The sequence below is a fragment of the Odontesthes bonariensis genome, chromosome 14, assembly GCF_027942865.1.
Source record: "Odontesthes bonariensis isolate fOdoBon6 chromosome 14, fOdoBon6.hap1, whole genome shotgun sequence".
Classification (NCBI taxonomy): domain Eukaryota; kingdom Metazoa; phylum Chordata; class Actinopteri; order Atheriniformes; family Atherinopsidae; genus Odontesthes; species Odontesthes bonariensis.
Window position 1 is genome coordinate 23,152,388 of NC_134519.1, and position 70,024 is coordinate 23,222,411.

The 70,024-nt window shown below is 42.9% G+C and overlaps 3 protein-coding genes across 4 annotated transcripts; 2 read left to right on the top strand and 1 right to left on the bottom strand.

Annotated features, from left to right (window-relative positions):
• Positions 1-247: 247 nt before the first annotated feature.
• Positions 248-13,578, top strand: LOC142399158 (phosphatidylinositol 4-phosphate 5-kinase type-1 gamma-like). Of its 2 annotated transcripts, none has more exons than XM_075483649.1 (17): positions 248-632; positions 3,014-3,042; positions 3,221-3,310; positions 3,429-3,559; positions 3,640-3,757; positions 5,073-5,225; positions 5,711-6,010; positions 6,240-6,445; positions 6,523-6,606; positions 8,127-8,175; positions 8,360-8,444; positions 8,523-8,696; positions 9,489-9,645; positions 9,762-9,830; positions 9,922-10,474; positions 10,666-10,700; positions 11,775-11,858. In XM_075483649.1, the coding sequence occupies exons 1-16, from the start codon at positions 539-541 to the stop codon at positions 10,696-10,698; spliced, it is 2,325 nt and encodes a 774-aa protein (XP_075339764.1). In that variant the 5' UTR covers positions 248-538; the 3' UTR covers positions 10,699-10,700; positions 11,775-11,858. The 2 variants fall into 2 exon arrangements, with proteins under 2 accessions (XP_075339764.1, XP_075339763.1); XM_075483648.1 differs by lacking the exon at positions 10,666-10,700 and adding an exon at positions 11,984-13,578 and having other exon boundaries at positions 251-632.
• A 7,609-nt stretch (positions 13,579-21,187) lies between these two features.
• LOC142399159 (ephrin type-A receptor 4-A-like) lies at positions 21,188-45,604 on the bottom strand. Its single transcript, XM_075483650.1, has 19 exons — positions 45,206-45,604; positions 44,565-44,632; positions 41,917-42,114; positions 41,527-41,637; positions 40,748-41,102; positions 31,038-31,193; positions 29,860-30,375; positions 28,314-28,438; positions 28,015-28,174; positions 27,798-27,909; positions 26,959-27,017; positions 26,655-26,768; positions 26,380-26,565; positions 26,236-26,297; positions 25,862-26,071; positions 25,297-25,473; positions 23,257-23,444; positions 22,921-23,106; positions 21,188-22,239 (listed from the first exon to the last, which is right to left on the bottom strand). Exons 1-19 carry the CDS (start codon positions 45,360-45,362, stop codon positions 22,122-22,124), a joined length of 3,258 nt encoding a protein of 1,085 aa, XP_075339765.1. The 5' UTR covers positions 45,363-45,604; the 3' UTR covers positions 21,188-22,121.
• Positions 45,605-52,609: 7,005 nt separating this feature from the next.
• Positions 52,610-54,316, top strand: LOC142398356 (C-C motif chemokine 19-like). Its single transcript, XM_075482322.1, has 4 exons — positions 52,610-52,700; positions 52,794-52,911; positions 53,571-53,648; positions 53,779-54,316. Exons 1-4 carry the CDS (start codon positions 52,622-52,624, stop codon positions 53,924-53,926), a joined length of 423 nt encoding a protein of 140 aa, XP_075338437.1. The 5' UTR covers positions 52,610-52,621; the 3' UTR covers positions 53,927-54,316.
• The last annotated feature ends 15,708 nt before the right edge of the window (positions 54,317-70,024 follow it).

Below are 70,024 nucleotides of genomic sequence, written 5' to 3' on the forward strand. Positions count from 1 at the left end.
TATCTTGCTTGTGGGTGGTAGCCTACAGAGATATCGCTACTTTATCAGGAACATTCCAAAACACCAGCACTCCCTTGAATTCCTTTCTGTATGAAACCACCTCATTTTCAGGAGTTGATATTTCCCCCAAAAAACTGCGAGATCTGCCCATTATCTCGAGAAAGGAACATTTTTGCAAAACCTTTAAGTCTTTTACACCAATATCACCATGGTGATAAGCCCCCCCGAGTCATTTAAGACTGTTACTTATGCGAGTCCAAATATGACGAAGCTGTAACGGCACGCGCACTAGCTGTTGCGTGAGGATGATGACGCACAGCGGCGGCGAAGATGATCAGCACCGCTGGCTCTGAGCGTGACAACCTCGTTTAAAAAATACAGCGACAAATATACATCAATGGAGTAACGTGGTCTGCAGCTGCGGCGGTAAATGCCGAATAAAGTCAAATGCCAGGACTTATTTGAGACGTATACCGCAGCGTCTGGTTCCCACTGAGGTACACGGGGCTGCGTGTCGTCGTCAGGAGCCGTCCGGGAGATGGACTGGGGGACTGCGGAAACCGGGAATGACGGAAGCACCAGCGAGACGGCGTCCGTTGGTCCCTCCCTACAACTTGACCTCGAAGACACCGGTTAGTATGTTTCCAATCTAAAAAAATGTCGAAATGCCCTACTCCAGTCTGTTTTTTTCTTATCTATTTGGATATTCAAACCCACCTATGGCAGCAGGTGTAGTACTGGGGGTACAGGACATATGTGGGCAGAATTCATATCAGCAAATACACCATATGAGAATGTCATCTGAGCAGATTCCAGAAAAGATGTTTTCCACCCAGACAGTTCAAGAAAATTGTGGGGTGTCTCCATTAAGCTGTGCAAATGAATAATAAATTGCTTGGTTAGATAACAGTGCCAAGATTAAAGTCAGTGCTGCTCTTTTAAATGTCAGTGGCTCACTTCAGGCTGGCACAAACACGAGCGCTTTTGGGATGTGTACACACAGTCTCAAAAGACCTTTTAGGATGAGCTGTGTGACTGTGAGTTGGCTGTTTATTTGTACGATATAAGCGCAGGAGCCAATGGAGTGTACGTGACCAGCAGCTGTTACACCTTTGTTTTGACACCAGCACATGATGGGCATTTGAACACCCACTAGTAAACATACTGTGCTCTCAGCTCCTCAGTCTGTCACCATAATTCTTACCATCTCTCTCATCCCCTTCCCATGTGAATCCGAAGAGTGCCTTATATAATGAATCCCACACTAATCTCTTGTGGGTATGAAATGCATGTGGAAATGTTTTAGAAAGAAAGCAGATGTGGTCATTAGTCTAAGAGGTCCAACAAGTTGTCTCTACATTTGCATGCCCATGCAGTTAATGTCGGATGTCTGCGCAGAGATGATTATTTAGTTTAACAGATTATATTTGCAGAGAGCTCTGGGGAGATGCACCCCATGTGTTTAGTGTCACATTCATGTCATAGCAATAGACCGCCATTATCTCAACTGATAAGGGAGAGCTTTAATCCTCTTTACTATGACACACACACATGCCTCAAGGCATACTTCTCCTAAATCTGCCAAAATTATGTCATTACACGATTAGCGAAGTGAGCCTTCAGTGAGGGTTCATTTCATTTGCGTTTGAACTCTTGGCGCAGTCGTGATAAATGGTTTCACACGTACTCCTCACAAATATTGCAGTGAGGTTGTCCTGTTTGTTGCTGTCAGCTCAGTGGTACGTTATTCTGGCCTGACCCTAATCCCCCAGAGAGTCTAGTGTGTGTGTGTGTGTGTCTGTCCTACACTCCTTCTCATTGTTCCGGTCTTAATCTGCAGGTTACAGGTGTGAGCAACCTGATGAGAGACCGGAGGCCTTTTTTCTTTTTTGGTTTAAGCTATGTTTTTCCATCTTCGAACAAGAATAAAAAAAAGAATATTACTCAAAATGTTCCTTTTCGCCGGTTGAATTCTTAGGAATGGCAGTGTTGGTAATCGGCTACATTATCTACAGTGTAATTTTATGTGGCTTAAAGATTCATCATCCTAGCTCTGGCGGCAGCAGCACTTTCCATGCCTTCACCACCTGAAAGTTAGCTTGATGATGCTTAAGTACTTTAACCGAACTATGAAACCAAGTGAATGTCCCATTTCTCATTCCCCTCCCTCCCAGCCTCTTACACACACACAGACACAGTCTAGTTGTTTGCATCATGTTGGTTGGAAAGATTCTTCCTAATCCTTGTGTGTGATTGGTTGGGGATGTGATCAGGAGCCCTCGGCCAATGGCAGCACCCAGATTAAGAAGGAAGTCAATCCAATAGAGTTTTTTAACCTTGCTGGTACAAATCTTCAAATCACACTAATCCAGGAACAGAAAACACTGGTCTTTACACTGCAGGAGTCTGACTGCTGAGTGTCAGAGTTTGCTTTAGCCAGTTTTACTGCAGTCTTGCCTTTTTTCCTTTCTGGATAATTACACGACTATTAACCTTAAGGCTGTGGACTCTTCTGCTGGTGAGTTAACCATGATTTTATATGGAGCGAGGTTAATGAAAGCTGCTTGATCAGTTTTTTAGCTGTAGTGAGTGCAATCCACTATATACTATATTAGTTTCCTTTTTTTTTTAAAAGAAGCTTTAAAATAAAAGGATCCTAAGATGAAAGCTGATGATCACAGGTCCCATTCGATTCTTTAACCTTCTGGGGATCTGTAAGCGAGTTCAAATCTATTCCCTGATTAGAGTTTGATTTGAGTGTGTCTATAAACGGTGCCTATAATAAAGTTACATTTAGTGTTAGCCAGAAGAATCTAATTTCATGATTAGTATTCAAGCAGTCACTGACCTTTGTAATCCTTCTTTATGATGGCTTTAACTTGTCTGGGCATCACTCACCAACAGTGTGAGTCTGATGACAGAGCCACCATACCCCGCTAAATCACAAATAATGCTAAATAATGTATTGATGTCGGCACCTCTTAATCCGTTTCTCCTCTGTCTTTGTCTACAGATTCAGCCAAGAGGGCTCAAATAACAGAGGTGAGAGGCCGCTTCACACGATACACCCGTCTGTCTCATCCGTCACTGTGTCTCTTTGTCTTCTCGTTTGCATCTGTCTTCCAGTGATTTCTTGCATAAGCTGAGGTGCACAGCATATTGTATTTGGAGAAAGTGTATCACACATATAAATGGTTTCTCTGCCATTTGTTTGTGTTAGATGCCTTCCCCATTTGGAGCAGACCTAGCTCGGGAGAAGAAAATTGGCCACAGGAGAGTTGATGCCTCTGGAGAGACAACATACAAAAAGGTTAGCTCTTATTCTTTGTCTTTTGGTTCATATGCTGTAAGTAGTCTTTCATTTTTCTTGAACTACTTTCCACCCCTCACATCACTTTGTTGGTCTCGTCTCTGCTCGCTGTTTCCAGACCACCTCCTCGGCCTTGAAAGGGTCCATCCAGTTGGGTATTGGATATACTGTTGGCAACCTAAGCTCAAAGCCTGAGAGAGATGTTCTTATGCAGGACTTCTATGTGGTCGAAAGTATTTTCTTCCCCGGGTGGGTTTATATGTGCATTGATATCTGTGAAGTATTTATTGTCATCTTCTATCTTTTAATCTTTTTATTGCTCCTTACAGTGAAGGTAGTAACCTCACTCCAGCCCATCACTACCCAGACTTCAGGTTTAAAACCTATGCCCCCGTAGCCTTCAGGTACTTCAGAGAGCTGTTTGGGATCCGACCAGATGACTATCTGGTGAGAGATTTATTCTATATGATCACTCATCTCGCTGTATATGTGTCTTCTGAAGCACTGTTACGTGTCACCACATAATCAGACAGTTTTTTACTGTTGTCACTGTTTTTTCAACCGAGCAACATCTGTGTTGCTCACCATCACTGTTTGTACTGCGGCTGCCCGTCTTATCCAGCAGCTCGTCAGATGAGTCCCTCAGAAGTTGCGTCAGACTTATTGGATACCTCCCTTCTGGTATTATGCCTCTGCAAAGATTGATAAGATTTACTTAGTTTTTTTTTTTTGTTTTTTGAGAATGTCAGTTGAAAGATCCGGGAAAAAAAACACAGTTCCTCTGAATTTGTTCATACCATCACTGATGATTCATACCATAAACCATAAAACCAATAACCAACACAAGTTATATTTGTAAGCGTTCGACTGACGATCAGACGTTAAGCTTTCACTCACATAAAAGAAAACCTGTGCAAATGCAAACACACAAAGACACGCTGTCACACAAACCTGTGAGTAGCGTGCATGTCACGGTGCACACCCAGCAACACATGTAAGCTCACATTCTACCTGTGTCGAAGAGAGATTAGCCGAGCAAAGCTTTCTTTTTTAGCTTCCAAGTAGTGGCAGCAGGCAGCCAACCTAGCTTGTGTTTGTGTCTGCATGATTTTGTCTGGCTGCTGGAGTATGGATTTAATTGCATTTTATTGACTAAACCATAGAAAATTAAATGAATTTGTCAGACAGATTAAGTATATACGAAAGGCACTTTCTCTTACTGTCAAGCTTAAGTCTCTGGTCTCCAAACAATATGTATAGCGTAGGCTACTTAGAGTAAATTTAAGTGCTTTGATCCTGGGGGAGTGTCTGCGTTGAGCTCCTTTAAGATGGTATGTTCCTGCCAGTCTGCACAGTCATCACTTCTGTCATGAAGTGACTGCGACCAACAGTTGAGGTAATAACTTAATTTGAGTGACTAATAAATCAGTAGGGTGTAAATGTCAGCTGTCTGTACATGCTCGGTCCTCTAAAACAAGGATCCCTGATGGGTAATGCCATGTGAGTGTGCAGTTAATCTTTTGGTAGCCTGTTGGAATGTTGTATTGGATCAGATATAAGCAGTGATAAAGAATGGATACATGAAACAAACATTTTACATATGATTACACAGTTTATTCACTTAAAACAGGCAAAGCAGTTATTAAAAAAAAAAAGAATTGATCAATCTGTACCCAGAGAGAGATTTTGAGTCCAACTGCCAGACTTTAGGAAAGACAAAAGGTTAAACTCTAATCTGTTTGTCCTCTGTGTCTCCGACTAGTATTCTCTGTGTAATGAGCCATTGATTGAGCTGACAAATCCGGGAGCCAGCGGCTCCATATTCTATGTAACACGTGACGACGAGTTCATTATCAAAACTGTCCAGCACAAGGAGGCTGAGTTTCTGCAGAAATTGCTCCCCGGATACTATATGGTAAGACAAATTAGTTGCATTCATTTTAAATGGCGTGCTTCTAAGATTACTATGAAGAATGTAAACACATCCAAAATGATCATTATGCTTATGTGAGATATTGTCATAATGTGTCTGTTAAGACTTTTATGAATGTGGGTGCGGGCTTATTGTGTACCTGAGCAAATGTGTACAAGCAGCACTGCAACAGAAACTTCTAGTCAACTTTATCCTCTTTATCCACCCTCCTGGTGTTGGCCCTCAGCCTGCTGTGACATCAGTAGTTGGCTTTGTCATAGGTAAGAGCAGAGACCCACGCTAATTACCCCTTCACGAGTTAAGCACGCACACAGCAGCACAGGTTTCTGCTGAGGCCTTTGGATAAGTCACGCTGCCTGGCAGGTGCATGCTTCTGGGGATGCAACACATGGAACACAAGCATAAATAAATGTAATTTATTCTTTCTCTCTCTCTCTCTCTTTCTGCTTTGTAAAAAACTTCTGCAGAACCTAAACCAGAACCCTCGGACTTTGCTGCCCAAGTTCTTTGGCCTCTATTGTGTTCAGTGTGGGGGCAAGAATATCAGAGTTGTCGTGATGAACAATATTTTACCACGTTCCGTACGCATGCACCTTAAGTTCGATCTGAAGGGCTCGACGTACAAGAGGCGAGCATCCAAGAAGGAAAGAGAGAAGTCCAAACCCACTTTTAAAGACCTGGATTTCCTGAGCGACGTTCCTGAAGGCCTCATTCTTGACCAGGAAACATACAGCGCTTTAGTCAAAACGCTGCAAAGGGACTGCCTGGTGAGAAATGAACATGAACAGTTATTAGTGAAACCAGAGTTACACTGTTATTGTTGATTGCAGAGATTTCAAATATCAAATTAATGATAAATCAATAAGAGAAGGGAGACAAAGAGGCTTATGTTATTTTTTTTGCCATGCTCCAAGCTGCAAGGTTAAATCCACAATTAACCCTCTAAATGTGTTGCTAACGTTGTTACAACTCATTTTGAAATATGGTTTATGTTAGGTTCTGGAGAGTTTTAAAATTATGGACTACAGTCTGCTGCTCGGCGTCCACAACAAAACCATAGCTGAGAGAGAGCAACAGTCACAGGGCTCACCCCCAGGTGGGGATGAGAAGAAGCCTGCTGGCCAGAGAGCTTTGTATTCCACTGCCATTGAGTCGATACAGGGCGGCTCCACCTGCAGGGACACACTGGACCACGATGACACGTAAGTCGGCATTCTTCATCTTTTTTCTCCTCTCATATCAAATCCACACGTGATGCTAACATTTATCTCCCGTCCAGGATGGGTGGAATTCCAGCTGTGAGTGGTAAAGGGGAGCGCCTCCTGCTGTTCATTGGAATTATTGATATTCTGCAGTCTTACAGGTAAGGCAATCAGTGTCTTTGTTGAATTTGAAACAGTATGCTGATAAAGACAAAAAATAAAACTCTAAGAACACAGGAAATGCGGACCTAGCTTTAAATGGTAGACCCAGTGTCTACAAAAGGGTTTACAATGTAACTGCTTATGTGGCACCTTGGAAGTGCAGTGCATGCTCAGTCCAAGGAGTTACATAAAGTTCTGAGTGGGAGTTTTCAGTTGTCTTGTCTTCTGTGATATGTTGCGTTTCAGACTCATTTTTTTCCCCCACATCAGTCTACACACAGTACTCCACTTTTCTTTGGAATATTTTTTGTAACGTATTGGAAATAAAAGACAGAAATATCCTCATTATGCAAGTTTTCTTGGCAATGTTATTGCATTTTAGACTGATCTGTCAGGTATCCAGTCTCTCTCAGTAGTCCTTTGGGATGCTTCTACAACCTTCCCACAGTCCACCTGTGCTTGATTTAATGGATTTGAGAGAATGAAGAAATCTCACACCTGCCTTGGTAAAGTCTCACTTTTAGCTGTGTGTGTCAGAGTGAGAACTAAGTCTTGAGGTTGAGAGAATTGTTCATAGACCTGTGAGAAACAGTCATTGTTATCCATCTGGGGAAGCGATGAAAGAACATTTCTGACTCACCAAACGTGCACAGAACCACAGTAACTGTCAAATTAGAATGAGTTGTTACCATCGACACACTTTGATCTGGCTGCCAAGCTATTGTGGACATTGAGGTTTTATTTCAGGAGACATTAGAGAACTTATGAAAGGACAACTATCAGTGCAGAACTCTACCATTTAGACTTTTATGGTTGGGATGTTTTATGGTAGAGCAACCATGATTGAAAACTTTTCCAGAGCTCTCAGGATGTATTGCAGAGGTTTGAATTTTAGCGAGACCCTGAATCCCACCACCAAGAAAATACAAGCTTCAGGAAAAAGTGTGACCCAAACCCAGAGTATAACACCTGAATATGGATGTGCATTAAGGCTTTTTCATCCAGCCTGGATGAGCTACCTACAAATGTATAAAGGCCATGCTTGCAAGATCATTTTGAACAATTTATTTCTGTCAAAGGTACTTTAACCAAGAGCGAGGTCGAACATTTTAACACTTAAGTATGTGGAAATGAGATATTTCAGTCCTTTATTTTGAATAAGGTCAAGGTCATGTCCCAAATCTTTTCTTTATTTTTTTTAATTTTAAATTTTTTGCACGTATTTATTGAGAACTATGTGTGTAAAGATGAGAAATGAGTCTGACACATAACAAATATCAGCCCCTTAAAGGTTGCATGTCAGTGTGGAGGTGTTTAGGCGTTTTGTCTTCAACAAATATTAAAAAAACAACAGAAATCGCAGGCAGGTAGATCTAATTTCTAAATTTAGTCTTTAGAATTGATCTTGAAAATGCACATCAGCGCTGCAAGTGGGCTGTTGGTGCCACAGATTCAGCTCTGTGTTTCCAGTCAACCACAATGAGTTTCTGATTGAAGTGAACTGTCTTTTTTCTTACAGACTGATTAAGAAACTGGAGCACTCTTGGAAGTCTCTCATCCACGATGGAGTGAGTAGCGTCCATTAAGCTGTTTTATAATAGCTTCTCTTTTTTTTTCAAAACAAACCACTTTAAACTTCAATGTTTTTTTGTTTTTTCTAATTAGTTTAATTGGTTGAGGTGCTTCCACTGTCATTGGCTTGTGAAATACAACTAATAACTTCTTCTTGTTGCTGCTTACATTCCACCACAGGACACCGTGTCAGTTCACAGGCCTGGTTTCTATGCCGAAAGGTTCTACAAATTCTGTAACACAATTGTCTTCAGGAAGAGCTGCTGTGAGTTTACATGTGTAGATCCAGTGCAAAGGAATACAAATGAACGTGAGCAATGAATGATTCTTTTCTATTTCGCAGCATTACGATCGTCTCCGTCTAAGAGAGGCCGAGGGGCTCTCTCCGTGTCCAAGTCCGGTGCTGGAACCAGTTCAGCTGGGCAGCGTCCCTCACTGAGTGAAGAGAGACAGGAGAATCTGGACAACTTGGAAAATCTAAGAGGAGCTCGCAACTTCCCCATTCTCGAAGACAACGGTGGGATATCTTCTAAACAATTAAACTATTAATCCGAAATCATCCACCCTCATGTTCGAAAAGGAGGTGATGGTCCTCGTACAGTGTTGCCCACAGGATGCAGAAAGTTGTTTTTTTTATATCCCTGAAGACATTATGTCTCTAGACTTCAGACAGTCCCACTGTTGAGAGCTGGTTCTTGTGTGAAAGTACAGAGGTAGAATGGGGGGTCGAAGTTGATCCGACGCGGAGACACCCCTGAGCCAGCAAGGGAGATGGTAACAGAGGCGAAACAATCTTGCCACGCGTGCTCTTACACACATCGTGCCGCCGTCACAGAGTGTGCGATGCTCTAAGCAAGGGTGCTGTGGTCATTCTACTGATTCTGTGACTCAGGCTCCATACGTGTTAGGACACAGTGATGTAGGGCTGAAGCTTCTCTGTTTCGCATGTGTAAGGAGGAACAGGAACTGGTTAATGAGGGCGTTTTTTCTGTGAAAATAAGGCGCGACGCATGTGTGAAAGTGGCTCCTGTTCAGATGAAGCTGCCGTTTAACATCAATCTGAACAAAAAACCGAAACAAAGTAAAAACAACTAGAGGTGTGCACAGCAATTCTGAGATTAATAATGTTTATTGAGCAAAGTAAACTGACTTTCATGATTATGAACAAAAGAAAATAGTATAGAAAATAGTATAAGAATATAGTTGAGATTAGGGGTGTTTGTATGATGGACATGTACAGAGTTCAAACAGAAGATTTTATTCTTCCTTGCACATGGCTCATTCTAACATAATTGATTTTGCAACGCAGGGAGGGATCCGCCCTGCACTCCTCCTTCATTCGAAGATGCTACCACAGCATCTATAGCCACCACTCTCTCATCCAATAACTCCTTACCAACCACCCCATTCGATACACCAGAGCATCCACGCTACAGAAGACAAATACATTCACCCAATGTGGCCAGGTGAGAGTAATTGCAGTTATATATTTTTTTTAATTAGAATCTTAACAGTCAAGTCACTCGATTCTGCAACTTTTATGTGTGTTTTTCACACCTTGTTTTTTCTTGTGCGCTCTCAGGTCCCAAAAAGAAGTAGTCGAAGTTCACGGCGAACGACAGGACACTATAACCGTGGAGGTGGAGCTTAGGTACTCACGTGAACTGGATGAAAATTAATTTATTAGGGTAATGTACATATTTGTGACTTCATGCCGGTGTCCTTTGCCTTGCTTCACACAGCAAAATCCCGCAGAGCACGGAGCTCACAGAGATGACAGAAACCTCTCCGGGCCAACAACCACAGGATCATCAGTCTTGTGTAGTTGCTTCATCCACTCCCTCAACTTCTTGCTCATCCTCTGCATATTCCTCCTCTACTCTCCCCCCTTCCTTCACGTCTTCCTCCTCCACTGCTCATTGTGCCGCCCGGTCATCCTCCACACTTTCGTCATCCATCTGTCCGTCCACCAAACCGCTCCCCTCTCCCTCAGCCGCTCAGTCTTCTACTCTTCCCTCCTCAGTCTCTCATTCAGCGGCGCAATCGCCACCCAACAATTCAACTTCTAACACTTCCACCCTCCATCCTGCCTCAGCATTTACCCCCATCTGCCCCGCATCCACTCAGTCCTCCGACCAGGGTTCCTCCCACCATCTCGCATCATCGCCTCCCTCCTCGGTCCCTCCAAGCCCCCAGGTGCCTCAGCGCGCACCGCGCACCACGCGCAATCAGCTCTCTGTGTCCAGCAGCCACAACTCATTGGAGGGGGAGGTGCAGGTTTCTGACATTTATTTTGTAAGTTCCTACTCTCTTGTTTTCAGTGCTTTGGTTTTTTTTCCGAAGGCTTTTGTAGAGATAGTGGACCAGTTTTTTGGAAGTTTGATAAACCAGAATGAGTTGAAATATGAATCACTTTACTATTGAATTTCTCAGTGGTCAAAATATTTTGCCTTCTGCTTCTCTTTAATCTGCCGGGTCTTTTGCAGTGGCCCAGTCAGGACAGCGTGGTAGAGTTATGATGGTGAGGTGGGCTGTGTGTGTAGCAGTGTGCACGCACTATGCGAGCTGCTCATGCTGCCTAAAGTGCTTTTTCTCTGAAGCATGAGGCTGCGACTACTTATACTGCTTTTGATTGTATCAGGGAAACACAGGTTGTCTCTCCCGCACAGCATGAAGTACATCTGTCAATCTGCTTTCATGCATCTTGTCAAAGTCCATCTGTCAGCCTTTTATCTGCCTTTTATTTGATCTTCATTTTCCATTATGTATCTTTTCCTTTTTTCATCTGCTTTTTGCATAATAATCCATTTACCTTCTTTTATTTTGATGTGGGCACCTGTGTGTTCATCTGTGTGTTAATGTGTGTGTGTGTGCGTGTGTGTGTCCAACCATCAGTATGCAGATGGCAGATATTGGGTGTACTCTCCGGTTCTCGGCCGCCGTAAGCTTAACTCTAGCTCAAGTTACAGTGTAAGTCACAACCAAAGTAGTTTGAGTCATTTGAAACACTGGGAGAGGTTACATTGCTGGCAGTTGTCTCACTGTAGCCATCATTGGAATTTGCTGCTTATGGACCTTCAGAAAAAACGTGAAAATAACGTTACAGTGCATTTCACATGGGCTGATTACTGCTAAAGTCTGCAGAGAATGGCACTGCAAATGAAAAGTCCTGCTTCCGAAGTTCCGTCATCAGCATTTTTTTGTCACGTGTTACCACTCAACCGTCATTTGAATGTCTGGGGTCTTAGATGTGTAGCTAGTTTAACCTAGTTTGAACTGGCTTTGTGCTTTTGTTAATCCCTTAAGTTTCTGCCCTTTAGCTGACAAGCTGATTAATGTTGTCTGTGTCTCTGGAAAGAAACTCCCTTTCTGAAGTTGGAAATTGCCTCATTATTAAAGCTGCACTTTGGATATTTTGAATGCTCTGAAATCGGGGTTTCGTTTAGATTATTTATAAGGAGATCTCTGTATGGAGGGAAGTAACAGATGGACATGCAGCTTTAAACTATGCCATGTACATGAGACGTCTTTGATCTGTCTCATTAAGTCCTCTCTTCTTCTTCTACCCTCTGGTGGCTGTTTTGCATAACTGCAGACTCAGGACGACCGGAGCTGGGTGTACTCTCCTTTGCACTGCAGCTCAGAGTCCAGAAGGGGCTCAGATGGGGAGAGTGAGACGGTAGGTGTGCAGTTCATTTAGGATTTTAAGTCAATTTAGAGAACAAGGATGAGGGAAGATATTTTTTGCTTCTCTCCTACAGTTGTCTTTGACAGTAATCGTCTCTTTCCTTATATGTTCTTCAGTAACTCACACCGGAAATTCCAGTGATGGAGTCAGACGCTGTCTCAGATACAAAGGCTGTGAGGTTTTAATTATAAAGCCACAAAGATGCTGAAGATTCACTGGTGGCTGCTGAAGCTGCATGTGGAAGTCTGCTTTGCCAACAGCAAAAAAAAAAGACTGATGGAGGGAACTTAAAGGATCAGGAATTTAACTGTGAGAATGCAAGAATGCATTTTGACACATTCAGATGAATGTACAGACAGAATTATCATCAAGATAGAAAACATTACCTCAATTCTTGGACAATCTGATTGATGACAAGCGCAGGAATAGAGATCATATGCTACAATCAAACTAAGGGGACACTGTTTTCATTGCTGGTGTTTTCCAAGACGATCCACTGGTTCCATTATCTGCATGATGACCTAATGCTTGATGTTCAAACCTTTCTGAAAACGTATACAAGGCAAATAGAAAAACAAAGTTTAAATTCTGGCCCCAAAGTTTCTGAAGTTACCTGACATCATCCCCAGTTGGGATGCGGATGCAGCGGGGTAAGTAATGCAGGCCGGGCGTCCTTCTTCTCAGCTCTGCCTAAGCAATAACGTGTTGACATGTGTTTCTTACTGACTCATATGTAATTATTTCAAACATTTTTCATGCATTTCTTTCTTACGTAGGGGCATGTCAGATCTGTGTCATTTTATTCTTAGCACTTTATCAGTGTCCGTGTGGCTGGGGTCTTTTGAGTCCCTGTGTGTTTTGATATATTGTCACTGGTTGTTGGTTGAAAACAAACTGAAACACAGTTGATGTTTTATGTTGTGTGTAAACACACTGGTGTGCGCTGGTCCACTTAACAAATTGTTAATCTGACAGTGAGTGATTTTGTTCAAATCGCCTTACTTACTATCTCATTGCGGTAGTAACTTTTAAAAAAAATATTTTCTGGTCAGATATGATCTGTGACAAAGGGACAAAAACGTAGCAGTACGAGCACGCAGAATATTTCACTCTGAGGGAATACCAAATATTTGGAGGAAATTCGGAACATCAGAGAACAAAATCTTAAATAATGAATAAAAGCATTTTTGTAATCCGTCGATTTGCATGTGTTTAAGCACGTGGATGTAAGTCTGTGTGTGCTCTTCTGTGTGCGCATGTGTCTGCATGCACCTGATGTGTGACAGGGAGACATGTAAGATTTTGCTGTCCTACCTATTTATCAAATTGTCCGAAGCTGTTGTTGTTCTAGTCTATGAGAGTTTGAACCAGCTATAAGCATGTTGGCTGTGGGATAGAAATGAGATACAGTTGACCCAGTCTTTAAAATGTCACCGGCCTGATCAGAACTTAACATATTGAATAACATTAAATATCCTCAGTTTTGTATTCAGTTTAAAAAGAATAATACAGCTAAAACGTCTTCTGTCTCACTTACCTGCTGAAACAAGACTCATCACATTGACACTCCCTGTCTGTGTATGTAAGCACCACTTTACCATGTTATTGTATTATTTGAGTCTGCTGATGTTAACATGCCTGTTTCTAGGCAGCAGTGTTTGTAGCTTATCACTGTGATAAAACATAATAAAAAAATATATTGTTGAAATAATGTTGGTGATTTCTGGTTAATAAAAAATTAGCCCACCAGGTGGCACTGTTGCACCTGCAAAGACATATATGTCTCGAGTTGAACACTTTAAAGGCCTATGGGTTATTTGGAATTTCATGATTCATAGTTGCATTCTGAAATTAAATTGCACAACAACATATGCCAGAATATGAGCCCCCAATCAGTCATGATTTTCTTTATTGTGTTCCTGATGGATCATAAAAGCAGGGCTCATATTTAAAACCTCACACATCGAGCCTCCACACCACACTGACATTTTAACGCACATAAACATAATGATGTGAAATTTTGATTGCTTCACTCGGGATGGATTTTATTAATCAACACAAGCTGTAATCCCACAAATAAGATGGCTTAAAAAGATTCAATCGAGGTTTCTTGGGTCCTAACTAGTTTCAGAAATACGTGTTTTTCACATGAAAAGATCCCTATGAATGCACTCAGATACAGTATAAGAATAAATAAGCTAAATAAGTGCCATTGAATAAAGTCCTGTGAGAGGAAATGGGCCGTGGGTGTGTTTAGAGTGTGTGACTTATGTGTGCGGATGTATTACTGTGTTGGTGTGTGTATTTACGTATAAGCCAGAGTTGCGAATGTCACTCATGGTGACAAGTCAGCCATGTCGGGCCATGATGGAATGTGTGATGAACAGGGATCAGCAGCCACCTGACGAATTGGCCTGGAATGATTGGCCTACACACACACGTGCGCGTGCGCTTATATACACATAATCTTTTGCACCTTCCCCGGGCCGTTCAATAATTATTTTTTTCGAACTTTCCCCGGTTTTCATCTAAATGGGCATTCCTTTTCCAGAGTTTCAAATGACCAACTGCGCAAAAACAATTGCTAAAGGGTTTAGCAGACAATTTCCAGAAATTGTTCATAATTTCAGCAGCTCCCATAAATAAATGCGTGCAACAACAGTCTGACCAGAAGGGTGTTATTCCTCTTTGCAAAAGAGTTTTAGAACTTCTGTTCATTAACTATTAAAACATGAATGCGCAACACGGTAGCACAAGCTGACATCCTACTTCATTGGGGTGAGTATTCCAACTGTTTACTTTGAGATGATCCCACATGTGCACCACAGTGCAAGAACAGACAGCTGAAAATAAGTCCCCCACACATGCACCATTTATGCTTTGTTGAATGATATCTATTAAAGTCCAGTTTTATCTTTTTGAATATAAATGCTTTTCTTTTTTTAATCTCAACCAGCTCTTTACTGGGTTTTTTTCTTTCTTTTCTCTTTTTTTCCCATGTGATACAAACAGACTTCAGGCTTGGAGATACAAGAAGAAACAGCCCTGTGAAATAATGGTGCAACAGTGGCATCAGACGTGGATGGTGTCTTTTTGCATGTTCTCCCAGCATCCACTTGAGGCTGCTCTGGTTATCTGCCACAACCCAATTTCATGCATGTCAGATGAATTGGAGACAGTGTGAATATCTTTGTTTGTCAGTCCTCCTTTGCTCCTCCCCCCTCTGTCTGCTTGCATACAGGCATCAGACACCTGTGACTTTGAATAGGAAGGATATCCTGATTATCATAAAAACAAAAACATGCACGCACACAATCAAAACAGCTTAGTACAAAAGTAAGTAGTGGTTCAAAAAATGAGCACTTAAATTTTATTAATAAACTTCCCAATGAATTAGAATTAATTTAAAGAAAAACTGTGGAGTGGCAGCACCTGTACCTGAGGTGAATGGGTCATCTCAAAGCTGAGCTTTCATCTGCGGGGAACATACACAAATGCCTTTGTTCTTTCAAAAGGAGAGAGGGGCGAAAGCCACAACAAACAGGGCGGGTGTATGATGTGTGTGTGTGTGTGTGTGTGTGTGCACGTGAAAAGAAAAGAGAGGGAAGAAGAGCGAGAGACAGAATGCAGAGACAGATCAAAGCAGGGGGTATGTTTTTGAAACCCTGTGTGGGAGGTGAAGCCTCACCTACCCAGAATGCTTTGCCTTACTCCTTCCAGCCCACTCAGGTTTTCAGGAGCATCACTTTGCTATTCAGCCAGTATGTTATGCTACCTCTCCGTCTGTCATTTCCAGCTATTCTAAGAAAGTGTTGAAAAGGTGATTTGATGTGAAAAAGCCAATCCCTGATTTGTACTACCTCACCTGTATCTCCCACACACAGTTCGACATGTGACTCTCTGTGTGCAGCGTTGTGGTGTATTGAACAAAAAGTCAACAGAGTGCCAGCACCTGAGGTCTTGGTTGGAGTCTTGGATAAATCGTCCTGAAGAAAATTCCTAGAAGTTGGATCGGAGCCCATCCCCCTCTCTTCCCAGTCTTGTGAGGGGATCGAAGCGCCTCTTTTTAACTCAGCGTGAGAAGCTGCAACCAGATGTCTGTCTGTCCACACAGGGGGAATGTCGTGCCCTCTCACACAAACATGAAAAGCTGTGAGATACTCTCCGTTGCGTTGTCAGTGTCTTAAGGCAGTGTTTATCTTTGGCAGACCGAAGAAAACAAAGCCATCGATTTCTAATCCTAATCCCCCTCTACCCTATTGATCATCTATCCTTTCTTAATGAGATGGAGGGGGGATAGAGGGATGGAGGGCTGGTGAAGGACAAAACTTTCCCCAACAGTATGCTGCATTTTGCCTCTATCCACCTCTTCTCATTCTTTCTCTCCTGCTCATGGGTTTTCACTAAGTTGCCGGGAGACTGAAATACAAACACAAGCTGGTACTTTTGGAGAGGTTTATCAAACCCGAAGGTCTGTCGAGATGTTGCCATGTTGAAACTGGATGACGTGAATGAATGCACTAAACATAGAGAGGAGAATACTTGAACAGCCAGTGAGAGTTTAAATAACAGTTTCAGTCAAAACTGTGTTTATATTTCTGCTTGTGTTGTACTGTCTGTCATCATTTCTGCCCTTCATAGTGAAAAACAAGCAATTTGATCATAAGGGTTACACCGAAATTCCACTGTACAGTTACAGTAGTTCTAGAGACCTAAGCGGTTTTCTTGTTCCAGGCTATAAACTTATCAAAATAAGCTGTATGGTTGGGAATTTTAACATCAGGGATTACTTTGACTGACATGTTTTTGGAGCCAAACCTTGAATGGCCATATATGGGAAACCAGTTTTTTTTAGCCCTTCCATAATTTTTCAGGCCTTAATATTTTAGCCTGGAAGACTATCACTTGGTGTATTATAAGCTTTTTGTGTGTCATTTCACACTGAAAGGATGAATTGTTAGGGATGTGGTAAAATGATCAAAGTGTCCCTCCTCATGACAAATTAAATTAGAAAAAAAGTGACATAACACTTTGTAATATTACTTGATTTTGTCTTCACTGATTTCAGTAGCCTTTGAGTCACTGTCAAAGGACATTTAAATCATGATTCATGTAGCTGTAGGGATTCAGGTCTGTTTGATAAGACAGCAATGAGCATTCAAAGTTTCAAACAGACTGTAAAGCACTAAAATATTGCAAATTGATTCTTTTATTTCTTTGGAAGTTAGACTATGCATAATGCAACTATGCATAATAGGGATGCAAAGATATGACAGCCGGTGTTGGTTAATATTTAGCTTGTTCACTGTAATCGGTCTATAGGCAAATATGATAACGTCAACCAGTGGCTGACATTTACATGGTGTGTTCTGGTTGTGTTGCATCGACAAGATTATTTATATTTCTTTTTGTTGGGCACAAAAGGTAAACAATATTTGGGCCATGTAAGTACTGAAAAGTCACTGAGCTGGCAACAGTCCTTTTAAAGCTGTGATCACAGCACATATTTAAAAAGAAAGTAAATGATAACCGAAAGTTGACCATGAACCTTGTAAGAATCTTTTGATCTTCTATGAACCTGTTCAAGCCTAAAACCTGAACAGACAAAATGAGGAAACACCGAACTACTGGTGAGAGATGGGATCTGGAACACCTGTTGTTGGTGTTGGAAATCTTGAAATTGCATTTTTGTTGTTTGCAAAACATGCTGTAGGATCAATCTTAACCACAGTGGTATTTGCTTCCTTATGGGGGGAGGTCCACTGGCCACAGCCACCCATATTCCTCCTTTAGGGATCACCTCTAGCAGCAACTCAGTGTCTCGACTTAAGCTTGAGCTACAATCCAATACGATCAAATACTATTGAATTGTGGTCCTGTGAGCCAGATGAGCTTTCACACGAACAAAAAAAAAAAAGTCTCATCTTGCAAAAACATTGCTATGGTTGCAGAACTTCAGAAAAAAATGAATGATTTTGAATGCATGTCACTGCAAAAATGCTGCCCTGGGGATCTCTGTACCTAAGTATTTGATAATGGCTGCAACAGAAATCATTAAAAGCAGGCTAATGTGTGGCAGATGCTACCTGTCCAGCAGCTGCAGCAGGGGAAAGAGAGCCAGGACACGAGTGAGTGGCCAGCATAATGAGAGGTACATGGCCTGCCAACTTGGGCAGCTGCTTCTCTTGTGGGGCTGAGTGGTATGTGTGTGGTCCAGGTATTGGAATGCTGTGGGGACCTAAATCTGTTTAGAAAGTCACATTTTATGGATGTGTCTTCCTTATAGGGATAAAAAAAAAAAAAGCAAGCATCCTTTCTATAAACCATTAGATTTAAAGGGAAGGAGAGGAAGGTAGCTCAGTGTAATGTCCTGTGAAGTCATTGATACACAACTGTGTGTGTGTGTGTGTCTGTGTTCGAGTCTATGGACAGATTTGTATTTTCTCATTTTCTAGTGCTCTTTCAGCTTCTTCTCTCGACATCTTTCTCACCAGCAGCATCTAGAAATGCAGCCACACACACACACACACACACACACAAAGCACTCACAGCCATCACACACATCAGGCTAACCGTGGGAATGCCTGTGGCATTATGTCAGTTATTGAGGTGACGCTTTTAATCCTGAAACAAATCTAGACTTTGTGTTGTGTGCCTCCATCTGTGTGTGAGTGAGCGTGCCTGTGTATAAAGTCCAATCTCGCACCTATTAGATTACGGCTGGCCGAACAGCAAAGACACCCCACTGCCACTCCCACATGGAAGCGCGGGCAGGATTAGCCAGCTCTATACACGCCCTAATCTGCGGACAAAAACACACAATCGCCTCCCACTGAGACACGAAGACAGAAAGATTCAATTTGATCTGCCCTTCTCAATATAACAAGAGTGTCTTTTGCGGTTAAAATGACTACTGCTCACTCTACCATCAGTCAGTGTGGATTCAGCTCTAAATTGTGTCCTTTCTATCCTACAATCGATCCTTTTTTTGACAATTTGGAACACCTACAGGCCATGCTTTGTTGCAATGAATGCAGTTTGTGTTACTAAATGGAGGATAGTTACTGCATGGAAAGCAATGCATGGTATAACTTTGGTAAACACTCCTCTTATAAGCCATTTTCAAACATGGATTGCGGCCCTGAAATTTTCTTGACATTGCATTGAATCTTTCTGTCTTTGTGACTCATCCAGAGGTGGTTTGTGCAACAAAGCAGCTGTATGACTCACAAAGACCAGACATTGTCCTGACTTTACCCTGCCAGGCACCTTATACAAAGTTAAGAAAATATCCAAATGAGACCATTTTGAATATGCAGCGAGCAGTACACTTTTCAAATCATTGGATTTCAGTTGCACATCTGGTTTGAGAGTCCAACATTTTTCTGTGTTTAGCCAAGCGGGTGGGACTTGGACCAGTAATCTGGCAGAATGATATTTTGACGTGATAAATTACAACAGAACCTGACAAGATGTTTTCTTAAACCTGACCACATCGTTTTGAATACCTAACCTTAACCAAGTATTTTATAATACCGAACCTTAATCACGTCACTTTTCATACCCAACCAAGCAAGTGAAAGCGTAACGAAACAGCGGCTGACTGCAAAAATTCTAATTCAAAGCAAAGCTAATTGAAAACACAAGTGGTGAGCATGGAACTCAATCTTGGCTCTTGCCTGTTACATGTGACACAACAGTCGATTTATGGCTATTTGAAGAAATGCTGTGACCGTATGTCCCTGTAGGAGGAGTTGTTGCACGCATAAGCACAAAAATCATGTCTGTGCACAAGAATCAACGGATTTAAGTTTTGGTTTCCAACACGTTTTGCTGTGAGACTGGGTTGAAATACTAACTTCAGAATTCTTTTTGCATCAAGTCCTGCCTTTTGCACACTGTCAATTCTTAGCTCTCACTTCACCCAAAGGAGTACTTCCAAAGCTGAGAATTTGTCTGACACAGAAAAATCTACTGTCCTGTTATTTTTGAAAGGGCAACTGTGGACCCACACCACCCTCTAGACATTGTCCAGTCATGTCATGCTGAATGGCTGTGGTGTACATTTTTTATGCATCCGTATGTGTCCTTTTAGGTGAATCCTTTTAAGGGTGTACAGAACACATTCTCTGTGGGATGCTTTAGCTGAAGGAGATAATATTAACTGCAACAGGAAATCATCAAAGTCAGCGGTATTCAACGCCAGAAAGGCAGGAATGTGTGCACAAACTTCACTTTAGAACAAAGGGTTTATAGAACCAACATCATCCAACTTACTCAAAAGCTACAAATGTTAACTATAAAGACAAGGGGGGGGGTTAGAATCTGCTATTTGCTTGCCATTATTTTCTACTAGCAAATCTGCCAATCTTTCATTTTTAAGGAAGGGTTGAGTGCGTTGATGCATTGCTACAAATGGCTACCTGCAAAATGGGATGTCAGTGTCTCTTTATGTGACAGAAACTGTCTGTTTCATTGCCTCGAGGCAAGATGAGTCTGTCCCTCTATCTGTCTTCCTCTGTGTGTTTCTTACTCAGAAGCATCCGCCTCATTAACCACCATCAGCATTTTGTTTCACTGTGTGTTATTTGGATGAATTGAGAGGGAGGCAGGGAGCCATAAGTGTGTGTGTGTGTGTGTATGTGCATTCACTCGTGTATATATGCAAGCAACTCTCATTAAGCTGGAAAAACATTGACACTGTTGCCAGAAACCAGATCATATCTTCCCTCACTTTATATATCAAAGGCTTCCTCCACTCAACTCCCTGGAGTGTGTGTGTACGTGTGTGTGTTATATATTTATATACATATATATTATATGTGTGTGTGGTTCATAGAGAGAGACAGATGTTTGCTGATTCGTCAAGTTTGCACTGCAAACTCAGCCCAATTTAGCTGACAAAAACAAAAAGTGTGACACCACACAGATGCTCATAGTGACAGCCCACTCTTAATTTCCCCCCTTTTCAATTAAGGCTCTTTTCTCTCCGTGTTCTTCCCCTACCTACTCGTTCTTCTTTTCTCTTTTCCCTTTTTTCTGTTCTCTCATTCACAAACACTCAAACCAACGCTATGTGTGACTACACCGGCAGCATATGGGCAGGGTGTTCTTCTAGGGTTGTTTTAATTCTTACAGGCACCTCTGACTAAATGTCAAATTTCACGGAGGACACTGTCTTCTGCCAGTAAATATCAACTAAAAGCACTAAAAACCCCATTTGATGCACTAATGACGCTGTATATAATGTACATTAAATACATGTAGAGAGGAAAAAATCTGTTCCAACAGATTCAAAACCTACAAACACAGATGGGTTTGGCATTTATTGCAATGCAATATGGCACTTCTTACAACATCACCTCGGTGTGTCTATTTTACAATGTACAAACTAGATTTAAAAAAGGACCATAAATAAAACGCTTCATGTCGCTAATTCTCAGCATTAAACAAGAGACATATGTACAAACACAGGTGAATGACATTCTAATCTAAATGTCTAACTCGACAGAAACAGTAATTCATACAACTGAAAATATGAAAAGGAATAATACAAAAAAAACAAAAAACAGGCAAACCAGTTTGTTAGCACAATCGTCCAGTATGAAACCAGTAAGAGCTTGTAGTGATACATTCAGTCAGGCTCCTCCCACTCCCTCTTTAACTTTGCATATTAAGATTACTTAAAGGTAACGGACACCTTAACAGGGAGATTCCATGTTGAATGCATTCATTCCACATGCACGCACACATACACACGCACACACACACACACGCGCGCACACACACACACGCACACACACACACACACGCGCACACACGCACACACACACACACACACACACACACACGGACAAACATAAAAGACATTTAATTCAAGTCAAGCACAAAGCAGCAATGTAAAAAAAAGAAAAAAGAAAAGAACTTGGAAGCCATTCTGCTTATGCACATGTAAGCCTTTACCAAACAGATAAAAAAAAAAAAATAGGAAAAGCAGAGCTGGATACGAGGAGGAGGCATCAGTCTAAGCTCTCAGAAGCTCATTGCTATCTGTGGCATCGTCCAGATCATGGTTTATAAAAAACTCCACGGGATGGAAGTCCACAAAAGTGCTGCTTTTCTCTCTCCTCTTCTTCTTCTTCCCCTCACTGTTTCCTCTAATCCTTGTATTTCCACCGGTGAAAAGTTCCTCTAAAGTGCATGGATGAGGTAAATGAAATTCTTCTCAAAACAGGTTTGTAACTGTTTGGCAGCTCAGACTGGGACCATCGAGTGTTGCATGTGTTGCATTTGAGACAACATTTCTTGCTGCACACTAGCAATCAGTATGTCCTGATGTGACGGTGTGATTATTCCAAGTCTGTCCATCTCCCTGTTGGTGCACAGACAGACACATATGGTCAGACACAGTGTTTAAAGGATAAGCTTGGGTGTTATTTTCTTGCTATCATCCCCAGTTTCACAAAAACCTTTATGCAGGGTGGATTATGCTCACTTTGGTGTTCAATATCTGGGCTAGTGCTCACCTGTAGCACCTTATCATTACATCCTAACAGCATCTACCTACTAAGCTGCAACCATAACAAGATGCTTTGCTGCATTTTCCATCTTTAGTTGACTAAATGTTCTCATGTAGTTGTCTTACCAGGGATACTGTGGTCGAAAAAACCCTACTAAATTAACCTTTAAATAAAGGAAAAATTTTGTTATTTGAAATTAGGATCTTGCTCATATCAGGCAGTATAAGTACAGTACAGACTGTGTGAAATGATAGTGATATTTTACTCTCTGGAAGCATTTACTCTCTTTAAGCAAATTATTTTTGAAGCATTGCAAGTTAAAATTCTTAAGTCTGATAGACCGCTGTAGTGGAAAACAAATACAACTGAAAAGTTAAATGCCAAAAAATGCAACCTCTTAAGACCTAAGGCTGAACTGAATAAGCCTTAGGCAACCCTTTAATGACTTTAAGGACAGCCTATAAATCAGAGCTTCATCTCTGTATTATACAGATAAAATAGGTAATATTTCTTTCACAAGAATATTCACTTACTGGTGTGTGAGAGCCAGGAGGCTGTCAAGGCTGGTGTAACCAGCTGCAGCGAGGGTGTCTCTGTACCTTTCCAAACCAATGGACTGCAGCCATTCACACACCGACCCCTGTGGCACACACACTTCTGGTACAACCGACACACACACCTCTGAACCCACACCGGACTCCAACATTGTGCTTGATGGTCTGTAAACAAGAACAGTAAGGTCACATCCTAATTGAGAAAAAGCTGCTCCAAAGCCTGAAAATGTAGGTGGGTGTCTATGAATGGCTGCGCCTGTCTTTTTCACTTTCTGTGTTGAGTTTTTTGGCTGTATGAACATGTAGATTATGTACCTGTCTCCTCCTGTGCGACGCAGAGTCCCAGGGTTGCGGATGAGTTTGTCCAGCATGTTGAGTATCTGACTGAAGGTAGGTCTCTCTGCCCGATCTCTCTCCCAACAATCCAGCATGAGCTGGTGCAGCACTACAGGACAGTCCATGGGAGCAGGCAGTCGGTAGCCTTCCTCTATCGCTTTGATCACCTAAGTGAAGGACACAAGTGAAGGATTTACATATTTATTCTTTTATTGGCCAAAGGTAACATTTTGTAAAGCTGTAAGCCGGGTCAGAAAAATGTCAAGAAAGTAATTTTTTTAATGCAGCTCTGCTTTTAGCTAAATGCTAATGTTGGCAAGCAGACATCTACCTGATTCCAATGACAACGCAACCATACTGATGTTGAGTATAATTTTCAGTACGTTCGTCTTCACCCTTGGATGACATCATACAAACTTTACCAGTTGCACAAAAAAGGACCAACTTAGACCTGCTTTTGCCTCCATTAACAAAAAACCTCTGTGAACTGTGACTGTCAAAGCGTACACTGAAAACCAAAGATGCATACAATGCAGTATTGAACTGATTGCTAGTTATTATGTCAGCACAGTGTTTCAGTTTATTTATGAATTACTTTATCGTTGTTCTCAAAATCTCACATCTCACTGACTGCAGCTGATTTAAATTCTTTGCAGCCGTAAGCAGCTCCACTATATTCCGTGTGCACTGTAAATGCATTATGCACACTGACCTGCAGCACACTCACTCAAGCAGATGCATTCAATTATTTTCCAACATGAAAATACTACATACAAATATGGGCTGAGGAGTAACGCTGGTTCTTGACTTGTGTCTGGTAGGGAGAAAAATCTACTCTCCTTCTTCTCAGTGTTTCACTGAATCAAAGCTCCTTTCACATAGTTATCACACTACAATGCTGCAAAGAGGACCCCCTTGTCATGCTGAAGTGCAATTGTGTCCCAGGGTGTGATTTCATATCGTATTGCCGACAGTCTGGAGTCTGATGTGTGACACGCTGACTGTCTCTGGTGCAACAACCCTGCTTCCCCCGTGTTTGTGTACATTTCACATAGAATTGCGAGGTAAATAAAGGCCCAACAGTCCTGCTTAGAACAAGCAATGTGAAGGGGCTAAAAAGAGGCGCTTCTGCTAATTCTCCATTCGTTTATCATTAAAAAAAGCAAAATGGGAAGTGGACAAAATAGCTCACTCGGAAGGTTATTTGCTGCAAATGAAATCAATCATAGTCACACATTTCTAGCAGGCCGGCTATCTGACCTTTCTCACTTTGAAGAAGAGTGGTCGCTTGCGTTGCAAATTTGCTCTAAAACAAGCCTTTTCTCTCAGATCGTTCTAATGGTGAAAAAATGCAAACTATATCACCTAAATGTATTCTGAGAGAGTGCTTGGTTCGATGAATTAACCAATGCAGAGCATCAGTCAAGCCTCACCATTTATCTTCAACAAAATGGCATGTGTTTGGTCTGCAAAACCTTGGCTTGCTGCCCTTATTTCAGGAGGTTTCAAGGCAAAGCTTTTGCATTTTCTAAAAGTGTGGAGGTCAAAGACACTGATCAGAATGCAGGGCACACAGTACAAAATTTATTTCCCTCATACATGCTAAAGAAGCAATACCAGTTTAATTTATTCTCCTTTTTAAATGGACTCAGGCTAAATCCCTTTTGGTGAGCGAAGAGAGGTTGAAGTTTAATTTGACTGCCACAGAAAGTAACAACACATATCTTATGATTATGAAAAATTCCATTAAACGTTAAGTCTGAAATGACTATATAAGGACCAACCAACACTTGGTAAAATAATAAAAATTGTTGGGCAATTACATACTGCACCTTTACCTGTAACACATTTTGATATTTACTATTCATCAATCTTATCTGTTACATTTATTACATTATGCAAACATCTGTTTATGGACTAAAACTAAAGGTAACATGCTATAAAATATATATTTTTTTTATTCAGGAAGTAGCCTAAGTTATTCTTTTGTCTGTGTGAGGGATCATAGAAATGACTCACATCTTGGTTGTTCATGTCCCAGTAGGGCCTCTCTCCATATGAAACCACCTCCCACATGACAATGCCATAACTCCACACATCGCTGGCCGTGGTAAACTTCCTGTAGGCTATGGCTTCTGGAGCCGTCCACCTGATGGGGATCTTCCCGCCAGGGGAAAGATAAGAACCAGTGGCCTCCTGAAACAGCACAACAATCGGTTCAGTGAATAGCAGAATGTTCTTTACTTTATCATCTAATTAATTAACTTAGTGGATCATCTCTCCCACTGAAGGAAAAATTCAGCAGTTTGAACAGTTACACACATGTTCATGTGTTTTCCAAATTCTTCAATAAACTTGTTTCCAATTCACGACAGATCTTTTGCTGCCATATGTGTGGACTTGAGTGTGAAGATGTAATAAAACATTAACAGCCTGTAAATATTTGCATCATAAAGAATAATGGTTGAACAATGAATTTGCAATAAGTTAATCACAAAAATATAATATATATATATACATATATATATATTCATATTATATATATATTTTGTTCATGCTCGCAGAATCTCAGTGTGTGCCTTACCCTTGTAGTGTAGGCGGCCTCGGGGTCGTCCTCCAGGACTCGACTCAGGCCAAAGTCAGACACCTTACACACCAGGTTGCTGTTGACCAGGGTGTTTCGAGCTGCCAGGTCTCTGTGGACGTAGCTCATGTCTGACAAGTACTTCATACCTGAAGCGATGCCACGCAGCATCCCGACCAGCTGGATCACTGTAAACTGGCCGTCATGTTTCTGAAATGTCAAGATTACAGTGAACGTGGGCTAACAGAAAAAGATATTATCTTTTTTATTTTTTATTTTATCTACAATTCGGCACATGATTGGCATTCTTTCAAACATGCTCCTCAGATTAAATTTTTAGAACAGAAAATGATGGAACAATGAAATCCACGTACACGAAGAAAAGCATCCAGGGATCCATTTTCCATGTATTCCGTGATGATCATTAATGGCTTGCCTACAGGTGAAAATCAATAGATATTATGATAAAACGCTATCAAAAAGGATCAGCAAAAAACCTGAACAATTGTACTACTCACATCTGGTGACGACACCCTCCAGTCTGATGATGTTTGGGTGGTCAAACTGCCCCATGATGGAGGCCTCAGATAGAAAGTCTCTCCTCTGTTTGTCAGAGTATCCCGCCTTCAGGCTCTTGATGGCCACGTAGATCTCCCTCTTTCCGTGCACACGCAGACGACCGCTGCACACCTCCCCAAACTCTCCTACACGCATACAGCAAATGGCAGCATCAGCGCCAAGTAAGCATGTGTGTGTGGGTTTGTGTGTGTTTGAGCGCCAAAGCCAGACTCACCCATGCCAATAACCTTCTCGATGTGAATACTGCTAACATCAATCTCTTTGGCAAACTCGTGGATGGCCTGGTCTGGGTCTTCGTAGGTAAACGGGTCCACATAAATTTTGACTCCTGCAATGGAAGAGAGGCGGGAGAGGACAAGAAGCGAGGGAGGAGAGGGATGAATGCAAGGGAGGGTGAGAAATACAAGTTGTATAACTGCATATGTTATATAAATGTCTTTGAGAAAGTGTGCATAATGTGTGTGCAGGAAGTTATGGAAAAAGGGAGTAACAAGAGCATCTATCTGTCTCTGCAATACCTGGGTTCAAATGTTTCTCCTCCTCTGAGTCTTGCTTTGTTTTACTGTACTTGCTCCTCCTGATGAGATATAAATGACGGACATTTAACGCACAGACACGGAAGATGAGCAAGTCTAACAGAGCAGTCCTGTAACCATTTCATTTCTTGTGTGTTTGTTGGGATTTTTTTTTTTACAGTTAAATGAAATGACAGAAGTGTGCGTGCCTCTCATTGTTTCTAGCTTTGCGTGCTTCTTTTCTTGAAGGGCTGCACCTTCATTTTGTTTTAAAGGCTTCGCTGCAACAGAAGGCGATGACAACAAGAACAGAGAGCGACAGGCTGCAGGGAAGCTCAGAGCCACCAGATGAAAGCATTTCAGGCAGAGAGGGAGGAGGGGCGATGCCTCAGGTAGCGCGAGATAAAAGGTGTTTTCTATTAAACAAAGAAACTGTCTAAAACACCTTTGTGGCTGGGCAGGTGTGTGCGTGGGTGAATGTGGGTGTTTGTGGGCACCTGCGCAGGCATGAGTGTGCACGCCAGTGGAAGCAGACACACAAGCTGGGCTGCTGAAGACAGTAATGACATGTCAGGGACAAAGGGATTATCACTGTCTCCGCTCTAATCCCCTTTAAAAGCCGTGTGTAACGCACTCACACACACATGAGTCGGTAACACAATATTAGGAGAATAGTAAGTGTTAAGGGTGTGCATTGCTGCGGTTTGGTCAAAAGCAGCAGTTACAATAAAGGCTGCACACACGTTGATGTCAGACACCTTCATGGGAATCTTAACCAGCCTAACAAGTCTAAGAGGTGCGCACGCCTGCCTGTATGGGATCTGTTACATATGTGCGTGTACCTGCGACTGATGATGAAGACAGCTGCAGAAATCAGCAGTAAAACTACAACCCCGCTAATAGACAGAAGCAGGAAGGCTGAGTTAACTCCTTCTCCAATCAGAGGGAAGGGATCTGAAAGGGAGGGGAAACGAGGTCACCAACCAAAAACTGGTGACTTGATCATGTAAACATGAATGCATTCTTTTTAAAAACTACCGAGGGTTATTATCTGAATACCTGAATTGGTGGAAAATTCAAACGGAGCACAATACTCTCCATATCCAGCAGCTGTACGAGCACGTACATGGAACACGTAAACAGTGAGGGGGTTGAGACCCGTGACATCGACACTCCGCGAGAAGGTCCTCATTATGCGATAGGACCTCTCTCTCTGATCCTGATTAGAGAGGACAAAAAGAGGGGTCTCTTTTCATTGCCTGACAGTGAGTGCATCCTCAATGTCAGTGAAATACAAACAGCTTGCCAACACATTGACATTCACACGGCTGTCTGAGCTGCATTAACCTGTAACTCACCTTTTCATAGAACTTGACCTCGTATTCCAAGATGACCCCGTTGGGTCGATCCGGCTGTTGCCACAACAACGACAAACTGTGCCTGGTGACATCAGTGACTTGGATGGATGACACACGAGAGGGAGCTGAGAGGGAGCAACATATGATTTGAGATAGAGCAAAAAAATCTTAACTTGTATGTTTAATGGCATAATAACAGTTTTTTTTCTTTCTTTTGGGAAAAAGTAACCCCATTTTGTGATTTTTAAAGAGTAAGTCAATTCAGTTAAATTTATTAATGTATCTCCTTTAAAGCTGCTTGCGAGATGATAGCTTCACAATCCTGCACTTGGCTAAAAGTGTATGTCTGGTACCTGTTCATCAACAAGTCCATTGACCCAGTGCACCTGACGTGTGACCTACATCTCTTTCCCCCCAATCCTCCGAGACAAGCCTCATTCTTCTGTCTCTCTCCTCTTACATCACTTAATTTTTCCCTCCTTTTATCTGTTTTTTCCCTCATTTGTGGCTGCTCATACGATGTCAGACCATATGGTGGTGCAGGTTGGACTTGACACATCCCAGGCACACTCTCATGCTGTGCGCACGCAGCAACTTATTTCCCTGGGGCACCTGGAACTAAGCAGGTGTTCTGGTTTCCAAATGCCACCATAAAGACATACAGCCATGACGGTTGAGATTTAACAGCATGTAAAAACAAAGAAAAAAAAAGGCTCACACTAAAAACTAATAGAGACCATGTGGGAGGAAAACCATACACCAGCTGACTCCTTCACAAGTAAAATGAAACACTTAATAAAATGCGGGTGATTTTTCGAGAACTTTTTTAAAAAAGCGTTGATGCTAAGAAAAACTCAACTTTAGGGGCACCAATGCTTTCAAACCTCAACTTATGCTGTTCAATCACTTTCCAGTTCATTATCATGATTTGCCTTTTATGAAATCGAGTTTCCCTTCAACCATTTCTGTCTAATTGTATTGAAGTCAGTGATTTACAGTTGCTAGAATACTTTCTGACATTCTCTTGTGAGCTCCCCTATAATTAATTCAGTTGTTGTTAGGTGTAGGAGGACAGAGTAATAACTATGGCAACTATGACAGTGATAGTACAAGCAACAGTACCCAGCGGAGGGAGAAGGGAAACGTGCAAACTGGAAGCAAATATGTGATGTATTTCAACACAGACCTTTTTCCAAATGTATTACATCTAGTTATTCCTCATCAAAAACACCTAAAAGTCTTCAGTCATAAAAGAACAACACTGAAATTTAATTGGAAGGTATTGCAGTAAAGCGATATGAATCCCAAAGAGATTTAATATCTCTTTGATGGAATACAAGGTCGTAGACTATCTTCATCATGCGCACAAATATCTAGCTTGTGCATTTAATGTTGCCATGGTTTTACTCATTACTCATGGGGCTTTGGCTCTCTGTGGGCTCTCGTGCAGCAATTTGTGTTAAGCACATTTTTAAGCACGTTTTCTGTTGTTACTCTAGTCTACAAGCTGACACATCTGTCCCACACAAACACTTCTCCTTCTCACCGGCTTGATTAGTGGTGACGCTGACAGATGCACTCTGTGATGCCCCTGCACCACTGGCCTGGGAGACCCCATTGCGTGCGTAGACGATGAAAGTGTAGTGCGTGTGAGCCCTGAGCTCGCTCACTACCACCCTGGTGGTCTGCAGGCCCGTCTGGCCAGGAGAGAAGAGCACATCTGAGCCACAGGGCAGGCAGAGCTGAGAGCTGGAGATGGAGCTCAGACCAGACCGGGGGTATTCTCCAGGCCTGCCCTGAAAGACCCCTCTGCCCAGCTGAACTTCAGGTCCCACAATGCCCTGGTCTGACTGCATCCCCACGCTGCCATGCTGGGAGACGGTGCGATTCCTTGGGATGGCTCGACTGTCGGTCTGACTGTGGCCCCTGGTTTGACAGATGAGACACTCCAGACTGTAACTGGTGTCGCTTCTTCCTCCCAGTCGGCGAGGAGGGGCCCACTCCAGGACCACCGATGTCTCATTCACCACAGAGATGAGCTGCTGTGGGGCTGAGGGTGGCTCTGAGAAAGAAGCATTAACAAAACAAACCATATATATATGTATATATATATATATATATAAAATCACACATAGAAAATGGAAATACTGTGCAAGTGACAGAGGGGATATTTGGTGGTTGTGGAGAAGGTAGGGGGGGGGGGGGGTCTTGGCATGATATGTAGACATCTGGCATTACACTCGAAACCATATGGTTCTGACATGTTTTTGATGGTTTGGTTGTTTTCTTCTGCGGCATTTATTTTTTGTGTGTGAGAGAGACTGTGTGTACGTGTATGTTTTAATTTTTCCCAGGCCAAGGAAACCATGTGCTGTATATAGGCATAATTAAGTTTAAGACACACCGACCAAGGTCTCCAAATCTGTCACACAGACTGAGAGAGAGAGAGACAGAGAGAGAGTAAGGACATTTATTCACTTCTGAATAACTTCAGTTATCACTCCCAGACAGGATGTAGATGGTAGCTTAGTCATAAGTAATGGGATCATGAAACAGGGGTGGCATTCAGACACGTTTGTGTCTCCCTCTGTTTGGAAGAGATAGAGAGTTTGGAAAACAATGACCAAGCTCTTTCCTTTTATTTGGGGAAGAATGCATACACACATTGTTCGTATTTTCACTTGTGCGTTAACTGTTTGTGTGCGTCTGAGTCTGTGTTCTTACGGGTGCAGGCCATGGAGGGAGGGTCACCATCAGCTCGGAAGAATCCAGAGTGGCAGTCACACACGTTTGCCCCGTCTCTGAGTGAGTGGCTATGTGGAGGACACTTGGAGCACCCAGCATCTGAAGATTTGGCCTTATATAAACCAGCAGAACAGGCTGTAGAGGGATGCAGACAAAAAGACACTGAACACACTTCAACCAAAAATCCTTGGTAAAAATTGTAAAACTAACTCAAACCTCAGGAGAGATATACTTAAAGGCAGCTCTAAAATGGAGAGACATTTTACCTTGAACAGAACACATGCTGTATATAAAGCTACAAAGTGCCCTTTTCAAATGCAACTGGTGTTGTGTGGCAATGTTTAGCTTGCATTTTGTGATCCATGTGCATGTGCTACAAACATGAATGACTTGTGGCTTTTTGTCGTCCCGCTTTCTGATTTTCCATCCAAAAATATTTCAACTTTCAATAACCAATTCCAAAAAAATCGGAAAACAATTTGCAAATATCGCAGGGGCGGTTAGAGGCCAGAACTGCAGAGAATGAGGGTGCAACAAAAGCTGTTGATTAAAAGACTCACAGTCAAACCTAACACAGAGGAAAGCCAAACTGTGAATGAATTAACATGATTAATAGGCTAATGACAGAGCCGTGGACAATAGAAACTGACACTTTAACTAAAACAGTAATTTTTGGTATTTGTATTTTTAATAAGTTTATAGAAAATGAGGCCCACCCTGATGCAGGCTGCAACATGAGGTCTCGAGTACCCTGACCCATGAAACAGTCTTTATCATTTTGTGTATCGACTGCTTAGAAAGCCGAGACAATATGTTAATCAGCATTAGAAGCATTTGGATTCATGGACAAACAACTGTAAAGAAAGATCTTGAGGGAGAAAGGAGATATAGTGTATGGGGGAGGGACAGTTTGACTTCTTTTATCTTAAATTTTGATGAGCAAAGAATAAGACAACTAAAAGAACATTTACTGATCAGCTCCCACACACTGAGAGAACAGAAACCCTAGAACTGAATACATCAAAACTCCACGGCAGCCCACACAAACATAACTGACATTTAAATATATGAAAGAGGAAAAACAGAGAAAGGGAGAGGGTGACAGAGAGACAGTGGGGGGAGTGGAGGGAGAGAAATCTTCTCTCCGTGTGCCGAGGAGTTTGTGCATTGACAGAGCAACAATACAATAAATGAGTGCATAATTATACTGCTTGACATCCACTGGTGAAGCAAAAGAGATGGCAAAGAGTGGTTGGTTAGAGCAATCTTTCATTTCTATGTTCAATCTGAGAAGGAAATCCTTCATTTGTTTCCACAGCAGTCCGTTTTCAACATCTTCTTTTTCATCATCACGTGTCATTCATTCTGATTCCTACATCTCCCCATCCTTCCATCCTTTTTCACCCCCCGATCCTTTCACATTTCCAAGGGAGATGAAGACATCCCAAAGGGAGTGGATAGGAATGTGGGAATGGTGTGTGCGTGCTCAAATGTGTCAGAGTGCTTTATGACGCTCTCATCAGTAAATGAGAGGGAGGAAGTCTCCCCTGTAATCTACTCAGACCAACCATCCTGCCCCATCTGTGTGAGCCTCCACAGATTTGCTCTTTCACACACTCATTTGCCCTCCTTTTCACATTTCACAATCTCCCACATTCGCTCGCTCTGCACTTCCTCCTCGACCTCCACTTATCTGTCTTTGTGTCTCTGATAACTCTCACACACTCACTGTATCTCCTTATTCCCCCTCTCCTCTCATAGTGTCAAGCCACGAGGAGGCTTTGAAGCTGCCGAGCGTCACTCGCGGCTCCACATCCATACCAACTCAAATGACACCGCACACAAACATAGCTGACAGCCATGCAGCCGAAACCTGTAAATTCATAAACACATTCGTAGCCGATAAGACCGGCTTTCATGCTGTAAATGATTCCCCATATTGTGTCAGATGTTCTAATTAAATGCAAGATAAAACACAGTATATTGTCATTCTCCAGCTGTTCTGCACATTCCTTTGTTTGCAGTCATCAATGTGGGTAAGTAAGCCATGGGTGGGAAAGAGGGAATTAAACAGAGAAAGACTTAGAAGAGTATTTGAACTGTTGAGGACTTCGAGGTTGATTATAGGACTCAACAAGAGTCTGCTAGGGGGTAGCACACTGCCTTTGTCTCTGTCCCATCCAATTCCCTCTGCTTGCCTCCAACACAGAAGACTCAAGGATAAAGAGAAAGAAAGGTATTTGAAGCCATAAACTTCTGTCAGCGCCCTCTCATGTCTCCATTCTCTCTGTTTTCTGTAGCCTTTTGTCTCTTCTTTAGCGCTGATTTTGACAGGGGGGAGCGATGAGTGCTGGTGACCTGGAATAAGAGCTCATGAGGGCGTCATTAACCCAACATTAACCCTACGCTAGCAAGGGCCGTGCAGGAGCCTGAGCTCGACTAGTGAAGTGGGAGTGATGGGGACACATTCAAATATTCTGATAATACAAGAAAGGTGGAAACTTGAGTGGAAGTGTGTTTGCCTGAGAGCACATTAATATTCTGCCTGTTCGAAAAGGACAATAATTACACCAAAATCAGCTGTTTGGAGATTGTAAAGGATGGGGAAGGTTGAGTGGGAGAGACAACACGGCAAGAAAGATTGACAAGGAGCGAGAGATAAAGAGGTTAGGAGAAAATGATGAAATGATCAGGAGGAGGAGGGAAAGACACGGAGGGGAAGGTGCCCTTTGATTATTATCAGCACTGTCTGCATTTGCATACGCATTCTTCTGCTACCTAAAATGCAAATGCAGCTCATTGCAAATCTAACTAAGAGCCTCGTCGGCACACTGTATGCATACATGTGTGAGGGGGAGTGTGTGGGTTCTCCTTGACCCCGTGTTATCTGTCATCATCCCTTGTTCTTTCTCAGCAGAGGGGTGGAGATGGAGGAAAACCCCTGACTGCTCCAGTCTGACACCTGTCTGGCTAATGGATGGAGGGAGGGATGGATTGATGGATGGATTGATGGATTGATGGACTGTCACACAAGGAGGAGGGACACTATTAATCATTGGGGTCATGCCCCTTCTAATCAAAACACACAGAAAAATGGTGGAAATTATTTAATCCAAGACTTTTCCAACTGTATCTGCTTATTGAGTGGAGAGCCTGTTTCGTGTGTGCCAAATATATCTCTCGATTTTACGCATGAACCCGAATTCTACTCGACATCTGCATTTAAAACCTTAAGAATTATTCACAAAAAGTGGTGGTTTGATGAAGAATGTATGTGGACTGGTGAGTGTGTGTGGTTGCCCAAAGCCAACAGTGTGAACATTAGCATGTGAAAGGAGCTCTACAACAATAAGTCCCCCTCCCTATCAGGCTCACATCAACCCTGCCACCAGCGGCAACACCTCCCCTCCCACCATCCCTAACTGTGGATCAGGGGGAAGAGTTGGAGAAGAGAAAGGAGGGATAACGAGAGCAAGACAGAAAGAGGGAGAGCGAAGCCAGTTTGGATGCCAGAGCGCTACAGACAGCCTGATAGAGCTGGCAAAGCTCCTCTACATTGAGACCAACCTGGGAGACGGAGACAATAGCACACACACATAAACATGAGCGTGCACACTTTGTGTTGCATTGTGATGTTGGAATGCAAACCATTTCCCCCACCTGAGTTTAGCTCACTTCTGCCACTCCGGCATGTTTGCTCGCATTGTCACCTGCCACACACCAACACACACACACACACACACACACACACACAGACCCACACTTCCCTCTTTGTTTGCCCCATCCCACTCTTTTCTTGGCATTCCTGGGAAGTCCTCCAAACTTTGAGAATATTGGAGGGAAGATTTTGTTGGGCAGAAAATCAGTGACATAGCGCACACACATGCATTCTATCACGCTCACACACGTACACCCTAACACACTCTAAATCAGCAGTCCAAAAAATGCGATGCAATAATTAGAGGGAATGAATGCAGCGATTATGCACTCATTCTATCATCTGCTTACTCTTTCTTTCAGTCATCTCTCTTTCAGTGGGGCTGTCTTCCCCTCTGCTTCCCTGCTCTCTCTCTCTTTCTGTCCAATTGCTCTCTGCAGTTGACGAGACACTGCAGGTGCATTGGAAGGAAGCACGACCGTGAAATCTTTCTGGACATAGTGAGCTGAGAAGCACACACATGCAAACACGCTCGCACACAGAAACATTCCAGTCCTCCCAGGCAGCGAGCAGAGAAGAATCAGACGACAGCAAAAGGAGGCCGGTGGAGAGACAGTGAGACAAAAAGCAGAGGGCTCCTCTTTCATTCCACCTCTCCAGCCGTTCAAATTTCAATTTCTCTCTGTTGTCTCTCCTCCCTCGTTTCCGATCATTCTAGACGGATCGCAGCTGTCAAACTTTTGACGTCTTCATCTACTTCGGTCATGACCCTGCACTGGCCAGCTTAACTCTGTGTGTGTGTGTGTGTGTGAGTGTGTGTCTGAGGGGCTGTCAGTCACTGAGTTTTTGACGGCTTCATCAGGCTCAGTCATGACCTCAGTCTTAACCAAGGCTTTAGAAAAGAAGGGGTGTTCCCTCTCTTGTGTTTTCTCTACTCGTCCCCTTTGCTCCCGGTGACGAACCCCCCAGCAGGGGAGGAGCAGCTCTGTATTGATGCCTTCTGCTGTCAGTGGACTTCTCTCAACTCCCCTCTCGCCCCATTCAACAATCTAATCCCTTCTTCCTCTTCAACCTTCACCGCTCATCCTCTCCATCCTCATTATCCAGCAGCACTACTGAAAGTGAACTTTTCACGTTACTGCTTTGACTAAGTCTACTCTTAATTTAGCTCCGCTCAACAGGAGGTTTGGAGGATGCTAAACTACACTAACAAAGTAAACATGTTCTAAGTGTGCAACATTTTCAACGGACATGAAACAAAAAATAATTAGCAAAACTCATAAGCCCGAATAAGAGAACCTCGATGATTACATCTATTTAATAACTTATTTATTTATTGCTTTTTGTTTGTGTTTCACCCTGAAAGTCTGCATTGGCTTTGAGTTTTCTGGTATATTTTAATGGCTCTAGCATCAAATTGCAGACATAATTTGGCATTTTGTGAATTATGCAGAGTCCTGTTACAACCCTCGCAAATGTCTCACAAATGAGACTAGAGACAGAAGAAGATTAGCTTAGCTTTATGTAAAGAATGGAAACAGGTGGAAACACCCATCTTGTCTCCATTCAAAGGTAACTAAATCTGCCTACTAGCATGTTACTCATCCCAGCGGCCTCTGATCTTGTTCTGGCTTGTATTTGTTATAAAAGCACAAGAATGGCTCATTCACTTCAGAGGCTGACAAGTAGTACCAGGTACGAACTACTATAATAAATATAGCATTTGCTGTTGTGCATTACTGTGGAAATAAATTTGGTAGACCTAAGACTATTAAACACATTCCGTAGTTTCTGTGTTACCAATTCATTGTCATGAGGGTGTTATTTACTTCTGTAAATTACAGCTTTTAAATAGGGGAAGTGATCATGTCAGTTTCTCAAATCTTTCTCTGTGCTAGTGATAAAAATAAGTCTTACTGTATTTAAGAATTCTCCCAAATGTCTCTTATCCTGAGTTCAGCGCTGAACATTTTGGCCATACAAGTCTGGAGCTGTTTCCGACTGAATTGTAGGATGTTTCTATGCTGGAAGTTACCAAAAAGGCCCTACAGCTGAGACTAAATGATTACCCTTCGGCAGCCCGTACGTCTTTGTCTCAAAAAGCCCAAACCTGCTGACTCTGAACTTATTCTTCTCTTGTGGGCGGGTTTTTGGTCTATAAGGGTGTTTTTTTTTCCAAGATCAATTCTTGAAGCCTGCCTGAAGTTGAGAGCTGCAGGGCAAGTACACAAACACCCTGACATGTGCACACAGTTGGACCAGAATTTAGAACAGTGAAGCTCAGATTACACATACTGAGGGAGATTTTGCCACTGGTGAGAATGATATTACTTCACTGTATAGCAAGCAGTTGTTTGCTGCTGCACTCATATTTTAAATACCATATATACAACGCCCCCACAATTTTTTCAGCTGTTTTTTGCAGATTAATAAAAAATCACAGATGACACAAAGCTTTTTCGACCAGAATTCTGGCTTTGTAAAACACACTTTTAAAGAAATTGCTCTAATTGATAGTATTTTTTGTCAGATCATAGAGGAAAAATATTATGGAATCATTAAACCACGTGAATCCTAATTAGTGAGCTACTTTTTTTCAGCTCTTCCGGCTTTTATGACATGGCCATAATTCCTTAAAGCATGGATTTCGCTGAGGAAAAATATATTCTTTCTCAATCAGGTTTGAGCTTTCTTATATAGAAGCTGGCAAATCAGCTTTCTGGCACTGAGCCTCTGTCATGGTGTTTCGATGTCCATCTGTCCATTTACTGTAGATGTAATGACTACCATCTGTAGTGCTTTACTTGACATCAACCCTATATAACCAGTGACTGTGGAAATTTGCTTTTTCTCAAGCAGTCATCTTTATTTCTTTAATTTGACCTTCACTAAGCACTAACCACTGAATACCACTTTCATCCAATCATCCACAGTCCATGACTTTAGCCCACTGTGGCCATGTTTTCTTCTGTTTAGCTGTTTTCAGACAAATTACTTTGACATCTTTGTTGGTCGACCTGAATGTTTCCCTTTTGCAACCTTCCCATTTTGTTTGCACACAGCTGACTGGGAACAGCTGACATTCTTTGTCATACTCCTAGTTGAGTTATGTTCTTGAAGGAGCTCCACAATCTCTTCCATTGTTTCCACTGACAGCTCTTTTGATGGAGTCACGTTTCCTGTCGACCAGCCAGGTACAACAGCTCCTTAAGCTCTGTAAGCACTCTCTTTTACTGCAGACTCATTTGCAAGATGATTCCATAATTTGTGTCTCATGATTGCACGATTCCATACTTTTCTCCACTACTTGATGTGGTAAAAAATAATATTTCCATTAATTACAACAATACCTTTAAATCAACTCCACGTTCTTTGCCAGGCGTTGAAAATAGCCTTTTTAGAACTCAACAGTAAACACATGACTTCTCATTTATGACCCCCATACAAAAGCCCCAATGCAAAAACAACATGTAGTCACTGCACAGAGAGTAATATGAACTATTTCTTGGCCAGGAGCAATAAAACAGCATATTTCCCATAATACTGAACTATCCATTGAATCAATTAATTGGTTTTATTTATTGATTTATTAATGTTTTACAGCTCAGATCGAACACATTCTGTTATGAGAGGTGTCTTTGCCAAACTTTGTTATGTTGTCTTGTCAGAGCTTGCCAGAGGATTAAGAAACCTTTTGACCTCAGTGAAGGGGAAAGAAACGATTGTTCTACCAATTTACCCACAATCTTGCTGTGGCCTCACCCTTTCTTTTGGCAAATATTGAACTGAAAATGGGAGTGATATTGAGGCGTCTATCTCACATGGTAGGGCCCGAGATTTTGCTGAGCAGCATCCTGTGTTCATCAACACTTAGATGAAGAGGCCACTGAGGCAGCTGCTCCCCGCCAACAACCCGACAGGCAGTTTGAGCGAGAGAATGAGAGCAGCAGATAGATAGATGGCACTACACATCTGCTGGAAGTTCAATAGAGTCAAGGGGAACTCCTAAATCTAGTTGAGAAGGAACATCTTTCAGACCTCAGGGACCACCCCTCAAACCTCCTCTTCTTTTCACAAGGAACAAATGAGTCAGTCTGGGTGAAGTTTTCAGAGAATATTTTTCACCCAGAGTTTTGGCTTCATTCTTCTCATTGGATTGGAAAAAAAAAAAAAAAGTCTTTCCTCCGCTCTTTATCTCCAACTGGCACTGAACTGCATCTCTCTCTTTATGTCCATCTCTTCGTCTTTCCCTCTCCTAGCATCTCCTCTGTTCTCTCTGAGTTATGAGTCTGTTTGTTATACAATTAGCCTGCTGGGACAGGCTTAATAAATAAAACTGAGGGTGTAGATCAGCAAGTCATTCTCCCTCGTCTCTGTACTGGTCCCTGTCCATCTGTATATGTGTGTGCGTGTGAGTGAACATATTGTGTGTCTGTTGAATATGTGATTGAATAGTGGGAGTCAAGGCATGTCGTAAAAAGTGCCTCCACCATGTCTGTTGTCCCCCGTTCACCCCTTTCTTTGTCACAAAAACACGCAAAATAAGAAGTCTTCCCAACCACAGTTGTCTCTTTCACATATTACACGTCATCCATGCGACATGCATGATGGCGAGACGTGTGAACAGCTTGCATGTTTGTCAACATACAGCTCAGATCAAATTTGTTAGTTGCAAAAAGATATTTTTGACCAGATGGTTGTGGTTATCTCAGCACACCTCAAACTGAGACTTAAGAGCCTCTACAGGTTCTCAGTGTACAGCATGAAGACTGTTTACAGCCCGCAAAAGATCAACCTGCATTCATTTCTGGTCCAGAGGAGCCAAACAGGAAACAAGCAGCCTGGGTCCCAACAGTAACAAACTCCAACTCTTAAGCTCACTCATTAACAAGTTCCATCTCATGTGCGTAAGTGACACATTATTACTTGACTGGGCACAGTTCTTTGAAATTTTCTCATCCCTATCAGGTTGCCAAGTAACATGTGGAAACACAATATAATATAATGCATTCATTAGTTTCCTTTACAGATGCTGCAAAAAAGATTTGAATGCTTTAAAAACAGTAAGAATCTGGCTATTTTCCATCTTTGTGTTGTGCTTAACTGTCTCTAAGCTACAGCCTTGTGAGAATGGTATTCATTTTCTTATTTGACTGTTGTCAATAAAGCGAATAAGTGTACTTCACAAATACTGAACTAAACATCTGGTGAATGGTGATTTCTAATAAATATAAGACTGAAAATACAGTATATGAATACATAATATTTTCTATGAGAGTGTGCCATGGTCATTGCAGATAAAAACAACAAAAGAAAAAGCAGCCACATTGCTACAGTTGAAAGGTTGGATCAACTTATTCATACCACACCATCTCTTGTATTTACAGTACAGTGCAAAAGTGTTCAATCTTTGTTTTCTCATGAGTTTTGGTCCCTACCATCTCAGAGAAATATTAGATTTTTTTTACTGAATCTATGAACTTGGGCTTTTTTTCTTTGTTAACCTTCAACGTCTTTTATAACCTACAATTGCCTCCATTCAAAGTATGGGATTTAAGATAATACACACTGCTTTAAATCACTAACAAAAAATGCATTGCTTACCACTGCTGCGTTAGATATATATTTTTAATGTTTTTTCTTATCTTGCAGAACATTTTCCGAATCCCATTTGTGAGAAAAAAAAAACCCACCAAAATATTTTTTTCAGCAGGTGTTGTTGATGTTGTTGTTGAACTGCAAAGTCCAGCTTTGCTGTTACTACCTGGCACGCTTGTGAGAGCCCCTTTAACACACAATTTCTAAATGTATTCCTTGGAATGCATTGAAACTGTACAATCATCAAGTTGGTGTTGATCACTACACAAACTGAAATTTTCCATTATTTGTGAGTAGCCTGTTTGGCTGAGTGTCAATGATTGTTGATGGGGCCTCAAAATTCCAATACAAAATAAGCTAATATTAGAAGCCTGAGACGGGTGAGTCAGACCATTAGGAAAACAAGAAAACCATTGCATCCAACATCACCTACCTTTACACGCACCGCCCTTCTCTTCATATCCCGGATTGCAAAGACATCCACCAATAGGAACCAACCACTCTCCATCAGCACCACAGTACATTTTAGGCTCCTCTCTTTCTTCCGATTGGTTGACACAGGACCCTCTGACCTCCACTAAGGAAGATGTGTCAGCCCCAGTGATGGTGTCGGGAAAAGTTGCCAAGTTCCGAATGGTAAGCGGGCAGGTTTTGTAGAAAACTCTGACAGAAACCAAAGCAATGCAGGCGCCAACGTCCTGAAAAGCCAGGTAGAAGCCTTTTCGCGTTGTGACTTTCACATCTCGCACCTCTGTGTTCAGTTTCATGATGCGGTCTCCAACATCCACCTGAATGGCAACAGAACGGAGCTACTTTAACGGAATGTGCAGTAAAATGTGTCAGCCCTGATTAATCCAATTTGCTTGTTCAATTCGCTTGAAGCGGGAGCATCAGCTGAACCATTACTGATCTTCCCATTTTCAGCACTTGGCTCTCGTTCAGATGAACTTCTATTGATTTCAAAAGCAGAAGAAGCTTTAATGTCTGCATCACTTAAATCAGAAGACATTTTAGGAAGGGCTGAGCAAAAGCACCCTGCCAACATTCCTGGGACAGCTAAACTGACATCCAAGATAAAAGAGCTTGTAAACTAAGTAAGAAAATTACAGTTGAGTGCCAGGGGGTTTTATTTTCCACATCGTTGCAAATTAAGGGTGAGTGGAGGAGGAAGGACGAAGAACTCAAAGCACTGACTCAGTTGTTCGGTGTTACCTGGGTGAAGCTCTCGTCTGCTGCCACTGTGTCCACCTTCACGAAGCTGCTCTCTTTGATGTAGCTCTCTCTGTCTTCGTTTGACTCGTGATAGTACAGATTGAATGTCTCCTACAAGACAAAAGCGTTGTTATAAAAAAAAGAGAGATCGAGCCATCTAATTATCATCATCAGCATTCTTCTTTTCTCTTAATAAGATAATGACTCAAAGTGAGGTTTGTGCTTGAGCTGTAATACATTTATAAAAGGTCCATTAGCAGCTGGCTGCACATATAATCATTATGAAAGCTATCACGTTTTTGTCTATTTTTGCTATGACTTTCTCCTGCTCTCAGGTCATACAGTGATCAGTGTGCTCTGTCAGGAGCCGATAAGCATGCTTTCATGTACCTTGCAGGTACCAGTGACCCCTGGCAGGCTGTTGCAGTCTCTCAAAGTGAACTTGACCTCGACGTAGACCCGCTGAGCTCCGGACCGAGGGATCCAGTCTGTCCTCAGCCAGTTGTTTTGATTAGGTTCCAAGACGTTACACACCTGGTATGTCCTTATGGGGATGTTCTTCTCATCCATGATGCTCACTTCCTCCCACTTCAAATAAACACATTAGTATTACTACATTAGTAAAGTCAACATTTTGTTCTACCTTAAAGACAAATTGGGTTTAATTGCAGGTTATCATTTTACCAGAAATCTTTAGATTGAATTCCAATTTTCCAGGAACTTACTGGTTTTACTTCATGTTTCATGTAAAAGTTAACTTGTAAACTATAAGTAGATGCTCTTTGAAAACCCAGATTTAGGCTGTGTTGAGTCACCAGAGGGTGGCAGTATAGGTAGTGGTTTTAATTCAGCACAAGAAGTAGTTGTACTAAACAAACATTGAGGAGGAGAAAACAACAGCTGCATTGGAGACTCAAAAGAGAAAAATGGGGAGAGCTCTTCTTCAGGAATTACTTTAATGTCTGGGAATATCTGGGATGTAATATTAAATTTGGGAACTTTGGTCAGTCACATTTTTTTTTGTTTGCCTGCTAAGAGTGAAGGGAGCGGGTGAGACATGCCATTTTAATCTTTGTCATGTGAGACATTATTTGTAAAGTTGTTTTCCGCTCCATTATGTGCATTTCAAATCTTCTTTAAAGTAGACAAAAAACACCTCAAGTATATACATATATATATATATATATATATATATATATATATATATATTTTTTTTTTTTTTTGCACAATAGAGGAAGTTTTGTCGACTGCCACCATATCTGTTCACCTTCAATGTGAAGCAATCAACCTGACTAATAACAGCTGGTTTTCTAAAGCTTAAATTTAAATGTTACTGACACTAAAGTTTCAGATTAGATGCAGATGAGGTTCCCACAACCAACAAAGAAGGAACCCCTGTGGCAGCTGTATGTGATTTTTATAAATTTGACAAAAGCAAAAGTACAAAGACAACCTGATTAGACAGTGAAAACAATGTTTCAGTGTTGCTGTTTTTCTTTTAACATGAACTGAAACTGGAAGAATGAAGCTGTAGGCTTTTAGACATAAATATTATAGTAAAGACCACCAGAACACTTCTGAGGAGGAAAACTTGAGCAACATTTTGTACTTGTTAATGCGTAATGTCCGGGATCAAAAACATTTCAGATGCTGGTGAGTATTCTTTTCACTGCGTTCATTTAAAACATTCACAGCACAGCATTCTGCTGTGGACAGCGGTTCCCATTTGTTTTGCGTTCAAGGTTTCTGCAGACACATTTCCATACAAGTGAAGCTGGCTCAACCTTCACTGCACCATTCATCTCAATAGGGCCGATTATTTGCCTTGTACTGTGACCCTTCAAATGACCGCTGAGCCTCCCAACTCTAAATTGGCTTTTTATTGCCACTGAATAATAATCTCTCTCCCTGCGAGTGAAAGCTGTATACACACTAAATGCACCATGTCCAGAGAGAGAAAAAGACAGGGAGAGCCAGAGAATGACAGAATACGTGTGTGTTTGGGGCAGAGGAGGTGTCTGTGTATGAGTGTGTGTCTTGAGGTGATCGATATGTCATCTATGCCCCATACAGGCTTCTTACAGACATATCATTTTTAATTTCCAGGACAATATAATGTTGAAAATTAAATCAATTGGTGTCATATAAGACAATAAAGTTTTATTGTGACTAATACACATTAGAAGGATTTCATAATCCAGCCCTGCTGTCAGCCTCAAAAATACACCAGCTGTCTGGTCTTCCACTTTCTGCTCTGTATCAGTATCTGCACGCATTGTGGGTGTTTTGGAGATTCTGTAATGTTTTTGCAGGGTAAGTATACATTGAACAAGACGGCAATATAAAAGCTGACATGAAGTATGATGCCTCCTTTGGAGTTTTTGTCAGCAGACAGAAATCACAGCTGTCAGGGGGAAAGAAAGCTTTGCACTCATCCCAACCGTAAAGAAATGGGAGTTTTGCATGTATGTGTGTGTAGCTAAGGGATGAGGAAGGCAGGGGGTGCTTGTAATCAAAAGCTCAGTACGCACAGACCAAGACCTTGTCAATCAAGCAGTGTGTGAGAGAATGAGTGCATGGTGACTGAAAAAATAAGAGTCAAGTTCACCAGTAATGCTTAAACCAACAAAGCGGGCTAAAAAAAATCTCTGAGCAAAAGATAAAAGATGGAGGGCATGTTGCTGCGAGATCACAATGACAAACAGTACAAAATCCTGGGAAGATGAAATATAAAACAGATATCTCCAGGATTTATTTTGGCAACTGCTTAGTAGTACAAATCCCTTAAAAATGACACCCACCATCAAGCTGGTTTATGCTTTTGCTTGTGCCAAACACAACGCCAGCAATCTCATATTAACACTTAGGCTTGGTGAACAACAGCACATTGCAAAAATCTGTGGGATGATTATTTACAGGTTCCAGACCAAGTGTGCATAAGTATGAGTATGTGTGCGCGTGTATGAGAGAGATGGAGAGAGAGTGCGTTACAAACAGTGTAGGCTATCTGAAAAAAGAAGAAGAAAGCTCCTACTCACCCCTCCCTCTGAAGGACTGGCTGCCCATTTCAGCTCTCCTGGAACTGTCCTGGTATCCAACAGGGTCACTACAAATGCACACATATGCAAATGCCAGTGATTTAAGAACAAACAGTCCACGGTGCTTCAAAACATGACAATTACGCAATGACAATTAAGTAGGAGAACTTTTTTTCTCCACTAGATCACACTAAACAAGGTTAGTTAACAACTAACCTTGTTTAGTGTGCACGACATAACATTAGACACGAATATGTATTGTAAAAATATAGAAATATACGTATAGAAAAATTAATTTGAAGGGTTATAACTGAGAGTTTGTCTAAAACATCTGTTTTACAATAAAATTTAAAGGGGGCGCTTCACTGAACATATGTGGAAAATTGTCAACACTGAGGGATTTTTTAACCGCACCATAAAGGGAAAATCATGCAGTTGAACTCATTCAAGGCACAACTCAGCCGGGATCCAGGACAAAAAGCAGCGACTGATAAATGTTTTTAAAATCCAACTTTTTTTCCTTTTTCATTCCTGCATATTTTCCCTGCTCTTTGACCATCCCAAGATGATCCCAGGCGCGCACGGAAGCGTCAGCGGAAGACCTGAACTCGCAGAGAGAGACGATTCGCCTTCTCACTTACCTTCGTTGGATGGATAAATCCTCGTCCTCGAACTTGAAACTAGTGTTATTATCCAGATGTACGTCGAAAATGTTTGCCATAAATTTGTAGCCATGTGTGCCGTGCGGAATCGTGTGAGTTTCCCGTTGACTCTGCGCGCTGGCTGAAGCGGCTCCATCCCGGTGGGAAAAGTGTGTGTGAATGAAAGCAAGTGTGAAAGCGAGTTGGATGCAGCAGCGGACACTGGGGCGGTCTCTTACACTTAGAAGCTTCCCTTAATGGTAAATGACATGTACCTAATGACATACAGTACTGTTGTCCATATTAGCGTCAGTATGCCATCCCTCGAGTGACATTTGATAATGTCTGAATAGTCGAGATTAGCGGCACCGCACTTAGATTAACCGACAAAATGTCAAATGTTTATTTGGCAGGTGGAGGGATAGAAGACGGAAAGCAATGGAACACTTTCCTATCAGTGTCTATGGCTACAAAGAGTGTCAATCTAAAAGCAGGAAAAAAAAACCGAGGGTAATTGTAACTCGTCTGCTAGATTTGGCCATGGAGATTAAATTCTACTCAGGTCCAGCCAGGGCCCCCACTTGAAAAAAAAATCACTTATCTTGTGGAATAAAACAGAGGGACACTAATGCTCCTGTCTGAGACTTTCATGCGCGTCTGTGAGTGGCATTAGCAGCGATAACCTGAAGGACGCGAGCAGGCATGGGGTCATAGACGTCACAACAACCAGGCTTAAAAAAAAAAATCACTTAGCCTGTCGCATGGATTTAAAAAAAAAATTAATGTGTCACAATTTCCTGATAAGGGTTGGGCTGTATGAATTTGACTGAGGCCGTTGGAGGCTCTTTGTCCTGAGGAGCAAAACAAAACGCTGAAGAGTGTGACTGCAGCGCCACCTGTTGATGTCTGTTCGGTCAATAATTAGAAAGCCAGTGAATGATCAGGAACATTTCACAGTAGTCTGTTGGATATTTTAAGGCTCATAACATGAGAGTAAGGAGATCCAGTCTGTCCCCCACCATCTGTCAACTGCAGTTGGTAATATTTTAAATCCCATATGGGCATGTCAAAGAGAAAAAGAGCTGATTCATATTTTTGATTAAAAAAAAAAGAAAGGCAGTTGTAAACAAAAAGGCCCAGGGCTGTGGCCTTGTGGAAAAGCAGGAAGGGACAAACAAAGAGCAGGCTCACGACCTGTCCTCCTACACTCTACTTTCCCAAACATTCTGACGAACAGTCACTCTCAATAGAGGCACAGCTTGAAGAAGTAAATACTCTCATTTGCACTGATCCAATGTGTTACTCTTTTTTTTTTCTAATGTTTTGTCCGTTTTTAGCAACAAAAGTTGAAATGGAGACGTGCTCCACTTTGTTTAGTCCGCCCCAACAAATGTAAGTTCTGACAATCTCTGTTGAAAGTCACCAACAAACAGAACAGAATAGTCACTGTTTGGCTGCTTTTTAGGGAAAGTGTTTCAAACAAGTCAGTGTGTGTTTGTGAGTGCATGTACAAGTGTGTGCCTGCGGCTGCATTTTCAGTTTTGTGCTTGCGTAAGTGTGCATCACGGTCAGTCTCCATCTTGCTTTTGTGTGTTCTCAGTTGCTACGCCGAAACCATCTCGGTCCCCTGTAAGGCATCATAATGGACCCAGGAAGAGCATCTGGCACTTTGAGACGGCAAAAAACGATCTCCTCGCTTCGACCTGCCACTCTTCCCTCATGCACCATAATACCGTTTTCACGTTTCATTCTCCCCCCTGCGCTACGATAGAATGCGCAATCACAAAGACCCAATTAGCCAAGAGAGGAACTCAATTTAACTCGGGGACCAACGGGCCAATCGCATCGGACGGCGTTCGGCATGGGCCTATGGGGCAGCGGCGCAGGTGGGTGGAACATGGCTGTGGGGTGGAGGTGACACACTGACATGGATGGAGATCGGTCCGTTGTTTCTGGTCATTTGTGTCACCGAAGTTTTGATTGATGATGGTGGGGATGTTTTTCCCACTCTCCCTTGAGATTCCCAGCTCTCTGGAGGGGGTTTCCACAATGTCCCCCCTTCCTCGAACCCTTAAGTTTGGCCCTCAGCCCTGCGCCACAGCAACACACATCTTATCCAGACTTTTCGTTTCAAAGGGGAGCCCCAGATGGTTGCTGCCCACACATCTGTATTGGAAAACACTAAATGTAGACCCTTTGTGTGTGTGCTTGTTACAGTACGTGAGCGTGTGATCCTGCATCGACACGCGTACAGAATTTCCTCGTGTCTAATAGTGGTGAAGGGACCGCAAGGACAGGAAGAAATAAACTGAAATACAGACCAAGTAGCCAAATGTAAATTTGTGCATGTGCGTGAGAGTGTAAAGAGAAAAGCCCGAGGGACGGTAGGTGTGTGGGCGGCTGAGAGAGATGAACAAAAGAAGCAGGGAAAAGAGATGAGGAGCAGCACGTTGCCAGTGAGGATTTGATTGGGTAGGTGGGTGGCTGGTGATGTGGTGTGGGGTGTTGAAAAAGGATCTTCCCTCAAAGGCTCTCTTAAGATATTCCTGGAGCGAGCAAGAGTTTCATTTGGCTTGCAGTCCTACTCAGAGTGCTAACATCACCCTGGGAGCTAAACCCATTTAATATTCATACAACTAGACTGATATTCTCTTTGGGTATATGACAGATAATAGTCAGAGATTCTAAATCTGCCCTGTGTGAGTGTGTGCAGTTGAACTTCTTGGGTCGACAAAGCGTCATTAGCATGTCAGAGGCGTTTCGTTGGTGCCCAGTTCTCTCCATAACAGCTGCTTGTCTGGCAAAGTACTCAGTTCATGTGTGTATGCGAGGGGATGTGCGCTTCTACACGCGGGTGTTCAGTACAAACAAAGGAAGAGGCAGACAGAAGGTTACACTAAAAAAGCCAAACCACAGAAAGTGTTGTGTGTGTGTGAGAATGTTTTTACTTTGATGACTGAAGAGATCTCCATCCCCATCTTGCTTTGGAGTGTTCATGCAAGTGTGAAAGTGGAGTGTGTTTGTGTGCATGTTTGCATTGGATTGCATAAACATGGTGTCAGAGTGATGAGATGTTCTTACCATCCATCTGTTCTGCTGGCATTTACTTCTTAGAAGCACTACAATAAAGGAGAGATAAACAGAGGGTGATAAGCAATGCTGTGGAGAGATTCTACGATAATGTTGGTTTTATCTGTCAGTCAGTGGAGCGAAAACACACACAGGTCACATTTGGAGCTCTGGGACTTCGTTCTGATATGATCTTTTTACACAGCTGAGGGTTAAGTTTCTGCAAGAGGACGTGTGAGAGTGAACCCACAGTGTGTCTTCCAGGAGATGTGGTTATGTTTTTTGTGTGTGTGTGTGTGTGTGTGTGTGTGTGTGGGTGTGTGTGTGTATGTGTGCCTTTGTGGATGTATGAGAGACAAAGAGAGAACACATTGTTCTGCTCCTCCTTATCTACCGTCTCGGCGGAGAGCCCGTGCAGTTTCCCCTCTCAGCGATGTGACACGGCTGTGATACCACACGCCCCCGTCTCCACTGAAAGCAGACCACCCTAAAAATACTCCGCTTTCTACCACTCCACCACTCTCTCCCCCTCTGTTCTCCTCACCTCCTCTGGCTCGCTGTATCCTCCGGAGTCTCCCCGGCCATGAGTTAGCTCTGCCAGACTGAGATACCTCTGGGCGCTTCCTAATGTCGTAGAGGTCTTTCAGCGCCGTATCTTCCATTCTTTCAGTCATCCACTTTTTACTCTGTCGGAGGCCGTGAATGTTTCAGTGTTGGTTGGAACAACAAAAGTGTAACTCCGGCTGTTACATCACAAGTTTTCTTATAATTTGCCACAATAAATGCCTCACCCCCCCCCACAGCCACTTCAGTCAGCCACAGTCTGGACACACAGGGCAGATGGCATGTAGGAGGAAACGGTGAGGACAGAATCTGCTGGGCTCACATAATTATATATCAAGTAGTTTACCATAATTCTTCAACAAAGCACAGATGAATGCGTTGCTTTTTGGGCCTCATGGGTTTGACAGTGTTGCACAATGTTTGTGATGATAAACAAGCCTTTTTTTTAAGATCGTGCCACAGCCAACTGCTTTTACAGATTTAAAAAAAGAAAAAAATCTCTGCTGTTTCTCTCACAGTCTGAACTCTCCTCTGTTGTGAAGTGCCTTTACGGATTCTGACAATACTCCTTTCTTTAGGTTTGAGGAAGTTTCTTGCTAATTTGAAATGCTTTTATTCCATGCTACTTGGCCACATTTGACATTAGGGGTTGGCAAGCTGCCGTTTTGTTCCTTTTCTGTGTGCCTACGTGTGAGTGCACTGCGCATCCTCGCCTTTCTTTCGGCCAACACCCACGCAGGTGACCACATGGGGCCTAGTGTGGGTGGACAACTCAATGGTGACCCCCCACCCCCCCACTCCTCCCGTTACCCCCACCCTTTCTCCATCCCCCTCTGCGCATCTCTTTTCTTGTCCTATGTCCAGCAGTGTGAGTTTGAAAAGAAGAGGGGCCCAAGAGGAGAAAAAGTCTGCCTCACACCCTCGCTTAAGAAAACAATCACCAAAATAACACCATAAATAGAAAATATAACAATGTGTTATCTTGTGATCATGTGTGTTCTCTGTAAAGATGAAAAAAAGAGCATGATGAAGAGGAGGGTGAGGAGTTTTTTTGAAGCTGGCTCAAATTGGCAGGTCAGTAAAACTGAAGTCAGTCGCTGGCTCTTTTGAAAAGGAGAATAATTATAAAAGTTGCACATGTCATTCTTTTTAATAAGAAAAGGATGAAATGATGTGTAACGAAAGGTGTTACTCATAACTCTTTTTTCTGAGTTCATAGCAATGAACTTACAAGAAACTCAGCGGTTCCCCTCAGCGGTGCCAAGCTTTTTAGCATCCTTTTAGCATCGTGGTGGTTTTACCGCCTGTAGCACTACTATTCTGGTTCACCCTCACAACTCTCAAGAAGTCTGTTTCCAGTAACAGAAAGCAGGTGTATTCAAGGTTTTATGTTCCATAAAACTACTGCAGATTACCTCTGCAATAACACACACAGTGAACACTTAACGGATATCATTTGATGGAGGTCAGGTGACCTGAACTTAACTCTGTCTGAATGGATTAAATAAAATACAGAAGATTTTTTTTTTTTTTTTTTTAAAGGCAGTTCCAAGACATCATTTTGGTGACTTGGAATTTTTTTTAATGATTTTTTTTTTTTTAAACTAATCAGTCCATCATTTGACTTCTGAAATGATGTTGAATAAATGTGTCAGTTTTCTCAAGTCCATTGTGACATTTTCATCAGAGTGCTTTTTTGGACAAACAGCTCAGGCATTATTGAATTTTCAGCGAACTGAATAAGAGAACGGCAGGGAGTCTTCACATTTAAGAATCTATAAATACGAGTTGGCGCTGCGCTCGAGCCAGGCTTATAACACTTCAGTTAATATAACATTGCTATAAAAATGATTGGAATATTTAATTGATAATCAAAGAACCAGTGGTTCCATGAATAAAAAAAACATCTGTCTTTATCAGGGGTGTAACCTCATAGAAGGAGTGTTTGTGTCTTTCATGACAGGGTGATAAGAGGCTGTGTTTTTAATAGAGGATTAACGAGGATTAGGCTGTCAAACAAGATAATTATCCAGTTTATCACCTTAACGTTCTCTTTATCAGTAAACACAAAAGGTCACATACACACAAGCATGCACACAAACACAAAAAGGATCAAATAGAAGGCATTATTATAAAACCAGTACTTTTATCTCCCGTACCTTACTGTCTCTGACAAGGTTTACACATGACTAATATTTTCTGACAGGATATCTGAATAATGTATATAGCTTACATATGATAAGATTTCTTCCCTAATTTATCTTATTTTTGTAACAAACACTTGTGCAGATGCAGGTCTCTAAAAGGAGCCAGATTTGCTGCTCATCTATCTATCACACCTTGTTCAGGCCATGCATCTACTGCCCCCTATGGGTGAATGCAGCGAAATGACAAAAGAAAACTGCTATCGGACGACATCAAATGTGGCATGGATTTGTGTGATGTGGTAAATCGAGATGCGTGGGCCTGAATTAGGAGGGCAGGTGAGGTTTTTAGGGGGAGAGCAACTTAGCTCAGAAAAGGCAAACTAATTTAGGTGTATGAGTCAGACAGAGACTGATCTGACATCCTTTTAACAGTCTTCCCCAAACAAAGATCTTAATCTAGTGTCGACATGCCAGTTCTCTTAATGCAGAAACTCATCCTGTGAGCAGCTGTCTAAACACAGTAACTGCAAGCATATGAGCTTACAATTGTTTTATTTTAAAAAACAGTGAACAGTGAATCCCTATCAGCCACACTGGACAGACTTTCACACCCTGAGTTTCAACATAAAAATTTCAAACAAAAATCCATCAGATGGAGAAATGGAATATCACTAAAAAAGTAATTTACTGTTAAAGTGAAGTATTTACGTGTTACTGTGCAATACAATATCATACAACCACATAGTGTACTGTGTGTACTGTTTTAAACAGGAAAAACCAAGGTGACTGTTCACTCATGAAGACTAAAGAAGCTTTTGGCAGGTTTCCGTGCCAAGGGAATTATTATCTACAGCTGTTAGTTTAACAGCTAATACATGTTTTTTTTGTTTTTATGCTAGAGAGCATTTACGACTTGAAGATGTTCAAACTATTTAGGTCGGTTGAGGTGAATGCGGAGTTGTCAGCTTTCTGCAGACTAACTAGGTCATGCTAACGAAAGGGGGGATTTTGACAAGCACCTCAGACTCCACCGGTTCTCACCACAAAACAATCTCCAGAATGCTGATTCTGTAAAACATCCTGACTAACACTGCTTAAGGCCACAAAGTCAAGTTATGTAAATGGATATTGCATTCAACCAGTCAACACCAAAGTACTTTATTAACGCAAAATGATACAAGTCTTGGAGAACAAAGTCCACTTTGGTGAAGTTATAAGCACTGAGAGCTGAAGATGCAGCCTTAAATTAGAATATTTGAGATATCTAAATTAAATTAGAATGTGTGACGAGTGTAATTTGGCTGTCGTGTTTATGAGAAATTTCACAACATAATTGCTAGGCCGGAAAAGGTAAATACTGAGAAAAGCCTGAGAAGATTATATGTGCTGAATGCATTGAACCATTTTTATTGTGATACTCTCGCTCGCCCACAAAATTGAAGCTGTATGTTGTAAATCAAAGTGCAAAACCTGCAGCTTTGTCAGCCATGGTGCAATACTGGGCTTCCTGTCCTCAATTTAGGACCCACAACGTATAGAAAAAAAAAAAAAAAAAAACCTGGAGGTGTAATAAGTATATATATATGCATGCAGAGGTTACGCTCTTAGTAAATTCTCTCCAGGTTCATTCAACGACATGGCTCCCAGAGATATCACTGTGGCAACTGTTCTCCTCAGCTTCACACTGGGCATACTCAGTCCAGCTCCAGCTGCATGTAAGTTTAGTCAGAATTAAATTCAAATTTGATGTTATCTGAACTTATGAGTTCCTGATGGTGTCTTTGTGTGTGTTTGTATTTAATATGTAGGTGTCCTCATGAACAGAGGCTGTTGTACAAGTTACAATAGGAGGCCGGTGCCCTTCCAGTATATAGTTGGCTACAGAGAACAACCCATCAAGGAAAACTGCCGCATCGAGGCGATCATGTAAGACTCTTTCTCCAAGCCATCCAATTCCGTTTGCATTCATTTAGTCTTCAGTGAGGCTAAATTTATTGGATTTAAGTGTTGGATTCATTCCGAAATGGATGGATGGATGGATGGACATTGCAGGTGGCAGCTTGCTTTGCTCTGTAACAAACACATTATGGTGATAAATCATTTGCTCTCAATCTGTCTGGCCTTTAAGAACGACATGACCCAATCACACCCAGAAAAGCTTGGTCATCAAACCGCAATTTTTATTCACAGAAATGTAACCATAGCACCAAATATCAAATAGTTTGAATTCTCAAAGATGAAACTCAAAATGTAAAGACAAACTCTCACTTCTTTTAGTTTAAGTCTTTATTCATTATTTCTGAAAAGCCTGTTAATCAGACTCACGATTTCATAAACTTCTTTTTTAAATAATTTGTCTTCAAATGAGTTGAGCATTTGTTACCACTTATTGATTTCTGGTGCATTTAACAAACTTTTCTCACAATGAGTAAAAATGAAAAAGTTTTACAATACAAAGTAAAAAATGAGAAAAAAAAAATTCATACAAAACTCTTGTACAGGGTGGTACTATAAATATATGCATATGCCATAAGTCCATACTACTTTGCTCTTTACATCTCTCTGATAATGTATCTCTCCAACAGTTTCTACACCATTAATAAGAATGTGATATGTGCCAGTCAGAAGGATGAGTGGGTGAAGAAAGCTCTGAAGTTACTGAGGTATGAGATGCTGACTCACTTCTGAATGTCTAGGTTCAGTTTAGACATCGACCCTCTACTCAGGACAGATTTTATACAATTGTGTGTTAATTTTGGTCACATCTTGAGTAAAAATTCTTTATTCTCTTAGTTCAAAGCTGAAGAAGATGTCTAAAGCCAACTCGAGTGCAAGTGGCGCCCCGCTGAAGAAACCGGGACAGCTTCCAGTTCATGATGGAAGTGGATCTTTCCTCAGTACAACAGAGGCTTCTTTCAACAACACTGGAAGTTTTTATTAGCAAAAATTCTGGTTGTTGAATTGATAGTTTGGAAACAACTGAATTGTGTACAAATTTAGCTCATTTAGAAGGTTGAGAGAAGCTAAAGCTTATGTAATGTAGTTGTTACACATATAATCACATATAAGTGAGGCATGTGCACCGAAGGGTGCGTTGGACCCTCTGTTATCTTTGCTTTTACCTTTTGATTTTTACCCCTGCAGGTTCAGCCATGTCACTCCAAAGCTTAGTCGTATTCTAAAATGAAAGGGTTTGACATAATAAGATAGAGATGCTTTTGCCACTTAGAAAAATGTGTGAATGTCTGTTTTCAAATCCTCTTTTGTACAGCTAATCTGCTACTTGATGCGTTTGTGTGCTTAAAGATCAGTTCATCAGTTCATAAAAAAATAAATGTACTCATTGTTCACATACCATTGTCCTTGTTTATTTAACCAAACTACAACACAGTATCACATTGCGACTTTTACTGAAATTAATTTGTAAGTGATTTCCAAGCAATTAGCACTTCGAACCAATCTTACAATATGTATATATGTATATATGTATATATGTATATAGTAATGTGCAACAACCTCACTCTAGATTGGAAATTGATACCATACTTCTATGAAGCCGTTGATTTCCAGTCAACAGATGAAAGAGGGCCTACATCTTGGGTCAAATCCGTAAATTGCTGCTCCAGATGGTGTAGATTAAAGGCTTCATGAGTGTCTTTCAAAAAAAGCTGCAGCTAGCCTTTCTGCTAAAGGTGTCTGTAAAATTTCATATGAGCTGTTCGGACTTTGAGCTTTTGCAAATGCACGACGTGACTGACAATGAGGCTCTTTCAGATTTTGATTCAGGGGTTGGTGGTTCTGGTAGACTAAGTGGCTTCCTCAGAGAAACAATGGAAGTGCAATGCAGTCATTTAAAGCTCCCACTAGATGGCAGAATGAAGCTTTGGAAAAATCGACTCTGTCAGAACCATCAAAAGATCTTGATATTAATTCATTGCCAGGGTGGCAAGGTGAACAATTCAGAATTGTCTGCATTTATTTGTACAGACTAGAAAACTACAGGCCACAACAAAGATTATTTCATGAGCTGGTTAAACAAGGACTGAACTGTATGGGGGAAAAACAGCATGAAGCACAGAGGGGGGAGCATCATTGAAATGTTGGCATCAGTATCTTAAGGGATAGTGCCAGGGTGGAAGTTCCTCTGGTGATGCAGCAGGACAATGACCCTTAACACTGACATAAATCCAGAAATTCAAACAAAGACAATCAGACCCTTAGAATATGGTTGAGCTATGAAGTGCGAGTTGGAGCAGTTCTGTGAGCAAGAATGATCTCCTTCACCAGCATGTTGAATGTGTTATGGGTGGGTTCAGCATAGATAAGGATCCTTATAATTGTATGTTATTTGCTGAAGCCCAATATATTTATCTATATACATGACTATTAGTAACTGAAGAAAAAACAGGTATTTTGAAAGAGTTTGTATTCTTCCTTGTATATGAATAACTGTGAATTTCAAGATAAAATACTAACAACAAGTGAGGATGGATGACAAGATTTTTTATTTCAGTTATAGCAAACAATCGACAGCTTGCATTTGTATTACTCTGTTATGCACGTCATTCATTAATTTAATATTTTTGTCTTTCTGAAGTCTTGTTTCAGCTATTCAGCTTATAAACAAGAAAGGTAGAAACTTTCAAAGAAAGGATACAACAGACAAATAAATACTGCTAATAATAAATATTAAATATTAATAACATCGCAATCTGTTTTAATTTATCTTAAATTAGTCAGAATGGTATCCAGGATGGTGAGAAGTGCATTTTAAAAGCTGTAGGTTGAAGTGGCTGGATTGGTCTTCTTTTCTCTGCGGACCTGTCTGTTAAATACAAGAACAGTGGACAAGTATTAAAATAACAGTTTGTATAGCACAGTGCATCATGTCTAAAACAAGCAGCATGGAAATGCACAATGTTAAAAAGTGACTGAGAAAGGACATAAGCTTACTCACTCTAGCTCCTTGATCTTTTCAAACACCCAGTTCTGTTTCCAGTGGCTACAGACTTCTCCTTCTGTGGTCTGAAATCTGGGGGGAGAGAGAGCAATTGCATACTTATAGAAAAGCTTTGTGGTAGAAGATTTGATCATCACTCACATTCTTAAATTGAGGAAACAATTCTTACATGACAGCGCGGACACAGGGTAGGTTCTTTCTCTGGATCCTGTAGCCAGTGATGGGGGCACTGATGTTCTTGACACTGATCTCAGTGCAGCAGTTTGTAATCTTCATTTCTGTTTTTCCAAGGCAAAAATGGGTCTTTAGAATTGAACCAATTAAAACATGGCACAACATCTAGCACGATGATAATGGAACTGGTACAATAGCAGATCTCTGACAGGAAGCTTACCAGAGGCAGATGCTGCCATTACTAAAACCCCAGCCAGGAGGGCCAGGCAGGCCAGTCTTCTGATGCACAGCTGCATGGTTACTGTTTGAGATGATCCAGAAGTTCTTCGCAGATGTTGACTGGTGGATGTGGCAGTTTGAGATGTCTGATCTAATCGGTGCCGACGTCCAGGTTTTTATGGCATTGAAAAGAGGAAGCTAGTCAAATCAACCGGACGAATCCTTACGTTGAGCTTTTTTACAGTGTGTGGGTGTATCCGGCTGGAAATACAGCTCAGAGGATGACACTGCAAACACCCATTCCCTTTTTTGTGATTTCATCATGATATGGCCACAGACTGAAGTCACTGTCACAGCTTTGGCCCAGTCCCAATTCTTCCCCATGACTACACCCCTTTTTTTTTTCAAGGGTGAGGTGGCCCTTTATTTTAGTTGATGAAGTCGTAGTGTTAATCTGGCCCTTTACCAGGGGTGTTGGGGGACATTTAAATTACATTTTGGCCTTCTCCTATTACTTTTATCATGATATGTAGTTAACTAAGTTAAAATGAGATCATCTTAAAACAATTTATGGTAGCAAACAACCACATCTGCTGTAAACTACTTACGGTACACACTTTTATCCAGTTAAACTAAGATAAGGCCACTTGAAGTGGACATGGTAGACACATTTCCAGTCGTTTAATTCTAGATTAGCTCTGCACCCATTATAACTCAAAATAGTTTGGAATTATTTCTGAACCAGGGAGTGCTTCTTATTGGGGTAAATCACGTCCTGAAAATGAGAGGATTTAGCAATACAGAACAGACAAATGGATGGATGGGTATTCGTATCAAAGTGGCTATTTATTATTCTATTAGAGTTTTTTTTTAATAGTAAAGCATACAGTCTCTTACTATGAAATGATTGCATTTAAGTCTAAAACCTGCTGATTTCAGCTATAATGTTAAGAAACTTCCAGTGTTTGTCAGCTATTCCTCCTCTTTCTCGGATGCTGAAGATCGTGGTTATTACGAAAAAAGGGAAGGAAGGAGATCCTTGGGCTTTCCACCACAAACCGCAGACACCCAGCACCATTCACCCATATTTGGTCATTTTTTCCTGTATCCTCTACAGATCTCAAAAACTTGTCCAATGAGGTGTTTGTGATTTAGCAAGAAAGAATATAAAGTAATAACATGGTAGTTTGCTGCTAATTTTCAAGAAACAAGCTGATTAAAACAAAATATCTGCTTCGCTTTTATTTAAATTAAGTCAAACGCTTTAAATGATTTGTTTCAATGCAATCTTGTATTTGAGATCTACATACTTAAAATGATCTGTTTAAAGAAGATAAGGGGTTGGCGTGTTATATAAAAACCAGTATTGATGAATATTAGCTGCTTTACTGCAATTTCAACAAATTCCTGCCATTGTTTTCACCTCTGTTGCATTCAAATTGACAGATAAAACACAAAAATCTGACTCCGCTGTTATAGTGTCTACTTAACTACAGAAACAGTATTAGAGACATTTTTTCATCAATTTTTAGCAGATTGTAAAAGTAAAGGGTCTAACTTATAACTGTATAATGTAGCTAATGTCAATGTGATGGTAAAAAAAACGATAATAACTCTAAAGGATCTTTTAGAATATGTAATATTTTCCAGTCAATCTTCCGCATATTAAAATAAGAACCTGAGTGAATTCACGGATTTGAATGTAATATCTTTTCACAAGTATTTTATAAATAGAGTTCGAAAAAAGCAGAACTTGTCACATCATCTGATGATGCTCAAAGATGAATCTCTCAAGAAAGGCATGCCTGTTTTATTTTCTAATGAATGAAGTGAAGTACTTTCTCTTCATTTTGCGGAAGTGCACAGAGGTTGACTGGTAGCCAGATGCCAACACTGTGTAAGGGTTTCTGTACAGCCTACAGAGCTGGGTTGCTCTAATAAAATCCTAGTTTTCAATAGAAAATATGCAGGACAAGAATGTAATTCTTTGTCATTTTCAAAGACAAAATATTGGCTGAAAATAATCCATCTGTGTAGCAATTACATTTAGAATATGTATCTGAACAATAAAGAAATTCTACACAGCCAAAAATTGCACAGTAAAAAGGCACCTTATGGTCTGGGTAAAGCAGCAATAAAAGGTGTTTTGACTTTGTCACATCATTGAAAAATGTATAATTAACCACCAGGCCAAACACGAAGAAACAGTCCATTTTCTATACCAACTTAATCCAACTCAGGGTCATGGGGGGAGGACATGCAAACTCCACACAGAAAGGCCTGAGCTGGGATTCAAACCAGGAACCCTCTTGCAGTGAGGCGACAGTGCTAACGACCACACCACTGTGCAGCCCCTGAATGAATGATAATTAATTGGGTTTCAAAGTCATGAGAAAATAAATCAGTAATTTCTACTCTGATATAATGCTTCAGACCATGATTGATGGATCTCAGATCAGCTCAAATGAACTGCGCTATAGGTCAAACAGAGCTGAGCTCGTTTTAACCAAACCAGACTGCTTCGATGTGAAATCACAAACTCATACTGCCGATATTAAACATTTCGATCAACTTCCAGTTGTGGTACAAGTTACCAACATTGTCAAATTGTGCAACCTACATTCTCATGCAGGTGTGTTTCAGATTCAGCGGAAACCTGTGGCACAACATAAGCACTTTAATGGGGGAGGGAGAGACTGAATCCCCTGAGATCTCTGTGTTGCTACAGCTTCACCCTACAGTGATATGCCATTGATTCTGACCATGTTGAGGAGTTACTGTCTGACTATTGCTTGCCTCAAATCAGGGATTCACAGCATCATGGATGCCTGATTTGGACCACCCTTAACAATTTAGAAACAGAAAATCTATGAAAAACTCCCAACAGTGCACAATTCAGTAAAACATAGCTCTCAGTCTTTTAACATGTTTTTAACACATTTTGTCTTATAAACTAACACACAATCATTTTTTGACTCTGACTTCAAGAAGAATGACAAAACTGCTGTGCTTTTTATGTGTGTTTTTAAGGTATGTTCAGTTTTAGGTTTTTAGTACAACAGATATCACAAATCCTAAGAGACACATTCGGTGTGTTTCTCTGTATATTTGACCACATCATGAGATGGCAACGTATGTCTCGGCTGTTGTTTTGTATTGGACAGTGTCCATTAAAGACAGACTAGAGTAGTGTGTGAACCTAAAACTATGTGCCTCTGATTTGTTTTTTCGCACATTGACATTCATTATATACAGGGCCTGACACAACCCCAGAGGGCCTGAGAACTCATGTGCTGACCTAAAATGGTGTAATGTCCTGGATATCATGTCACTTACTGCGTGTTCTAAGTAATTACTTCACTATTAGTAAGTAAGCACTTCACTAGCAATTACTTGTGTAGTGAATTTACCTAACCTGACCCGATCACACAGCATTTACTGGATAAGAAAATCTTTAATGAAGTGTTATAATGCTCCGTCAGCAGAAAGCATAAATAATTCCTCAAAATGAGGAAGGAAGCATGAACCGTGTGACTTGCTTCACTAAATTCAAGATGAAATTGCAAAATGCACTGTCCACTCTCCTGTTCTTGAATTGAAAATTAAAGTTCTTCACGCACCTCATTTATAAGTTTTTCATCTCCCAGCACGATTGGTAATCTAACAGCTGAAATAACTTTTTCACAAAGAAACGTGCGACTGCACGACGATTTGCCAAATTAAAAAATTCTAAGTTGATTGCTATGGATTATGACCTCTTTCTCATTTTCTTTATTGACCCTAATTTGCTGCCGAATAATACAAAAGTATTATACAATATAGAGCTGTGAATGATCGCAGTGTAGACCTCAGCACTTTGTGGCACAACTTGGGAGCATCAATTATTATTAGCGTCATGCATTAATGACAAACTGTCATTGAGGAGTAAAAGGACAGAACCAATTAAATTTAATGGACCCATCTAAAGATTCCCACTTATAATGTGATTTCAAAGCAATGGAATGACAGCCGTATTAGTCCTTACTGATAAGACAACCTGTCCAGAGACATCCAAGCTGTCATTTTAATGTCGTGTTCAAATTATGAGCTCATTCTAAGCAGGATTAGTTTTTCCTTGAGTGACATAGTGACATTTCTCCTTCTTATCAAAATTATTTATGCAATTTAGAGTTGTGTGCATAAAAGTCCAGCTCATGTAAACTGATGATCCACTTTTTCTTCTTTTCTATTTTGTCTCTTTGTCCTGCCGGTGAGTTGATAAAACAGGAGTATAAACATCCATGTTTGCTAAGGAGGACAATACCTGTAATTAAAACCATTTCAACTGATGAATGAAAGTATGTTCAGAAAACCAAGCATTCAAGCATTAAATTGTTAGACACAGTAATTGTTTTATTTGTTTCAAAACAGTCGATGATAAGTTGAATGATTTGCAACAGGTGAGATTTCTCTCCCATCTCTGAGCTCTGTTTTTCGTCACTCTCAACTCTGGTCCAAGTACGGACGGGAATTTTGGGTTGTTTAGCTGCTAAATGATCCGTTCCGTTTACCAGCTGTACATTAACTGAGTCTGTTGGCCATTTTGGTGAAGAGTGGGTGGTGTGCAGTGGGTTTTTTAGAGCTTTCCCACTGAGAACAGACCTGTAAACAATGAGCTGACTACTGAAACCCAATATAACGGCCAGTAACCCTGAAGGAGCTGCAGATTTTCAGCAGGTTCATCATAAGTTGTCCTTAAAACAGTGTTAAATGTGTTTGACTGTAATATTAGATTGCTTCATGGAAAAATCTTTCTATAAGATAAGAAAACCGTTGCCTTCTAAGTTAAAAGCAAACAAAATTCACTGACCAAAATTTGTGTTGATCTAACTACAAAATGACCAACGGGAGTTATCATTCTGAAGGCTGTTGGAGATGTGCCTGTGAGGTATTTGAAAAACATGCCATTGTGAATTTAAATTCCAAAAAAATCAAACAAGAACTATGAACTCTTCTTTCAAAGTACTTTAATTTCTTTTCTGTTTTAATTCATTCCTCAATTTCTTAATTGTATTCACATTTACATGCTCTTTTATGGCAACACACTTAAATTAGGCAGAAAACTGATTAAAACCAGAGATGGATGCTTGGTGCAGAAAGTCACAAACAATTGATTACCAAGAATGCCCCGAAAGTTGTAAAAGGATGTAATCATTTTTAGGGCCATTAAGGACTGTTCCATGCTGTACTGGCAGCAGATGGGTTATTTTATTCAAGCCAAGGTATTGCTTTCGGGTTCCTGATGTCAGGAAGGTGAGGGGAAGGTAGGACACGGATGCGGACTTCAAAAAGAAAGCTTGGTTTATTAAAGCAAAAACAAAGAACAAAAGGCCAGATTCAAAAACTTAAACTGTGGAATCAAAAAACATAAACACTATGGCATGGATAAATACTTAACAGAAAGTGACTTCGTGGCATGGCATGAGGGGTTGAAAATTCAGGAGCAGGGTAAGGATGGCAAGAATCTCAGAAAGTGACAGGGGAGACGGGGAACTAAATAGGGAGTGAGTGATTAGTGAGTGGGTGCAGCTGGTGCGGACTGAACAGGTGAGGGGAATGAACTAATTATCAAGCATGGGAAGTGAGGGGAAAACCAATGGCAATACTAAAACTCAAAACCAAGACATGAACTGAAAATCAAAACGTAACCTAAAACTAAAACCAAAAACATAGTCCCATGGCGTGACAGAGCCCCCCCCTCAAGGGGCGGATACCAGACGACCCAAGAGTCTGAGGGTGGGAGGGAGGGGCTCGAAGCCGGTCCGCCTGGAGACCAGACAACCGGTGGCATGGCTGCAGTGGCCGAACAGGCATGCGGCTGGAGTACCTGCTTCGGGCGGCGGGAGGCGGGTAGACTTCCGATGGCGTGGCGGCAGGAGGCGGTGGTCTGGCGGGCACCCAGACTTCCGTCGACATGGCGGCAGGAGGCGGTGGTCTGGCTGGCACCCAGACCTCCGACGGCGTAGCAGGAGGAGGAGCCGGAGACCGTCCGGTGGGCGGCCGGACATACGACAACATGGCAGGAGGCGGTGGTCTGGCTGGCGCCCAGACAGGGTCAGGCCCTGTGGCCTCTTGGTCAGGCTCTTGGTCAGGCCCTGTGGCCTCGTGGTCAGGCCCTTTGGCCCCGTGAGCAGGCCCTTCGGCCTCGTGGTCAGGCCCTTTGGCCCCGTGATCAGGCCCTTCGGCCTCGTGGTCAGGCCCTGTGGCCTCGTGGTCAGGCCCTGTGGCCTCGTGGTCAGGCCCTGTGGTCTCTTGGTCAGGCCCTGTGGCCTCTTGGTCAGGCCCTGGGGCCAGCTCTAGGACGGCTGGGTCTCCTGACTCTGTGGTTGCTGCTGGGTCGCTGGACACTGTGGCTGCTGCTGGGTCCTGGGGCTGTGGGTCTTGCGAGCCTGAGGAAGAGGAGGGAGAAGAGCTGTACCATGCGGCTACCTGTTCTGGCTCCAAGCCAAAAACGTCCAGCGAGACAGCGCGCTGCACAGACCCGGCATGGATCCATGCGCCTTCCAGGTTATCATTCCACCCCCGGAGCCCCCGCATCGCCGACAGGAACGCCAGGAGCTTACCAGCCACCCGCAGTCTGTCGAATGCGGAGCCCCGCTCAATACTGCGCCACAGCTCTTCATAGAGGTCCCAGAAACGGTCTGAGTCCGCCGCGTCCATTGCTGGTGAGATTCTTCTGTCAGGAAGGTGAGGGGAAGGTAGGACACGGATGCGGACTTCAAAAAGAAAGCTTGGTTTATTAAAGCAAAAACAAAGAACAAAAGGCGCGGCTGAGACGGATTCAAAAACTTAAACTGTGGAATCAAAAAACATAAACAGGACTATGACCAAAAACAAAAGACTAAGCATGGCATGGATAAATACTTAACAGAAAGTGACTTCGTGGCATGGCATGAGGGGTTGAAAATTCAGGAGCAGGGTAAGGATGGCAAGAATCTTACAATAGCCGCTTTCGGACTGTAGGAACTTTTGGCAGTTCTAATAACCTTTTAATCCGTGGGGCCGTTTTCTCCCGCATTCGGACATACAGGAACTCGGGGCCATCTCCCTTAGTTCCTATAACCATTTAGCTCCTTCTCCGAGGTCGGGTCTTTTCTGGGTTCTATAGAACGCATCTGACGGAGGTGTTTGGTGGTCGCTAGCTACGCCCCATGTCATGCTATCACGGCTGAAATGTTTACTCATACAACACGGACACAACCGGCGGGTGTTTAATAAGTTAAACTTACACGTTGTCTCCTTTGTCTGCAGCGCTCTGCTCTCCTTTCTTCCTTCATGAAATTAAAAAGTATCGCCTGCGCCCGATCCTTCGTCTCCTGACTCTCTCTGTGAGCTCTTCCAACCTCCATGTTAGACGCCCGATGTGATCGTCCATGATTAATATCACCATCATGCAGACCATGAACACGGTGGCCTCCCCGCTTTCCATATTAGCTTCTTTGTGGTGTTTTTTCTTCTCTCCTTACTTTTGTACGTTTTGTTTTGTTTTGTTGTTGAATGTGGCGCTAAACGGCTAACGTAACACGTCACTGACGCAGACGGCTGCGCGCGGCGCATCAGTCCCGACCTGGTCCCGACTCATGTGCGAATGCAGACTGAAACAGTTCCGCTGGGGAAGGACAGTTATCAGAACAAAATTCGAGTAGGACAGTTCTGATAACTGCGTTCTTAGAACGGCTCTGTCCGAAAGCGGCTATTGTGACAGGGGAGACTGGGAACTAAATAGGAAGTGAGTGATTAGTGAGTGGGTGCAGCTGGTGGGGAATGAACAGGTGAGGGGAATGAACGTGAGTTACGAATGTAACTACGGATCTGTGAGACCGAGGGATGACCGTCACTACGGTCTTAAAAAGGAATGATCACCTTCGTTCTGCCTATCACCGAAACCATATGTCAAAAACGTCACGCCCGTGACCTCCGGAAGCAGAACGACCTGCGTTAACAAATAGCAGGGATTGCTCCCGGTTCAGTCTCCTACCTTGAGCGCCTCAGGCTGTTCTGAGCGACAAAAGATAGTGACGGTCATCCCTCGGTCTCACAGATCCGTAGTTACATTCGTAACTCACGATCTGTTTCGACCTCACTCTGACCGTCACTACGGTCTTAAAAAGGGATGACAAATACCAAAATGGTCGCGAAGGACATAAAAGCTAATTATTAAAACCTCGCTCGGTCACGGACATGAGGGCGGCGTCGCCGACCGAAGCTGGGCGAGTTACATCCACCCTATAAAACCTAGTAAAAGTGCATGGCGTAGACCATGAGGCCGCTGCACAGATATCGTCTGCTGGTACTCCCCTGAGGGCAGCCCAGGACGTTGCCATACTTCTGGTAGAATGAGCTCTCATACCAGGATGGGCTTGCATCCCCCGTGCCTTATAGGCATGGGAAATAACCTCTACTAGCCAATGGGACAGCCTTTGCTTTGAAAGAGGCAACCCCCTTTTTGCTGCCCCATAGCAGACAAACAGTTGGGAGTGTGCTCTCCTCAGTGGCTGTGTAAGGGCCAGATAAGCCCTCAAGGATCTCACTGGGCACAAGGTGAGTAACTTCTCCTGCTCTGCCTGTGAGGCAGAGGCAGGCTGAAACTGATCCACCTCCAGAACATGGTTGATGGACTGCCTGTTAATAACCTTTGGTAAAAAGGCTGGATTTGGCCACAGTGACACACCAGTGCCGCCTTCCCTCCATCTGAGGCAGTCGTCACTGACAGAGAGGGCACACAGTTCCCCGACTCGTCTTGCTGAGCAGAGAGCCAGAAGGAAAGCAGTCTTGAGAGACAAAGAGCGTGGATCGGAATCCGAAATGGGCTCGTACGGAGCCTCCGTGAGTGAAGTTAAAACCATCGGAAGGTCCCAGCCTGGAGCCCGTAGGGTACGAACTGGACGTAACCGGCGCGCCCCTTTCAAGAACTGGCCAACCAAAGGATGCCTTCCGAGAGGCCCGTTGTTCGCCCCCTGGTGGAAAGCGGAAATGGCTGAAGCATAGACTTTCACCGTACTAACCGCCTTGCCTTGATCCAGTTGGGACTGCAAGAAGCGTAACACATGAGGCACAGGGCAAGTTGCTGCTGGTTCAATATCCATACTACGGCACCAGTCAGAAAAAATTCTCCATCTGAGCGCATAACTGTCTCGAGTAGATGGGGCCCTGGCGTTGTTGAGTGTCTCCTGTACAGACTCACCTAAGCGATCAGCGACCGGCTCTGCAACGGCCAAACCCAAAGGCGCAGGGCGGCTGGGTTCGGATGCCAGACCTTCCCGTCTGCTTGTGACAGCAGATCTGCTCTGCTTGGCAACCGCCATGGCTGACCCTGCAGTAACTGGAGCAGGTCCGAGAACCAGGGTCTCGCTGGCCAACGTGGGGCAACCAGCAGGACTGTGTGTTGGCCCTCCTTGATCCTCTGTAGAACCTGAGGGATGAGAGGGAGTGGAGGAAAAGCGTACAGTAAGCCTATTGGCCACTCTTTCGATAGAGCATCCAGGCCCAAACTGCCCCCCTGCCCCCAGAGGGAGTACCACTCCGGGCAGTGGGTCGTTTCTGCTGACGCAAACAGGTCCACTTGCGCAACCCTGTACCGCATCCAGATCTGGTTGACCACATCTGTGTGCAGTCTCCATTCTCCCGGGAGTGGACCAGTCCTGGAGAGCATGTCGGCCGCGCCGTTCTCCACGCCCGGGACGTGCACAGCCCACAGTGACGCCAGTCGTGGCCATGCCCATGTTAGGAGCTCCTCCGCCACTTGGAGGCATTTCTGGGACTTTGTCCCCCCCTGGTGGTTGACGTGATACACCGCAGAGGTGTTGTCCGATCTCACCAGAACATGGCTGTGCTGCAATGTTGGCAGGAACCGCTGTAGCGCAAGGTGAATGGCCTTCAGTTCGAGAACATTGATATGTTCCGACGTCCATGGAGGTTGCCAAATGCCCCACACTGAACGTCCTTCCCAGACAGCCCCCCAGCCCGTTAGGGATGCATCTGTCGAGATGACCTGTCTCCTGTGAGGATGACCCCCCAGGGGGACGCCACTGAGCAGGAACTCCCTGCTCCTCCAAGGACGCAGGGCTCGGATGCAAGCCCGAGAAACACGCAGCCTGACCTTCCTGTCGTCTCTCGGGTGGAGTCGGAACGCATTGAACCAGCATTGGAAGGGACGTGACCTCAGCAGGCCAAGAGGAACCACGACGGCTGCCGCAGCCATCAAGCCCAGCAACCTTTGGACTCTGTGGGCGGTAACTAGTCCGCCGAGCCGAAAGCACTTCAGGGCCTCTATTAGGCTGTCTACTCTCCGGCCAGTGAGAGACGCTTTCATGTGGGCTGAATCTAGGAGGATACCCAGGAATTCTGCCTGTTGGCGGGGCCGCAAATTGGATTTCTTCCAATTTACCACGAAGCCCAGGAACTGGATGTGGGCCAGCAGTGTCTCCGTGTCGCGCACCACTTGCTCTTGAGAATGGGCGCAAACGAGCCAATCGTCTAAGTACGGTAGTATCTTCAAACCCTGTGCCTGGAGGGGGGCTAGTGCAGCGGACACCACACGACTGAAAACTCTTGGGGCCAGGGAGAGGCCGAAAGGAAGGACCTGAAACTGGAACGCCCTGCCTCGAAAGGCGAAACGGAGGTATGGCCTGTGTTCTGGGCAGATTGGGACATGAAAATATGCGTCCTTCAGGTCCAGAGACGTAAACCACTCCCCCTGCTGGATTGATCGTATTACCACTGCGGTGTGAACCATTTTGAATGGCAGCACCTTGAGGTATTGATTTAGGGGCCTGAGGTCGAGGACAGGCCGATGACCGCCGTCCTTTTTGGGCACAATAAAATATTTGGAATAAAACCCAGCTCGCTGTGCGCTGGGTGGTACCTCCGAGATAGCCCCTTTTAAAAGTAGTTCTCGAACCTCGTTGTCGAGTACGGACTTTAAAATTGGGTCTCTTACAGCTGTTATTCTGACCCCTGAAAAAACTGGGGGCCGCCGTCGAAATTGTAGCCGGTACCCGTGGGCAACCATTGTCACGACCCAAGGGTCTGGCACAATCCCCTCCCAGGAGATCCGAGACAGCTGGGAAGGGCATCCGACGGGCAGCCCCTGACTGCTACGCCGGGCCACCGCCCCGGCCTGTGTTTCTGCCCCTGTTTGGTTTTGCTCCCCGCCTCCCCCTGAACTGGGGATGTGGGGCTGGCCCCTGGGTAACTGCCTGAAAGCGCTGGCCCTGAGCGATACTAGCCTGAGGAGGCCGGCCGGGCTGCCGTTGCCTGAACCTACCCCCTGCTGCTCTGTAGACGCCGGGAGCTGCTTTAACGCCTACCCGTTGGACAGCCTCCCTTGATGCTGCGGCACGTTCGGCACGGTCCAGCACCTCCTGGGATCCTGGATGAAAAACACACCCAGGTGCCACAGGGAGGTTAATCAGCTCTGCTTTAATAGCCTCTGGCAGACAGGTTTGCGCAAGCCACACCTGACGACGGCACAACACTGCCGAGGCCATCGAGTCTCCTACATCCCGTGTGAGCTGGGAGTGAGCAGATAGCGCAGCCTCCACCAGGGCCATGGCATCTCCGTCTGCCGGGTCTAGCGTCTTACGCAGAGCCGCCAGCGTCATAGCAAGGGCATTGCCCATACGGGCTGCTCGTGCCGAAGCGTTAAAAGACCTACTGACCAGGCGGTCTGTCTTTGCACACTCCTTACGCGGGCAACGTGGATTAGGGGATGCCCGCGCAGGCCCAAGTGACGTCCAAGAGGCAACTGACGCCTCCACTGGTGGCATGTCTCCCAGCCCTGTTTCAGCAGGGTATACAGCCATTGCCAACTGACGGCAGCCTGGGTTAAACTGGGGCCGCTGCAAGGTCTTACCCCAAGCGGTCCTCAGCATCTTGGTGTAGTCCTCCGCCACGGGAATAGAAGGTGGGGGGCTAGCGTGAGATACACCCTCCCAAACACCCCCATAAGGGGCTGGGTCTGGTGTGGGGGGCTGAAGGCCTAGAATTTTAGAGGCACACAATACCCTTGACAGCAGATGGCTTACCGGTATCTCCCCCACGACTGTGGGCTCACCTCTAGAGCCAGTGTGTAGTTCACCACCACGGCTGCCTCCACCTGTGGCGTCAGAGGTCTGTGACGCGTGGAGGGACAGCACGTCTGTATCGGCCCAGTCCTCCTCCTCACCATGGCTCTCAGGCCTGCGTAAGGGGGGACCCTCCTGGCCCGGCGGTAGGGATGGCGGTAGGGATGGCGGGCCTTGATGGCCTTCTAGCCTGTCCATCCTCCTTGATAGCCCCTGAAGAGCTGAGAGGATATGGGCTAACCCCGCACTGCCGCCCTCTGCTGCCTCAGCTGGAACAGGGCGCTTCGCAGCTCTGGAGGCCCCTTCCTGGTCAGACCTATGGGGGGACTCACGCTGCCGGTCCCTTGAGCATTTGCGCGTACGCTTATGCCCATGTTTTCGGGCCGACCGATGGGGTGAGCGTCGCCCTTCCGCCCTGCCTTCATGCATGTGACCAGACACCAGGTTGGCACGGCGAAGTCGTTCCCCCCTAAGCAGGTCAACTGCTGCACTGCAGGGGTTGTCCACGTCCTCCAACACGTGGGCGGCCCCAAGGCAAGTAGGGCACTCCCTGTGCCCATCTGCGGTGCTCATCGCAACCATGCAGACTCTGCAGTGGTGCGAGGCCATTATGGCGAGTTGCAGGAAAAAAGCTGGTGGCCGGCAACAGCGCGCGAACGCACCTAACCGGCACACACTCAACCCAACGGCTGCGAACAGCGGCTATAGGGTGCTGTTTGATAAACCACTTAATTAATTAATTAATTTATTTATTTATGTCACCACTGAAACAGTAAACAATAATCAGTAAGCACCAATCTGTACTTACCTGAACAACACTCATTTATTTATAACAATAATCCTTACCTTATCTGGCTACTTACCTGAAAAATTCCAGTGGCCAAAGTTACACACAGAACAAACAAATATGCAGGTGCAGAACTGAGTGTTTTTTTTTTTTTTTTTTTTTAAACAACAAAAAATGCCCAAATGCACTTGCTTACCCGCGACAGTGCACGCATTCACCTACTGGCTTACTACAACCAGTTACAACAGCGGTAGAGTAATGTGAAACTTAAACAACACACTACCTTAGAAAACAATATGCTACCGGCAATACAAAATATATGCGATTGTGATGGGGTGCACTAGGTCATTTCCTGAACACACCCCTGTGTTCAGGCCACTCCCTTCCCCTGATTAGGCTGAGGGCATTTAAAGCACCTGTGGCCTCCTGACTTTCTTTGTCTGCCTCTTTCTCATCTGGCTGTTGCTGGTCTGGGTTTCCTCTCCCTTTTGGCCTAGTCCTACAGGTGTCTGCATCTAGGTAGGAAGAAAGATATATATATGAACTGTGTGTTACAAGAAAGTGGTACTAATTTGAATTTTCCTTTTTCTTATAGTTGGAAGCACACCTTGCAGTGGCTTAGCCTGTGCACCTTTTTATCTAGGTTGTCGGCTGCTGTTTTGCCTGGGTTTTAGCTTGCTTTTAAGATTATTTCGGACCAACTGGCGTTTTTAACTGTTTAATATTGTGTTTTTCTCTTTTCTTTTAGTGGCATTAGTCGGCTTTAGCGGAGGCTAGGCACGGTAGTGTGGTTCC

Bases quoted from the DNA above. Each gene is read 5' to 3' on its own strand.
- LOC142399158 (XM_075483648.1), top strand. From the start codon at position 539: ATGGACTGGGGGACTGCGGAAACCGGGAATGACGGAAGCACCAGCGAG. The intron at 3,043-3,220 runs GTGAGAGGCCGC...TGTTTGTGTTAG, and splicing joins AGAGGGCTCAAATAACAGAG to ATGCCTTCCCCATTTGGAGC. The intron at 5,226-5,710 runs GTAAGACAAATT...AAACTTCTGCAG, and splicing joins TGCTCCCCGGATACTATATG to AACCTAAACCAGAACCCTCG.
- LOC142398356 (XM_075482322.1), top strand. From the start codon at position 52,622: ATGGCTCCCAGAGATATCACTGTGGCAACTGTTCTCCTCAGCTTCACA. The intron at 52,701-52,793 runs GTAAGTTTAGTC...TTTAATATGTAG, and splicing joins CAGTCCAGCTCCAGCTGCAT to GTGTCCTCATGAACAGAGGC. The intron at 52,912-53,570 runs GTAAGACTCTTT...TCTCTCCAACAG, and splicing joins TGCCGCATCGAGGCGATCAT to TTTCTACACCATTAATAAGA.
- LOC142399159 (XM_075483650.1), bottom strand. From the start codon at position 45,362: ATGGAGCCGCTTCAGCCAGCGCGCAGAGTCAACGGGAAACTCACACGA. The intron at 28,175-28,313 runs GTGAGTTACAGG...CTCTCTAATCAG, and splicing joins AGGTCAAGTTCTATGAAAAG to GATCAGAGAGAGAGGTCCTA. The intron at 27,018-27,797 runs GTACACGCACAT...ATATCTCATCAG, and splicing joins GTCTTCATCATCAGTCGCAG to GAGGAGCAAGTACAGTAAAA.